The sequence below is a fragment of the Oncorhynchus keta genome, chromosome 26 (assembly GCF_023373465.1).
Source record: "Oncorhynchus keta strain PuntledgeMale-10-30-2019 chromosome 26, Oket_V2, whole genome shotgun sequence".
NCBI classification, from domain to species: domain Eukaryota; kingdom Metazoa; phylum Chordata; class Actinopteri; order Salmoniformes; family Salmonidae; genus Oncorhynchus; species Oncorhynchus keta.
Genome location: NC_068446.1, coordinates 27,693,028 through 27,756,142, shown reverse-complemented (window position 1 = coordinate 27,756,142; position 63,115 = coordinate 27,693,028). Strand labels below are relative to the sequence as shown.

Below are 63,115 nucleotides of genomic sequence, written 5' to 3'. Positions count from 1 at the left end.
ATCGGGTTACCGTCCTCTCAGTTCATTGGCCTGGGGTAGGGTAGGATAGGGTTTACCATCCTCTCAGGTCATTGGCCTGGGGTAGGGTAGGATAGGGTTACCGTCCTCTCAGGTCATTGGCCTGGGGTAGGGTAGGATAGGGTTACCATCCTCTCAGGTCATTGGCCTGGGGTAGGGTAGGATAGGGTTACCATCCTCTCAGGTCATTGGCCTGGGGTAGGATAGGATAGGGTTACCATCCTCTCAGGTCATTGGCCTGGGGTAGGATCAGATAGGGTTACCATCCCCTCAGGTCATTGGCCTGGGGTAGGATCAGATAGGGTTACCATCCCCTCAGGTCATTGGCCTGGGGTAGGATCAGATAGGGTTACCATCCCCTCAGGTCATTGGCCTGGGGTAGGATCAGATAGGGTTACCATCCCCTCAGGTCATTGGCCTGGGGTAGGATCAGATAGGGTTACCATCCTCTCAGGTCATTGGCCTGGGGTAGGGTCAGATAGGGTTACCATCCCCTCAGGTCATTGGCCTGGGGTAGGGTCAGATAGGGTTACCATCCTCTCAGGTCATTGGCCTGGGGTAGGGTCAGATAGGGTTACCATCCCCTCAGGTCATTGGCCTGGGGTAGGGTCAGATAGGGTTACCATCCTCTCAGGTCATTGGCCTGGGGTAGGATCAGATAGGGTTACCATCCCCTCAGGTCATTGGCCTGGGGTAGGGTCAGATAGGGTTACCATCCCCTCAGGTCATTGGCCTGGGGTAGGGTCAGATAGGGTTACCATCCCCTCAGGTCATTGGCCTGGGGTAGGATCAGATAGGGTTACCATCCTCTCAGGTCATTGGCCTGGGGTAGGGTAGGATAGGGTTAAAGTAGTGGAAAAAGGTGGTGGGTTTTATTGTTTGCCCTTTTGTCATTTTGTATCAAAAAGTGTAAAAGATTTATCAAATCAAAATCAAATTTTATCTGTTTCATGCGCCAAATACAACAGGTGTAGTAGACCTTACAGTAAGGTGACCAGATTTGTGAAATGAAAACCGGGGACATTTCCAGTTCGGCGGTTAATATATCATTAAAATATCCAATGTTATTATCTATGAAATAAAAAAGGAGGACAATTCCGGTTTCATGTATTTAGTCTAACAGGCACACTGTGATAGACAGAGAAAACAACTATATTACAGAAACACTACAGACAAGACAGAACTGTCCAATCTGAACAGCCATTCAGTGGTCCTGGTAGAATAAGAACAGAAGAGAACATGAGCAAAATTGAAAAAACAGACAATAGTATATGTGAAATACTTAACAACATCATAAAGAAATAAGATGCTGATGAGATTGGTAAATACATAATATACTTATACCAACCTAATCTGTATATTTCTCAGAAGAATGTATTTTCTTCAGGATTGCTCTGTCTTTGGCCAGCTTCTCCATGAACTCCTGGCAGGGGAGGTTAAAGTTTGTCTTGACAATAAGCATGGCCTTGATGGTAGGAACAGTGAACCTATTTCTTGCTGCTGTCCATAGATCATCCATTTGGGAGAACACTCTCTCGACTGGTGCATTACTTCCAGGTAAGCACATGACAACAGACGCTAATCTAGCCAGGTTAGTGTGTGGGATGTCGTTCTCTTTGAAGTGGTTAACCACCGTGCTCCATCTCTGACTAAGCGGTGTCTCAGATATTTTCCATTCTTCAAGCGATCCCCCCCTAGGAACTCTTGCAGGCCAGTAACTTCGTCACACATCCTCATTGATGGTCACATTGGGGCATTTTTCCTGCAGTGTGCCTGACTGCTGCCTTCTGGATCTCTTCACACAGAGGTTGCCTTTTTAAAAGGAGACCATGTAAATCCTTTAGATTATCTGTGTGCTTTCCCCATGCTTGCAAGTAGTTCACAGTCATAATGAAGAATGATTGGGATGTTTTGAGAAAGCTTTCTTTTTGACATGGCTCCATTTTCCTCTGTCTCTCTCAGAAGTCCTCTGACCAAAACTGGAATGAAGTTTTCATCACGTCTTGCAGTCAATTTTGCCTCAATGTTTCTCAGAATTGCAGCGGAGTCCACAGCACAGTGGTCCTGGCCTCCAAGCATCTTGATCGTGTTACTGAATTACAGTCAAGTTTCCATCGACAAAGGCCAGCCAAAGTTCAGTCAGTGGATCTTCGAACATTGTTCACAGGACAACAGGGCATTTGTCTTCAGAAATAAAAAGGATTTCAATGGCACATTTTCAGGACTCTTTCTAGAGCAGGGAGCATGGACATCCAGCGAACATTGCTGTGTCCTAAAATATTATGGTACTCCTGGCCAACAAACTCACAAAAGCCCTTCAATCTTTCTACTTTGATGGTGAAAATATGAACATATTCAAATATCTTTGTGAGCAGATACTCAACATCATATCCAAAGCTGTTCTGGCCGTGTTATGAATGAAAACCTAAGCCAATCACCTCCCACTGCAGAGCATTTTTGGTATTTGTTGTCGGCAGAGAATGTTTTCCAGGTTACATTTTTGGATGACCACCAGGACCTCAGCTGCAATTTCCTCTGCTGTTTCTCCATTCAATTCATCAAAATCAAGCAGTTTTGTTTCCACAGATGTGCTGCCATCATATATCTCATAATATCTGACTACTATTGGCAGCAGCTTTACATGTCCACGATTGGACGCATCAGCTTCCTTGTCAGTTGTGCTGTGCAGTCCAGAGATCTGTAACAATGATTGTGTCGCATAGTGTGGTATGCAAAGACACCCTTCTGCACAGCTAAACCATGTTCTTCTTGGGAAGGCTCTACCTTCTTGAAGAATGTGTTAACAGAGGACATACCAACACGGGCAATCAGAGAGGCTTTATGCTTTTTCGTCTGCTGATGGTCTACCACTGCCGTTCTTCACCGTAATCATATCTTTACCTTTCCTCCTGTCTCCTTCACACTTCTTCCTATCCAGTCTTCCTCCTCTCCACTACTACTGCTATCCATGAACATTTCTAAATATATTTTCACAATACTTATTATAATGCCAAACCATTAAAATTGTAATCTACAAAAATTATCTGAATAAATTGTGCATTAATTTAATATAATCATATTTTCAAAATAGCCCGTCCACTTGCATGTTTACATGTGAAGGTTTTTTAACCTAGCTACCATAACAGTAGCTAGCTAACCAAGCTAGCTAACTTAGTCTACATAGCTAACGTTAGCTAGCATAACCTATTTAAAACCTTATAGAGCAGATCATCTATCTATATTATAAATTGTGACATAACATCACTAGCTAGTATCTCAAACGATTGTAATTTACCTGGCTTGAAAATACGTTTGTGATGATGTTGTGGATTCACTTGACACTTGCTAGCTTCTGGACAAGTTTTCCACAGCAGTGTTCTCTAAAACTATCGCGAGCAAGTAGTTAGTAGAAGAAGAAGAGTGAATGAAACTGCTATAGCGAGCAGCCCCCTCTGTTGGCCTAAAACAAGCACAACGCGATTGATACGTCAACCCGTAGGCTCTGCTGCCCGGTCTTTCTTGCCAAGTAAAATATTTCACTTTGCGGTCTGTTTTTAACGCACAGTTAAAAACGGGGACATTTCCGGGGACAGGCCACCAAAAACGGGGACTGTCCCCGGAAAACGGGGACGTCTTGTAAAGTAAGCATTTCACTGTAAGGTAGGGTACCTTACAGTGAAATGCTTACTTTACAAGCCCTTAATTAACCAACAATGCAGTTTTAAGAAAATACCTTTAAAAAAAGTATGAGATAAGAATAACAAATGCTTAAAGAGTAGCAGTTTCTTTTTTTAACATTTTTATTAACAACAAATCAATACATAAAGCACATGAGGGAACACAAGCATACATAGATTACAAACAATGGACAATCGAGCTAGGGGGTACAATATCACATTACAATTACACAAGGACCTTAAGGGACATGCATATACTTACAATTCTAACAGCTTTTTTGTTAGTAGAGCATTTAACCGTCTTAAAATACAGTTCAATTTCTTTTTGTAGGATACGAAAATGTGGTTTTCTGTTTGTAAATTTACATTTGTGTATATGAAATTTGGCCAAAAGAATAATGAAATTAATTACATAAAAATGATTCCGCTTATTTCTATTGTATGTAAAGAATCCAAACAGTAGATCTCTCCACAATAGTGTAAAATCTTCATAAATGTGTTCAATTATAAACCTACTGATGTCTTGCCACAGTTTTCTTACATGCATACAATGCCAAAAAAAGATGCACAACTGTTTCTGGGTGAGTCACTCGCCAGTCTCCGACACTGACGAACAAGCCTGCCGTCATGGGTTTTCAGTAGAACCCTGTCCACCCATCCAGCAGGTGGCAGTAAAGGGCGAGAGGAAGGTTAGTTCTTGATGTTCTTCTAATCAGATGAGGAAGACAAAAATACTGTACAAGTCGTGTTAGAATACTCATACTAACATACGGTATACTACATACTTAATGAGTATATACTACATACTATTAGTTCATTTTAGTATACTGTAAACGAATGGTATCGTTCATGTGTTGAGGGTACTAGAGTTTCGCCTGTCTATCGGAAGTTGATGCTGTTGCTATGCAACCTCTTGCTAGCTTGTTAGCATGACAAATGACAAGCCAGACATTTTACGATTTTGGGTGTGTTGGTAAATTCAATCTGGAGTGCCAGAGTGCGCTCTGGGCGTTCGTAAATCATTGTCAGATTGTCAATTCATAAATTTAGTGTTTCGCTCTCGGAGCGCACACTGGGAGCTCTGGCCAAGGGGGGTGGATTGAGCGTTCAACGGCAGTCAAGCACCCAAGCGTTTCAAGGATGTGTTCAAACAATGATTTTTCAATGACCAGCTCAATTAATCCTTACCATTGTGACAATGAGTCGTCATAATGCTGCATAAACTGTCCATTAGCCCAGGGGCGTTGGCAGACACAATGTAAGTAACTTGAAGTATGTCCCCCTAATTGCCCTGAATACCTCTGTTGATCGTACAGCTATTGTATGCAGTAATCATGAGCCTATGAACCAGAGTTATACCAAATATGTTCTATGTATGCGGAGGACTCAACACTATACACGTCAGCTACTACAGCAACTGAAATGACTGCAACATTGAACAAAGAGCTGCAGTTAGTTTTGGGAATGGGTAGCAAGGAATAAGTTGGTCCTAAATATTTCAAAAACTGAAAGCATTGTATTTGGGACAAATCATTCACTAAGCCCTAAACCTCAACTGCATCTCGTAATGAATAATGTGAAAATTGAGTAAGTTGAGGTGACTAAACTGCTTGGAGTAACGCTGGATTGTAAACTCATGGTCAAAACAGTAGCTAAAATGGGGAGAAGTATGTCCATAATAAAGCGCTGCTCTGCCTTAACACTATCAACAAGGCAAGTCCTACAGGCCCAAGTTTTGTCGCATCTAGACTAGTATTCAGTAGTGTGGTTAGGTGCCACAAAGTGGGACTTAGGAAAATTGCAGTTGGCTCAGACCAGGGCAGCAAGGTTGGCCCGTAAAATACATGGAGAGCTAACATTAATGACACCCCTTTAAAATATTATCATGATAAAACATTAATGACATGCATGTCAATCTCTCATGGCTCAAAGTGGAAGAGAGATCGACTTCATCACTACTTGTTTTTGTAAGAGGTGTTGACAAACTGAATGTACCGAACTGTCTGTTTGAACTACTGGCACACAGCTCGGACACCCATGCATACCCCACAAGACATGCCACCAGAGGTCTCTTCACAGTCCCCAAGTCCAGAACAGACTATGGGAGGCGCACTGTACTACATAGAGCCATAACTACATGGAACTCTATTCCACATCAGGTAACTGATGCAAGCAGTAGAATCAGATTTTAAAAAACAGGTAAAAATACACCTTATAGAACAGCGGGGAATGTGAAGAGACACACACAAAGGTACAGACACATGCATTGGGATATTGTTGTATAGTGGTATCAAACATGTTGTATTGTATATATGTAGTACTGTAATATTATGATGCACTCTTTTATCTTTATAATTATATGTAATGCAAGTGCTTTAATATGTTTGGACCCCATGAAGAGAGATCGCTAATAAACGTTGGTTAGCTACTTCCAGACACAAATGAGAGAACACTTCACTCTGACCATTTTACTCAGCCTAAGCAGGGCTGGTTCGGCAGTTTTCATGTTATCAAATCAAATCAAATTTATTTATATAGCCCTTCGTACATCAGCTGATATCTCAAAGTGCTGTACAGAAACCCAGCCTAAAACCCCAAACAGCAAACAATGCAGGTGTAAAAGCACGGTGGCTAGGAAAAACTCCCTAGAAAGGCCAAAACCTAGGAAGAAACCTAGGCAACCTAGGTAACCTAGTCATTTTTTGCGTCATCGTTGCATGCGATCATCATTCTCAAAGCCGCTGTTTACTTCTAAGATCACTTTAACACCGCCCTAAAAATGCAATAAAAATTTGGCACAAACCTTCAAATAGATATGTAAATGACACATTATATAAACTCTTTATAGTGTTTTATTTACATTTTAGAGGCGATAAGGTGATAAGTTGGACAGATCGAGTGAAAAAAAAGCAATTTTCCCACACGACATCTCTCCTTCTTACTATCACGCATTAGTTTCACTTCCCACCCGCCATTTTTAAAAAGACCTGACAGGGCACATTGCCTGCTTGAATTATGCAGAAACGGGCAGTGTGTAGGTCATGTAATTGATTCTGTTGGAAAGGGGAGAAATTGTGCTTTACAATGGTATTGACATTACAGTTGATCTGGAAGTATTACGTTTTTGGGGCGCTAAAATAAAGCAATTGTATGGACCAAGGCGATGTACGAGTTTACGTTAGCTAATAATGTGAATAATCACGTCAATAAACGTTGGGTAGTTAGATAGTAGATAGTTAATATACTGCCTGGCAAGTTTGATGTAACATTATTAGTAGCCAACTAGAGTTAGGTAACTAGCTAACATACCGGTACATACTGCGGTAAGGATAGCATTGCTAACAAATTGTCAGCCAACGTAACTTATTTGAAAAATTGCTCAACATTTGTCATAATTAGTTAAAGCAATTCATTTGTATCCGCTCTCGTCAGAGTTTGCCTGCATATTTTCCTCCGTTTTCTTCAAATTTGAAAACGTTGAAGCCACGTCCATTTTCTGAAGACTTGCATTATGGGCCGTAAAAGCACGGAAATGGTGTCCACTGCTTTTTTTTCTTATTAACAACTAATCAATACAGAAAGTACATGAGGGAACAAGTATATATAGATTATATACAATGGACATCGAGCTACGGGGTACAATATCACATTACAATTACACAAGGACCTTAAGGGACATACATACACTGACAATTCTTAAAATAGTTCCATTTCTTTTTGTAGGGTAAGAAAATGTTTTTTTGTTTGTAAATTTACATTTGTGTATATGAAATGTGGCCAAAATAATAATGAAATGAATTACATAAAAATGTTTCAGCTTATTTATATCGCATCTAAAGAATCTAAGCAATGCATCTCTCCACAATAGTGTAAAATCTTCATAAATGTGTTCAATTATAAATCTACTGATGTCTTGACACAGTTTTCTTACATGAATACAATGCCAAAAAATATGCAACACTGTTTCTGGGTGGTCATCACAAAAGGAGCAATTTAAGTTGTTTTCCTTAAACTTCTTCATATAGTGGTTGGCAGGATAATATTTGTGAATAAAAACATTTTTACATTTTGTTAACAAGTAGGTATGTGTGTGGCAACATCCAAACTTTTTCCCAACAGATATTATTAATAAATCCATTCTAATAAGGCATGACATAATAGATACAACATCCTGCTGAAACAAGGATCGTATCGCTCTGTTGTTGAATGGACCAAAAGAGAAACAAATCTTTCCTACTGATGAGTCAACAGGGTTAATGGAAGGTAGGCTCTGAGGGTCAGGTCTGGACACGTTCCTGAATAACAGAGCAACACCTGAGGGAATAGCATCTAAAACAATTGCAAAATCTTTAGGTGTTACAGGGACCTTGTAAAGTGATAAGAATTCCTTATAACTGAGTAAAATACCCTCTGCATTTACCAGTTGGCTCACCAATAGGATATGATTTCAGAACCAATATTCTAAAAACAAATAAGTATGTTTATACAATATATCCCGATTATTCCATAATAATAATAATAATATCTGTGTGGAGAAAAATTGTGTTTATAAATTAAGGACCATGACAAGAAAACCTGCCGATGAAAAGCAGAAAGTTTCACTGGAATTTTGTCAACATTATAATTGCAAAACATGAAGTTAAGGCCACCAAAAGTAGAGAAGACATGATGAGGACATGGTGTCCACTGCTTGTATACTTCGTATTTTGGCGAATTTAGTACACATCCGGGAACTTTTGGCATACTAACTATATCCATATTATGACCAATAAGCATACGATATACTAACATCACAAATAGTACGATTAGTATGAGTATTCGAACACACCTCAGTAAAATTATACGAAATGTTTTTGATTTAGCTAGCTATGTCTTTGCACCTTTAGAATAGTTACCGTAATAACACAGACAACAATTATGGTATTATGGACAATTACGTAGGTATGAAGGGGCAATGGTAGAATACCATTGTTGGTGAGCCAGCCTGGGTCAATGGACGAGAGGACTTGAACTAAGACAGTACAATATGGTTTAGAAACTCTGCTTGAAATGTGTGGCAAACAGACCTCTGAGTTAATTAGCTACTCAGGGCAGCTAACGTTAGATAGCTTGCACTGCAACCCACACTTCAAGAATTACGGCTCAAGTTAAACTTTTGTATAACCTAGCTAGCTTCTTCCGGTGCCACCAGGTAGGTCTGCAATCCTTGCATTATTAAACTGGGTGAGAATGATTAGTCAGTGGCGCTGGTGATGAACGTGAGAAGACGCCTGTACAAACTAGCTAGTCAACTTTATAGGAAGGTGCCACTTGTTTTGACTGTAATTAAACGGAATAAACAAAAGTTGAATTATTAATTTAGTCATTGTTGACTTTCTGTCATTATGCATGTAGCCTGACTTTTGTCTGTAAAATCATTGAAAAGGGGATTCTACAATCATGGGAATGTCCAAACGGACCTTACCACACTACAATTAAAAGTCTGTTTATCTTTGATGAACTAGGAAACTGTCATATATGGTATCTGCTGGTGCCCCTGGTCTTGCGGACAAATAGAGCATTGTGTTGCTGTTTTTGAGCCAGTAGGATGCCAGCATGTTTGTCTGGCCACAGTGTCAATGTAAGCTAATTGTTCTTCACAACCACTGAAGCTTGTCTCCAGTGCCCGACCACAGGAGCAAGAGTTGCAGCCATTTGGCCCATTGGTCCTTCCTTTGAATGTTTCAAGACTGCCCCCTCACCTTGCAGTGCCTAACTATTATCTCCTCTCCCTGCAGGCCAGAGTGACCCTGCTGTCCTCAACATGGTGTCGTCCAGGCTGAAGTACCTGTCTCTGTGGGTGCTGGTGTTCCAGACCACCTTCCTGGTGCTGACCATGCGCTACTCCCGCACACTACGGGGGGATGGCCCCCGCTACCTGGCCTCCTCTGCTGTGGTGGTGGCTGAGCTCATGAAGATCATCACCTGTGTGCTGCTCATATTCAAGGAGCACAGTGAGTGTCCTCAAAGAAAATACAACTGTTTAAAAATATACGTGCAAGTATACATTTACACTCCATTTGTCTCCCTCTCAAGTTTCAAGTTGTATTAGTCATATATGTACATGATACACATGGCATACACTGTCCAATGAAATGCTTTCTTCTCTCACTCTCCTGCCTGGCTGTGTTTCTCAGGCTACAATGTTCGGGCTCTGAACAGTATTCTGAGGCAAGAGATCACTCACAAGCCGAAAGAGACCCTGAAGCTGGCCATTCCTTCTGGGATCTACACCCTACAGAACAACCTGCTCTATGTGGCTCTGTCCAACCTGGACGCTGCCACCTACCAGGTAAGACAACCTGTTATGGTGTGCACAGGAGGTTGGTGGCAACTTTAATTTGGGAGGACAGGCTCATAGTAATGACTTGAGCGGAATGAGTGAAATGGTTTCCATGTGTTTGATGCCATTCCATTTGCTCCGTTCCAGTCATTATTATGAGCCATTCTCCCCTCAGCAGCCTCCACTGAGTGTGTGTGTGTCTGTTTTGTAATTGTGTGGACACACGCATATGTTTCTGTGTGGGATATCTACTTGTGTCTGGGGTAGTGTACTTTTTATGGTCTCTAAATGGTGTCCCCTGCTTTCCCCTTGTCTCTCTCCACCAGGTGACGTACCAGCTGAAGATCCTCACCACAGCCCTGTTCTCAGTGTCCATGCTGGGCCGGAGGCTGGGTGTGTACCAGTGGCTCTCCCTGCTCATCCTCATGGCTGGGGTCGCACTTGTGCAGGTAAACTCTACTCTAACTCCTTTACAATCCACTTTTTTGAAACCTGCATTTACACACTTCAGTGACTAAATTGTTTTAGTGCAAGTGTGTGTGTTTTTGTGTGTCCGATGTCTAGTGGCCCTCTGAATCCCTCGGGGCCCCTGAGAAGGAGCTGTCTGAAGGGTCCCAGTTTGTGGGTGTGGTGGCGGTGCTGGTGGCCTGCTGCTCCAGTGGCTTCGCTGGGGTTTATTTTGAGAAGATCCTCAAAGAGACCAAACAGAGCGTCTGGGTCCGCAACATCCAACTGGGTCAGCATGAAAGGTTTATACTATAGTAGGGTTTTCTTGCTATAAGGGCATTTTTCATCCCAGAATTACCCCATTATTTTTAAAGGTATGTTGTTTATGACAGAGCTCCAGTATCTCTACCGGGTCCTTGAAAGGAGGTTTTACAGTGTTTTTTCCTTTTCACTGCACAGAAACCCTGTTTGTCTCTCAGCTCCTTTTCTGCCAAATGAGTCTTCCTGCTGAGTTTATTTTTACCTCTAAACGTGTGAAGCGTGTGTTAATTCTCCTGTGATTCATTTCCTGGTGTGAACTTGTGCTAGTTTCCTGTATCAAGTGTATGTACAGAGAAGAGACTTGATTCATCCTCATAAGGAATGGATGAGTGTAGTGTTTTTGGCATGAATGTATTCATGTCTATGCATGTAGACATGATTTGTCTTTGATTTCCAGTCAAGCACCACAGGTTATTGTTTTTTTGATTAATGCGGGCAGGGTTATGCTTAATCTGCTTTCCTATCAATCCTACCTACATCAGTTCAAACTGCCATATCATCTGACCTGTGTGTCTGGCTGTAGGAATGTTTGGCCTGGTGTTTGGTCTGATGGGGATGTTTGCATACGATGGGGAGAGAGTCCGAGTATCTGGGATGTTCAAGGGATACAACACAATCACCTGGACAGTGGTGGCTCTGCAGGTACATCTCACTATTGTCTTTTCACTTCACCTATCAGCTTTAGGTCAAATTTAGCCAAATGCAATACTAATTCGCAAGCTACCAATGAGGAGAAATAATGTTCCGTTTTTTACAAGTATATGTTTTCAGAGGCGAGAGTGTTACCCACTGAACCAGACTCCGGTCAAATAGTATTCTGTTTTAAGTGAAAAAGCTTGTTCTGTTAATATTGCAGAATGAATATTGCCATGCCTCTTTACTAAGGGAATATTGCTTGATCTGATTCCAAATTTATAAGCCTAGCAGTATTATAGTGTCCGTTTTGCCCAAACTACCCCACTCTGCTCATCCAGTCCATGTCTGGTGTGTGTTTCTCTAGGCACTAGGAGGGCTGGTTATAGCAGCTGTCATCAAGTATGCAGACAACATCCTGAAGGGCTTTGCCACGTCACTCTCCATCATCCTGTCAACACTCATATCCTACTTCTGGCTTGAGGACTTTGAACCCACAAGGTACACACATTCTAGCCAGGTTATTTCAATTTCCTATTTTAATGTCCCTTGGCTCTGACATGTGTAATGCTGTGTTTTTTATTTATTTGTGTCCTCTCCAGTGTGTTCTTCCTTGGTGCAGTACTGGTCATCGTGGCCACCTTCCTGTATGGCTACGAGGATAAGCCATCCCCCAACCCCAGGGGCTAACCTAGAGGACATCACCGAGGACCGAAGGGGATGTCAGGGAAGAGAAAAGAAAAGGTGAAGAAAACAGTGGAGCAGAAGAGAGAAAAGAGGAGCGAAGGACACTAGCCTAGAGGCATTGTTGACATGGGCCTCAGACACTGTGGCCGTGTTTTCACAGGCAGCCCAATTCTGATATTTTTTCCACTAATTGGTCTTTTGACCAATCACATCAGATCTTTTTCAGAGCTGATTGGTCAAAAGACCAATTTGTGAATTCCCTGAAGGCCATAATGTTCACTCATGACTTGTGACAATAGTCCGGATGTGTTGGACTCCACCGACATACTGATGAACTATGTTACTGTAGACCTCTGTACTTTTCCACGCATTGGCGTAATGTGATGTGTGTGTTATTTGGGGAAGAGGGGAAGGTTGACTTTATTACTGTATTTACCAATCATTAGAAACACAAAGTCCAAAAAGGAAATGTTTCCTACGTCAAAGACGAGTGTATCATTCTATATCACGACTCTGTTGTTGTAACATTGTGCGTCATATAATGCTCCCTTGTAGAAGTTTTACAAGTGCTCTGAGCCATGATATGAACACACAAAGTCAAACGGATGCACTCCCTATTGTTTTTGCCACTAATACATTTTCTGATTGAGTGCATATTGTGCATGAGACACATACACATACACCCATGAACTGTCAATGTGCAACTGAGGGGGGAAATGATTACGTTTGCAGAGGGATTTAAATAGGTTCAATAAAAAAGACACATTTTACTTGAATCATTTTATTGAATTAAAAACACTGCTTGCATGCAAAAGCTCCCACCCATCCATTCTGAAACCCTGTAAAGTACCACCCCGTGTTGTCCCACTACATCCTCCAGTCCGAGTCATTCTGTTCTCAGGCACATCTGTTACTGTGAGTGACTGGCTCTCAATGGACGTTTGTCACCATACAGTGGCCACCATACACGGTATGTGATATGACCTCCAATCTAAACAAATGGTTTGTAATATCCCACTCGTCCCTCTTATGATAATGACTTGGGTGTAGTCACAGAGGGGATGTGTGCATAAGTGTGTGTCTGCATGTGTGTTTAGTCACGGGATGTGTGTGTCAGTGTAAAGGCTAGTATGGTTTGCACCTCAGTAATGAGCAGCATGAGGAGTTCATATTGGTTGCATTCCCCTGTTCAGACGTTGCATGCATCAACCAATGGTTGCGTGCCACGTCATTAACTATGTCATCGACTGACAAGATTGCTATAACATAGGGAGCGTCCCTCTGCCCTGGCGTTGCTGACGCCTGCCAGAACTTACGTTTAGATAGATATTTTACGTATCAGCTAACCATATACTGTATGTTATGGCAATCTGTCAGTCGATGACACAGTTGATGATGTGGCATGCAACCATTGGTTGATGCATGCAACATCTGAACAGGGGAACGCAACCATAATGCTGTGGTTAGCTGAAACTTAAAATATTCACATGTTGTAAGATCTGGCATGCGTCAGCAAAACCTGGGCAGAGGAACACGCCCATTACATTCACAGTCTCCTCTTCATCTACTACCTGGCCTGGCCCACTAAGTCTCCTCTTCATCTACTGCCTGGCCTGGCCCACTAAGTCTCCTCTTCATCTACTGCCTGGCCCACTCAGTCTGCTCTTCATCTACTACCTGGCCTGGCCCACTAAGTCTCCTCTTCATCTACTGCCTGGCCTGGCCCACTAAGTCTCCTCTTCATCTACTGCCTGGCCCACTCAGTCTGCTCTTCATCTACTACCTGGCCTGGCCCACTAAGTCTCCTCTTCATCTACTGCCTGGCCCACTCAGTCTGCTCTTCATCTACTACCTGGCCTGGCCCACTAAGTCTCCTCTTCATCTACTACCTGGCCTGGCCCACTAAGTCTCCTCTTCATCTACTACCTGGCCCACTCAGTCTGCTCTTCATCTACTACCTGGCCTGGCCCACTCAGTCTCCTTTCTGCATCTGAAAAATTGATTTCCAAAACGCTATATCCACCAATTTTTTACATTTGTATTTTTCCACCAGAAATGATTTTTCACCTTCATGTGTGTATAAAATATAACTTTTCTCATATTTTTTATTCATAGATTTTAGATATGTATGAAATGTTTTTTTGGGGGGGAAAACGCTATATATCCATTGTTTAGCTTGAATGGAATGTTTCTATCCTGTTTATTTGACTGTGATATGTGGTTGTCTCATCTAGCTATCTTAAGATGTTAAGATGAATGCACTTACTGTAAGTAGCTCTGGATGAGAGCATCTACTAAATTACTAAAATGTCAAATGTAAATGTTTTACATATAGATCTCATATTACTATGTTGAATTATTTTTGTAAAATAAAATATATAAAGATATCACATGTGTATCATTTGTACATTTCTTTATTAAAAATGTAGCTATTTGTTACAATTCATTCTATAAAACCTAGCATAACTACTTATTTCTCAGAGAGTGAGGTGGATATATAGCATTTTGCACAACAAAAATATAATTTGTCTCTGAAATGAAACCATCAAGTGATCGATTTAAACAAATGCATGTCTGTCATTGAACATGCCATGATTAGATAGTGAAAAAACACATCTCTTTCAATATTTCTCTAAACAATAAAAGCTCATTTTACCAACATTTCTGAAAATGAATATATAGCGTTTGTAATGAAGCTCATCTACTACCTGGCCTGGCCTACACTGCTGTTCTCATTGGGGCTGCTGTAGATTGCTTTAGAGACCCTGTCTTTCCCCTCTCCCAGTAACACATCCATCCCTTTCTGTAACTGTACTGAGCATGAAGGCTGACTTTAAATGTACCACAATCTTTGTTCTTACATATAAAATACATTATACACCTCAATACCACCTGTATTATACCCATAAAGCCACATACATGTACTCTTGTGCCTCTCACACCTTGGGCTAGTCTCACATGGCAACGCATTCTCCACATACTGCATTACCTTTAACCAGAGCCAAAGAGTAATGGGGCTCCATTTGAGATACAGCCCTCTACATCACTGTCATAGACCCAGAGCAATCTGTGATTAAAGATGGCTGCTCTGTCATCTCGGTGAGGCAGTATGGTGTGCGATAGGTTACAGGCTGCTCCCCTGGAGTGTAGCCTACTCTGAAGCCTGCTGGGCCTGGCACACCCACAAGTCGTCCTTACTTCTCCATGCCAAATGACTTTATTAAGGCAGGGGTCTGTCTGTGGGTCTGTCCTGTATTTAAACCCGATCCAGGCAATGGTCTTCTCCCGCTCTACTCAAAGGCAGTGGTGGAGATTTAAGGCAGCTGTCCATATTGATCTCATCATGGCTGGATGTCCGGTCCCATAGTTCCACCTCCCCTCCCTCTCTCCTTCCTTCACTACTTAGGAGGGATGACCACCAGAGGCGGGCCCTTCCTGGGCCTCCACATCAGCACCTGGGCGTCATTGGCGTTGGGCCTCCCCAGGGCGTTGGGGGGGATAGGCTCCATGCGGGTTAGGACGCGGGGCTGGTCCTGGTGCGTCCGGCCCATCAGGGTGGCTCTGGAGCCCAGGGGCATGGAGGGGTCCACCAAGATGTCCACCCTCATCCGCCACTTGACCGTCTGCAGCAGGATCTTCTCCCGCGTGGCCGTGTTGAGGGCCACCAGCCATGTGGTGAAGCTCTGGTCCCTCTTGATGCAGGTGAGCAGGGGAAGGTTGCTGTCGCTGATGGGCACTGCCCAGGTCACACTGGGGTAGAAGTTATCGTTCATGCTGACGGTAAAGCGAGAGGGCTTGGAGGTGGGCCCCGTCAGGGTGACCGTCTCGGTGGTGTTGCCGTACCAGGGGTAGCTCACCCCATCTGAGTCACTGATGGCCCTCACAAGACCCTCACACAACTCTGGTAGCTCCCAGCTAGACCTGCAGGAGGACAAAGGGTCAGATTACAGTTTAACAGATGGTGGGTTGGAGCCTGTTCTTAGTTGGTCCCTGATTGACATTGTGTTGTGGCTTGTAACACTGTAGGGTCACGAGAAGTTTCAAAAGGCTTTAGGTGTCTCACACAAACACATTTGGGAATTAGACATTCTCGAAGAGAACAGAGGAAGACAAACAAATACATACTGTATGTGTGATAAATGGAATCAGCATGTCCATCTCTATTCTACCTCAGGGCTCCATACTGTATGTGTGATAAATGGAATCAGCATGTCCATCTCTATTCTACCTCAGGGCTCCATACTGTATGTGTGATAAATGGAATCAGCATGTCCATCTCTATTCTACCTCAGGGCTCCATACTGTATGTGTGATAAAAATGGAATCTGTATGTGTGATAAATGGCATGTCCATCTCTATTCTACCTCAGGGCTCCATACTGTATGTGTGATAAATGGAATCAGCATGTCCATCTCTATTCTACCTCAGGGCTCCATACTGTATGTGTGATAAATGGAATCAGCATGTCCATCTCTATTCTACCTCAGGGCTCCATACTGTATGTGTGATAAATGGAATCAGCATGTCCATCTCTATTCTACCTCAGGGCTCCATACTGTATGTCTGATAAATGGAATCAGCATGTTCATCTCTATTCTACCTCAGGGCTCCATACTGTATGTGTTCAGTGCGTCAGTAGTAGATTCATATCTCATTTGTTTGTCGGCCAATGAGGGAGTGTCAGCTGGTGTGACCTGATGCCACTGTCTCCCCCTCAGAATAACTCCATCTGTCTGTACGCTGTGTTTTTCTGCACCCCCAGACACCCCACCTCCAGACAGGGTTAAACATCCCCTCACATATGCCTTCTCCAGTGAAAAATAACCCCAGGCAGTGCTGGAGGCGGAGGTATGTGTTGCTCGTCAGTGGGTGTGTGATTGTGTCTCCGGTAGAGGAGGGAGCGTGGGAGTGTCAGTGCATCTATCTCTCCCTCCATTGTTTCGGTGAACACAATGTGTCTAGAAGCAGTTGTTTAGCTCCTCAGTTGTTTCTATTTTGATGCTGAAATCACAGGAACAGAATCAATTGGTGGGCGTTTGAATGAAAGATGGTGACAGCATAGTTACCCTGCTGTGTGCACAAATGCTCTGCAACACATGTACCCACACAGCCATACATCAACTGTTGCATTGCATTCACGTCATTTTTGATGCCTCACAAAACCGATTTAGAGATTTATGGCATTTAAGATGTCTCACACACACACACACACACACACACACACACACACACACACACACACACACACACACACACACACACACACACACACACACACACACACACACACACACACACACACACACACACACACACTGGAGCAATGACTAAGGTCTGTTCCTTTGCTTTGGCACCTGCCGAATGCACCAAAGAGGTGACAGTTTAGGACATATCATCAGGGGGAGGGTGGAGCATCAGTCCCCTGTGACAGAGGACAGTCAGCAGCTAGCCTCCTGATGGGGGAATTCAAAACAGGAGGAGAACTCAACTTACATGCCGATGTCGTTGTAGGTGTTGTAGAATTCCATCTGGGTGCATGCCTGGATCCAACCCACCACCCAAGTCTCATTACGGGGAATAGGGGGCATCACTATCCGTGCAGAGGCCTTGAAATAGGGCGTCTTGTAGCGCAACACTATAGGCGAGTTCTCCTCAATGATTGTTGGGCAGTGGTCGATAGTGGCGGAAACGTCGTAGACCACTATGTTTTCACGTTTGATGCGCGACTTACAGGTGATACTCTGTATGCAGCCCATGATGAGGTTAGGATTCTAGTCAGGGGGACTTGACGGGATGATAACACTGTGGACTTGGGATAAATGTGTCATCAATCTCTGTCACGTCCCATTGAATCCAGACGCTATAGTTAAAATGGCACATTAGTCAATGCATTTTATCCAAAAACGCAATCAGTTCCATCCACATTTACGCACGAAGACAAAACAGATAGGTGGCCTGATCTTGGAATAGGGGAACAGATGAAATAACAGCAGTTGGTGATATGGGATCCTCTCTATGTCTCGTATCGCAGGTGTAGCCTGTCGGTGTCTGTGAGGCACTGCCCTCTCTTGCAGTCCGGGCTTCCGTGGGCTCCAGCCCCTCAAAATGATTGTTACCCGCGGCCTTTGTATTCAAATCCACACGTCCGCTTGCAGGTCTGTGCCGCTTGATCCTCTTCTTTCTTCCCCGGGCTGTCATGTCACAAGCCGGAGGAGAGCGGCGGACTCAGAGGCGTCGTGTCGATGTCCCCGTCGGGTGGTGGTCGTGATGCTTGTTGATACGGCGCTGGCGGCTCACAAGGTGCACTTGATCGGAGCGATGACATTGACAATCTACACCACCCGGCATTCCTCACTATGACAGTAAAACGATGGATAAAAACAAGGCCAAAGCGGAGAATTCCCGCATTTTTCATTGAACGCTTGCTTCCTCGCTGCAGAATTGACTGAACAACAGCTTCTCGCCTCGATAAATCAGCAGGTGAAAAACAATTGTTTAAGAAAAGAGAAATTATATAGCCTACCACAGTTCTATCCAATCAGACAATCAATGTATCGAATTGTCGCCGCATGGCTTGATGAAGTCAGACACATTAAGGATTCATTAGGGATTCTGTCTTGTCTCCTTTTTTCTCCGAAAGCTATGCGTCCTCTGGCGCTGTTCAGCTTCCCTGGTGCTGATGATGATGAGTGAACCAATGAAAAGCAGAGGTATACTGAGCGCGTGGTAGTGCCGGGGTCCATTATTTGGCAGTAACAGTCTGTACATTTCCTCCATAGCTTGAATGGCTATAGCGTATACCTGGCCAATTGATGGTTTCATTTTTTATGAGCGACATACTCCACACCAATTATGCAATGGCAGGCTTTTGTCTACTCTAATAGCCATTATTTGAAGGCAGCGCAATCAATTAGATTAGGCTATAATTGTATGATTATATCATATAATGTTGGCAAATTTAAATTGATTTTTGCAGGAGAGCTTGATATTGTTAAAAAATAAATAGCACTTACTAATCTTTGTTTGACATGATGATGAACCACAGTCGAGTTCTTTACATGAAAAAAGGTAGGCGTGGCATTCTGAGCAGACAAGGATGCCCAATTTCAGTTAACTACGACAAATGGGAGGTTCTACACTTGTAGCGACATTTGACATGGCCTTACAGTTTATGGGATTGGCCCTGCCAGTGAATCTGATGTAGACGGTAATAACAAAGCACCCCCCATTATTGGCACGCTGGGACTTTAATGTCATCCTACAGTGATCCCTTTGCCAACACGCTGACATTGGTTTGGTATTTTCCCTGAAATGCACAAGGTCCTCTACTCCGACAATGAATCCACAGATAAAAGAGTAAACTGCGTTTGTTTCTAGCCATCTCTCCTCCTTCAGGCTTCTTCTTCTTATCTGGACTTTATATGGCGGTTGGCAACCAACTTCAAGGTGCATTACCACCACCAACAGGACTGGAGAGTGGACCTCAGTTCATCTTTCAATCACCCACGTGGGTATATGCTCCTAAAAAATGAGGAAATGAGAGAGGCGGGACTTGCAGCGTGTCAACCATCACAAATAGAACCAAGTTGTATTTTAGCCCCTGGCTACACAGACGCTCGTTGACGTGCACGAGCAGTGTGGGTGCAATGATTGAATAACATGTACATGTACATTTATTTTGCAATGCTTGCGCACGCGACGCAAGCAGTGTGTTCAGTGTAACCAATGTGAAATGGCTGGCTAGTTAGTGGTGGTACGCGCTAATAGCGTTTCAATCGGTGACGTCACTCGCTTTGAGACCTTGAGGTAGTGGTTCCCCTTGCTCTGCAAGGGCCGGCGATTTTGTGGAGCGATGGGTAACGATGCTTCGTGAGTGACTGTGGTTGATGTGTGCAGAGGGTCCCTCGTTCGAGCCCAGGTTGGGACGAGGAGAGGGACGGAAGCTGTACTGTTACATCAGCATAGAGTTGGTAAAAGATGACTCCTGCCTTCAAGTACTTTTATAAAATAATTTGACTGTGATCAGTGGTGGAAAAAGTACCCAATTATCATACTTGAGTAAAAGTATAGTTACCTTAATAAGTTACTCAAGTAAAAGTGAAAATCACCCAGAAAAATACTACTTGAGTAAAAGTAAAAAAGTATTTGGTTCTAAATATACCTATCAAAAGTAAATGTAATTGCTAAAATATGCCTAAATCAACAATGCAGTTTTTAATTATTTACATTTTTATACTCCCTTACAGACTGGTAGACTGGTAGTAGTTACAGTCTTGTCTCATCGCTGCATCTCCCATACAGACTGGTAGTAGTTACAGTCTTGTCTCATCGCTGCATCTCCCGTACAGACTGGTAGTAGTTACAGTCTTGTCTCATCGCTGCATGTCCCGTACAGACTGGTAGTAGTTACAGTCTTGTCTCATCGCTGCATCTCCCGTACAGACTGGTAGTAGTTACAGTCTTGTCTCATCGAAGCATCTCCCGTACAGACTGGTAGTAGTTACAGTCTTGTCTCATCGCTGCATCTCCCGTACAGACTGGTAGTAGTTACAGTCTTGTCTCATCGCTGCATCTCCCGTACAGACTGGTAGTAGTTACAGTCTTGTCTCATCGCTGCATCTCCCGTACGGACTGGTAGTAGTTACAGTCTTGTCTCATCGCTGCATCTCCCGTACGGACTGGTAGTAGTTACAGTCTTGTCTCATCGCTGCATCTCCCGTACGGACTGGTAGTAGTTACAGTCTTGTCTCATCGCTGCATCTCCCGTACAGACTGGTAGTAGTTACAGTCTTGTCTCATCGCTGCATCTCCCTTACGGACTGGTAGTAGTTACAGTCTTGTCTCATCGCTGCATCTCCCGTACGGACTGGTAGTAGTTACAGTCTTGTCTCATCGCTGCATCTCCCGTACGGACTGGTAGTAGTTACAGTCTTGTCTCATCGCTGCATCTCCCGTACGGACTGGTAGTAGTTACAGTCTTGTCTCATCGCTGCATCTCCCGTACGGACTGGTAGTAGTTACAGTTTTGTCTCATCGCTGCATCTCCCGTACAGACTGGTAGTAGTTACAGTCTTGTCTCATCGCTGCATCTCCCGTACAGACTGGTAGTAATTACAGTCTTGTCTCATCGCTGCATCTCCCGTACGGACTGGTAGTAGTTACAGTCTTGTCTCATCGCTGCATCTCCCGTACGGACTGGTAGTAGTTACAGTCTTGTCTCATCGCTGCATCTCCCGTACGGACTGGTAGTAGTTACAGTCTTGTCTCATCGCTGCATCTCCCGTACGGACTGGTAGTAGTTACAGTCTTGTCTCATCGCTGCATCTCCCGTACGGACTGGTAGTAGTTACAGTCTTGTCTCATCGCTGCATCTCCCGTACGGACTGGTAGTAGTTACAGTCTTGTCTCATCGCTGCATCTCCCGTACGGACTGGTAGTAGTTACAGTCTTGTCTCATCGCTGCATCTCCCGTACAGACTGGTAGTAGTTACAGTCTTGTCTCATCGCTGCATCTCCCGTACAGACTGGTAGTAGTTACAGTCTTGTCTCATCGCTGCATCTCCCGTACAGACTGGTAGTAGTTACAGTCTTGTCTCATCGCTGCATCTCCCGTACAGACTGGTAGTAGTTACAGTCTTGTCTCATCGCTGCATCTCCCGTACAGACTGGTAGTAGTTACAGTCTTGTCTCATCGCTGCATCTCCCGTACGGACTGGTAGTAGTTACAGTCTTGTCTCATCGCTGCATCTCCCGTACGGACTGGTAGTAGTTACAGTCTTGTCTCATCGCTGCATCTCCCGTACGGACTGGTAGTAGTTACAGTCTTGTCTCATCGCTGCATCTCCCGTACGGACTGGTAGTAGTTACAGTCTTGTCTCATCGCTGCATCTCCCGTACGGACTGGTAGTAGTTACAGTCTTGTCTCATCGCTGCATCTCCCGTACGGACTGGTAGTAGTTACAGTCTTGTCTCATCGCTGCATCTCCCTTACGGACTGGTAGTAGTTACAGTCTTGTCTCATCGCTGCATCTCCCGTACGGACTGGTAGTAGTTACAGTCTTGTCTCATCGCTGCATCTCCCGTACGGACTGGTAGTAGTTACAGTCTTGTCTCATCGCTGCATCTCCCGTACGGACTGGTAGTAGTTACAGTCTTGTCTCATCGCTGCATCTCCCGTACGGACTGGTAGTAGTTACAGTTTTGTCTCATCGCTGCATCTCCCGTACGGACTGGTAGTAGTTACAGTCTTGTCTCATCGCTGCATCTCCCGTACGGACTGGTAGTAGTTACAGTCTTGTCTCATCGCTGCATCTCCCGTACGGACTGGTAGTAGTTACAGTCTTGTCTCATCGCTGCATCTCCCGTACGGACTGGTAGTAGTTACAGTCTTGTCTCATCGCTGCATCTCCCGTACAGACTGGTAGTAGTTACAGTCTTGTCTCATCGCTGCATCTCCCGTACGGACTGGTAGTAGTTACAGTCTTGTCTCATCGCTGCATCTCCCGTACGGACTGGTAGTAGTTACAGTCTTGTCTCATCGCTGCATCTCCCGTACGGACTGGTAGTAGTTACAGTCTTGTCTCATCGCTGCATCTCCCGTACAGACTGGTAGTAGTTACAGTCTTGTCTCATCGCTGCATCTCCCTTACGGACTGGTAGTAGTTACAGTCTTGTCTCATCGCTGCATCTCCCGTACGGACTGGTAGTAGTTACAGTCTTGTCTCATCGCTGCATCTCCCGTACGGACTGGTAGTAGTTACAGTCTTGTCTCATCGCTGCATCTCCCGTACGGACTGGTAGTAGTTACAGTCTTGTCTCATCGCTGCATCTCCCGTACGGACTGGTAGTAGTTACAGTTTTGTCTCATCGCTGCATCTCCCGTACGGACTGGTAGTAGTTACAGTCTTGTCTCATCGCTGCATCTCCCGTACGGACTGGTAGTAGTTACAGTCTTGTCTCATCGCTGCATCTCCCGTACGGACTGGTAGTAGTTACAGTCTTGTCTCATCGCTGCATCTCCCGTACAGACTCGGGAGAGGCGAAGGTCAAGAGCCATGTGTCCCCCGAAACACAACCCAACCAAGACGCACTGCTTCTTGACACAATGCACATCCAACCCAGAAGCCAGCCGCATCAATGTGTCGGAGGAAACACCGTACACCTGGTGACCTGGTCAGCGTACACTGCACCCGGCACACCACAGGAGTCACTAGTGCACGATTAGACAAGGATATCCCTGCCGGCTAAACCCTCCCTAACCCAGACGACGCTGGGCCAATTGTGCACCGCCCCATGGGCCTCCCGGTCGCGAACCCATAATCTCTGGTGGCACAGCTAGCACTGCGATGCAGTGTCTTAGACCACTGCACCACCCATGAGGCCCTCAACAATACAGTTTTAAGAAAAATAAGTCTTAACTAAAAAATAGAAATAAAAATAACATTTAATTAAAGAGCAGCAGTAAAATAACAGTAGCGAGGCTATATATAGCGGGTACCGGTATAGAGTCAATGTGCAGGGGCACCGGTTAGTCAAGGTAATTGAGGTAATATATACATGTAGGTAGAGTTAAAGTGACTATCCATAGATAATAAACAGAGAGTAGCATCAGGGAAAAAGGTGGGGCAATCAAATAGCCATTTGATTAGATGTTCAGGAGTCTTATGGCTTGGTGGTAGTAGCTGTTAAGAAGCCTTTTGGACCTAGACTTCCTGACAGCCGCCCCCAGGTGGTAAGTGTAGGTAACAACACATCCGCCACGCTGATCCTCAACACAGGGGCCCCTCAGGGGTGTGTGCTCAGCCCCCTCCTTTACTCCCTGTTCACTCATGACTGCATGGCCGGGCACGACTCCAACACCATCATTACATTTGCCGATGACACAACAGTGGTAGGCCTGATCACCGACAACAACGAGACAGCCTATAGGGAGGAGGTCAGAGACCAGGCCATGTGGTTCCAGGACAACAAACTCTCCCTCAATGTGATCAAGACAAAGGAGATGATTGTGGACTACAGGAAAAAGATGGGGCTGTAGTGGAGCAGGTTGAGAGCTTCAAGTTCCTTGGTGTCCACATCACCTACAAACTAACATGGTCCAAGCACACCATGACAGTCGTGAAGCGAGCACGAAAAAATCTATTCCGCCTCAGCAGACTGAAAAGATTTGGCATGGGTCCTCAGATCCTCAAAAGGTTCTACAGCTGCACCATCGAGAGCATCCTGACTTGCTGCGTCACTGCCTGGTATGGCAACTGCTCGGCCTCCGACCACAAGGCACTTACAGAGAGTAGTGCGAACGGCCCAGTACATCACTGTGTCCAAGCTTCCTGCCACCCAGGACCTCTATACCCAGCGGTGTCAGAGGAACACGCTAAAAATTGTCAAAGACTCCAGCCACCCTAGTCATAGACTGTTCTCTCTGCTACCACACGGCAAGTGGTACCGGAGCGCCAAGTCTAGGTCCACAAGGCTTCTAAACAGCTTCCAACCCAAGTCATTAGACTCCTGCACATCTAGTCAAATGGCCACCCATACTATTTGCACCCCCCTCTCCACACCACTGCCACTCTCTGTTGTCATCTATGCATAGTCACTTTAATTAACTCTACCTACATGTACATACTACCTCATCTAACCGGTGCCCCCACACATTGACTCTGTACCGGCACCCCCCCTGTATATATTGTTATTTTTTTACTGCTGCTCTTTAATTATTTGTTACTTTTATCTCTTATTCTTATCCATAATTTTTGAAACTGCACTGTTGGTTAGTGCCTTGCATTTCACTGTATTCTGCGTATGTGACTAATACAATTTGATTTAATTTGATTTACAAACGATGCATTTGTGTTTAGTGAGTCTGCCAAATCAGAGGCAGTAGGGATGCTCACGTGTTATCTTGATAAGTGCATGAATTGGAACATTTTCCTGTCCTGCTAAGCAATATGTAACCAGTACATTTGGGTGTCAGGGAAAATGTATGAACTAAAAAGTACATTATTTTCTTTAGGAATGTAGTGAAGTAAAAGTAAAAGTAGTCAAAAATATAAATAGTAAAGTATAGTACAAATACTAAAAAAAATGACTTAAGAAGTACTTCAAAGTATTTTTACTTATGAAGTTTACACCACTGACTGTGATCATGATGAATCCACAAGTTGTGTCTGTACTTGGAGGACCTGGCGCAGGGAAAGGAACCCATTGTGCCAAAATTTGGAGGCATGTGAACATTTGAAATTTCGGTCAGGATGGAGGTCCATCGTCCTCTTTGAATTTCATTAAACAATTGTAAAACATTTAAAAAGTTATCCTTTTTAGATAAAACTATATTTAATATATTCACTTCCCCAAATCATTGATTAAAACACACTATTTTGCTAAGAAGGTCTACAGTAGCCTCATCAGCACTCTGTAGGATAGCACCATTGTGTAGCTGGAGGACAGCTAGCTTCCGTCCTCCTCTGGGTACATTGACTTCAATACAAAATCTTGGAGGCTCATGGTTCTCAACCCCTTCCATAGACTTACACAGTAATTATGACAACTTCCGGAAGAGATGCCCTCCAATCTATTAGAGCTCTTGCAGCATGAACTGACATGTTGTCCACCCAATCAAAGGATCAGAGAATTCATCTTGTACTGAAAGCATAAGCTACAGCTAGCTAGCACAGCAATCCATAAAATGTGGTGAGCAGTTGACTCAAAGATAGAGAAAGACAATAGTTGATCATTTTGGATAAACAAATTTCTTCCAAAATGAAGGAGATGCAAGAGAGAAATAGCGAGAGAGATTTCGTAATTTTATTTTCACTTTCAGTTTCACTTACTTAGCTAGCAAATGCAGCTTGCTAGTTTAGCCTACTGAAACACCCTTCTCAAACAGAGGGATGCTGCGTTAGCTAGCTGGCTATGACTATCCAACACAACACTAGAACTTTTCCAAGTCAAGGTAATCTTTTGGGTTTACAAATGTATTGCCATCGGGGCCCGCTGTTATAACTGCTTACTGACTGTACACAGTAACGTTACTGCATGATTGCAGCGGGTTTACTAATGCATTAATTCTATTAGCTATGGTGACTATGATGTTACTTTCGCTAACATGGTGACAATGATGTAGGCTGTGTGTAGCGGTTTGGCTTTGAAAGTTTTTTTTTGCTTGGTCACATTCAGCTGATGTGTTGTACTTTGAAGTCCACATGCGAAGGTGAGAGGACGAGAGAGCATAGATGCGAGAAGGAATACAACGTGGCTGCTATGAAAGTGAATTGTGTTTACGCTTGATCAGGGGTGTATTCATCCCTCCGATTCTGTTGAAAAACGTTTCTTAAACAGATGCAAACTGAACAAAACGGGGATAAATATACCTGATTTTGTCCAATAGAAACTCTTGTTTGCAACTGTTGGACTAATAATTACATCCTATATCAGCTAGATGCAGGCAAGAGTGTGCATGACACTGTTGAATATCATTGTATGTCCATGTGTCACTGTCTGTCACCTCAAATTTGTCTCTTGACCTGTGTGCCCCTAAGTTGGTAACTTAGGTTGTAGCAAACTCAGAAGTGTAGGGAAAATGTAGTAGCCTAAACCTATGGCTGTTACATTGAACTGGGTGAATGGAGTATGAATGACAGTCATCCATTATGATATATTAGAAATACACCATAATGTAGTATGTACATGTATGTAGAGTTAAAGTGACTATGCATAGATGACAACAGAGAGTGGCAGTGGTGTGGAGAGGGGAGGGGAGGGGGGGCAATGCAAATAGTCTGGGTAGCCATTTGACTAGATGTTCAGGAGTCTTATGACTTGGGGGTAGAAGTAAATTGAGTAAACCTCACCAATGCTCATGAAAAAATTAATCATCCCTAATCTTAAATGGCACTGACCGCAACTGATTTTAAGTCATAGGTGTCCCCCTGACAGGACTGGAACTCTGTAATACCTACAATTTATAAACGTTTATAACCCTGGGAGCCAATAGGGGTTTCCCGTGGGGTTTAATGTTCTACACTGACCTGGGTTGACCTGGGCTGGAATGTAGACATGTCAACATTGAGGTTCAAAGGGCATAAGCACTCACATAAACACCAGTCATATAGGTCATACACAGTCCCTCCCTTTATTGACACCCAACAGAGGATAACCGAGTCTGAAAAGTCACAGTGCAGGTATTAACTATTCACTGCATTCCAATGCCTTCCTTAATGAAACAATTCATTGCTTTGACTTGTGTACTTTCCTTCTTTTCTTAGGTCTTCCCTTGTTCAAGTATTCCAGGCTTATGGCTGCACTCACCTGTCTGCAGGCAGCCTCTTGCGGGCCGAGAGGGGTCAGGAGGCATTGAATATGGACAGCTGATCGGAAGCTACATCAAGGATGGCAAGATTGTTCCTGTGGAGATCACAATCAACTTACTGAGGAAGGTACCTCATCATCTTGTTTGCAGTTAATTGAGTAAACCCTGCCTTATTGTTTTTTCCTTTTTCAAATGTGCTCCTGGGCCAAGTAGAAAGGCTGGACGAGGCATTATTTTAGAAGGAATTGAGTGACACCTACATACAGTAATCAGATCCAGTTTGTACCCTCCCAACTCCCCTGCCCCCATCCTTCTCCCAGGCGATGGAGGAAACGATGCAGCTGGACCAGTCAAAGTTCCGCTTCCTAATTGATGGCTTTCTGCGTAACCAAGACCACTTCCAGGGCTGGACCTGTGTCATGGAGGGGAAGGCTGATGTCCAATTCGTCCTCTTCTTTGACTACAGCAATCAGGCGGGAGGCAACTAACTACATCTCCAGGAATAGCAGGGAAAGAGCTGTGTGATCTCTGATATGTTTCTTCTAAATGCAGCAGTCCATATGAAGAAATTATCTGACTCAGTCTCTATTGTGTATGTGGTATTGTGAATGGTAAAGTCAGCAGGGTTGCCTGTGTGTGTGTGTGTGTGTGTGTGTGTGTGTGTGTGTGTGTGTGTGTGTGTGTGTGTGTGTGTGTGTGTGTGTGTGTGTGTGTGTGTGTGTGTGTGTGTGTGTGTGTGTGTGTGCAGCTGTGTTTTGACAGGTGTCTGGATTGAGGGAAGAGCAGTGGATGCTAAGACGACAACAGAGGGTGTCTAGAGAAGCAGTAGGGCCTCACCTACAACAAGCCCCCAGGCATTTATTCTTGTGGTACTGAGATGTCTTGTCTTATGGATGTGCCAGGATGTGTGTCTCATGTATGTTCCTGGTCTGCGCTGAAGGGTCCAGACATACAGTCAACACGGCCCGTCATAGAGCTGAATGAACAACAGAGGAAAGTATACACCGTGGATGCCTCTCGCAGTGTGTGGAGGAGGTCAGTAAGGTCATGTACACACACAACACACACAAACACACACACACTATATACTGTATATAGTCTAAATGTAATACTCTATATTACATGCAGAGTAATATGTTCCCAGGCTGTTCACAGTCACACAGACAGTGTCACATATCTGTTGCACTGTCTTCCTATGACCACATGTGGATCACCACTTCACTATGAGCTGCTGGGGCAACTCAGCAGGCCACCCCAGCTGTCCGAACATGTGTGGCTGACAAGTGAAACACTCCTCTCATTCGTTCTATTTACAGTGTTGTGTGATTGTGGTGTTGTTAATTGAAAATAATTATTTTCCTCTAAAAAGCTTAATCAATCGTATCCTGTCTCCTCCAGGTATTTGCTGAAGTCAAGAGAATTTTGCAGCTTCCTGTCTATCCACCGATGCAATTAACCCTGCACTAACAGCAAGTTGGGTCTTTTGAGGTTATCACGTGCTTTGTAAATAACTAACAATGAAATGCTGACTTATGGGCCCTTCCCAACAAGAAAGAAAATTGAGAAATAATAGAAAACTTAAACACTTAATAATAATAATAATAATAGATACACATTGACTAGCGATAACTTGGCTATATACAAGGTGTTACAGTACTGAGTGGATGTACAGGGGTACGAGGTAATAACTTGGCTATATACAAGGGGTTACAGTACTGAGTGTATGTACAGAGGTACGAGGTAATAACTTGGCTATATACAAGGTGTTACAGTACTGAGTGGATGTACAGGGGTACGAGGTAATAACTTGGCTATATACAAGGTGTTACAGTACTGAGTGGATGTACAGGGGTACGAGGTAATAACTTGGCTATATACAAGGTGTTACAGTACTGAGTGGATGTGCAGGGGTACGAGGTAATAACTTGGCTATATGCAAGGTGTTACGGTACTGAGTGGATGTGCAGGGGTACGAGGTAGTTGAGGTAGATATGTTACTAGGAATAATGAGACAGGTAGTAAACAGTAGCAGCAGAATACATAATGTGTCCATAAAAGTCCTTGTAAAAAGGGTCAATGCAGATAGTCCGGGTAGCTATTTGGTTAAGTATTTAACTAACTATTGCCTTGGGGGTAGAAGCTGTTCAGGGTCCTGTTGGTTCCAGATTTGGTGCATCAGTACCTCTTGCCTTGCGATAGCAGAGAGAACAATCTATAACAAGCCAATAATGAGGATTTTGAATGAGTCTGTTATGCAAAGCAGTTTAATTATGAGGATTGTTGTAACGTAGTGGCCATTGGTGTGCAGGGCACTGCAGCCTGTTGTGTCAAGATATAGTTAGTTATTGCACATATTGTTTATCTATATAAAGGTCCATAGCAAATAGCAACCACATGTTTTCATTTTTATTTGACATACTGTACATTACATTACCAAAAGTATGTGAACACCTGCTCGTCGAACATCTTATTCCAAAATCATAGGCATTAATATGTAGTTGGTCCCCCCTTTCCTGCTATTACAGCCTCCACTCTTCTGGGAGGGCTTTCCACTAGATGTTTGAACATTGTTGCAGGGACCTTTGGAATACATTCCAATACATTCCAAAGGTGTTCGATGAGGTTGAGGTCAGGGCTCTGCGCAGGCCAGTCAAGTTCTTCCTCACCGATCTTGACAAACCTTTTCTGGAAGAACCTCGCTTTGTGCATGGGAGCATTGTCATGCTGGAACAGAAAAGGGCCTTCCCCAAACTGTTGTCACAAATTTGGAAGCACAGAATCGTCTAGAATATAATTGTATGTTGTAGCGTTAAGATTTCCATTCACTGGAACTGAGGGGCCAAGCTCGAACCATGTAAAACAGCCCACAGACCATTATTCCTCCTCCACCAAAGTTTACAGTTGGCACTATGCAGGTAGCATTCTGCTGGCATCCAGCAAAACCCAGATTTGTCCGTCAGATTGCCAGATGGTGAAGCTTGATTCATCACTCCATAGAATGCGTTTCCACTGCTCCAGAGTCCAATGGTGGTGAGCTTTACACCACTCCAGTCGACGCTTGGCATTGTGCATGGTGATCTTAGACTTTTGTGTGGCTGCTCGGCCATGGAAACCCATTTCATGAAGCTCCCAACAAAAGTTATTGTGCTGACTGATGTTGCTTCTAGAGGCAGTTTGGAACTCGGTAGTGAGTGTTGCAACCGAGGACAGATTAATATTTTTTCTACCCACTTCAGCCCTCGCCGTCACGGTCTGTGGGCTTGTGTGGCCTACCACTTGGCTGAGCCGTTGTTGCTCCTAGACGTTTCTACTTTACAATAGCAGCACTCACAGTTGACCGGAACAGCTCTAGCAGGGCAGACATTTGATGAACTGACTTGTTTAAAAGGTGTCATCCTATGACGGTGCCATGTTGAAAGTCCCTGAGCTCTTCAATAAGGCCATTCTACTGCCAATGTTTGTCTATGGAGATTGTGTGCTCGATTTTATACATCTGTCAGCAACGGGTGTGGCTGAAATTTGAAGGGGTGTCTACATACTTATGTATATATAGTGAGTCTTACTGTGCACTGTTAACTCTATTACTACAGAATCTCTGTTATAGTTGCAACTCTGTAATCTAAGCAGCGAAGAATTACTTCATACAATAAACCACCTTGGATCAAAGTAAACGTGTTTAATTGACATGGCAGTGAAGTGCTCCTCTGCACTGCCTACAACAATCCAATAGAGGGTAGTATGGGTGTCTTTTACTGTCCATTGTCTCCATGTACAGCCTGTCTGCTGACATCTTTCTCATGAGTCCTAGTTTTGACCTCCTGACCTGACGTCTGTCATATAATGCTTACCTTTTGTTTATTCTCAATCTCATTGTTTGATGGTCCCCCTGACCAAAAATGTATTGACATTAAAATTAACCCTAGAACTCATTCATCTATTTTGTAATCCACATTTCTGTTTGAATAAAGTGATAGTAAGGAAGTGAGCTATATGAGTGCAGTCTACAATCCCATAATTCCTGGGGTTTCTCAGAGTTTTAGGATTGAATGCTTCGCTACTTTGGAACCTTGCACCTCAGGAAGTGAAGTCTCCCCATTCCAGATATGACCGAATGGCTGTCTCAGACTGGGATGACATGCACCAGCGAAACAGAACTTCTGACACTGCACTAATGAGGGGTGTGTGCTGGTGGCTAGCTAGGTGTCTACCAGGTGAATGGCCATTTGTGTGCCTAAAGTCTTGTGGAACATAATGGGTGCTGATCCCAGCTCTTTGAGCTGGGCTTGGGCTCTTAAAGGACAATGGAATGACAGGGCGAGGGGTGTGGGGGAGGGAGATCTTTCCTGGCTGTTAAGGAGATGTTAAAATGACCATAATCCTGTGCAAGGGACAAATTTAATTTATACCAACATTTTAAATATTTAACATAAAATTGTTTGAAATCTAATTTTAATATATATTTTTTTGTATCATCAATAAGGCTGTTTTTTCAAAACTTTAAATACATTTTCAATTGACAAAGTACAACACACAAAGTCCCACAGTAACTATTTCACCAATCAGTGTTTCATCTAGAAATATCTTTCATATAACATTATTGCCTTTCACAATGCAATGCTCACAATACTTTTCATATGATTCTCTTCTCATCTGTTTAAATACATTTGACCATCACTTAATCCAACTGTGCTTTAATGGTTAATCACTTAACCGCTTGGTAAACCTATAGATTTTAAACAGGTTGTCTACTATGTATGGATTTTGAGAACTACAGAAATAAAATGTGTGTTTGTAAAGTATAAACATCTAATGACATGTATGATACATGATAACCATACATAATGACTACTGGTTATTGCTAAATGATTTCACATAGTGGTAAGCACAGTTGGTCTCCATATGAAAGGGGATGTATGAACACTTGCAATTTCTTTCAACATGGAGCAGATAGACAGCAAGGGAGAGGTAGAAATTAAAGAGCCAGTGGACAAGGGACTCGTCAAAGAGGTCAAAGAGGTGGGCATGTTCCCCGTCAAAGAGGTCAAAGAGGTGGGCATGTTCCCCGTCAAAGAGGTCAAAGAGGTGGGCATGTTCCCCGTCAAAGAGGTCAAAGAGGTGGGCATGTTCCCCGTCAAAGAGGTCAAAGAGGTGGGCATGGGCCCTGTCAAAGAGGTCAAAGAGGTGGGCATGGGCCCTGTCAAAGAGGTCAAAGAGGTGGGCATGGGCCCCGTCAAAGAGGTCAAAGAGGTGGGCATGTTCCCCGTCAAAGAGGTCAAAGAGGTGGGCATGGGCCCGTCAAAGAGGTCAAAGAGGTGGGAATGTTCAAAGAGGTTAAAGAGGTGGGCATGTTCCCCCGGAGGTCAAAGAGGTGGGCATGTTCCCCACAAAGAGGTCAAAGAGGTGGGCATGGCAAAGAGATTAAAGAGGTGGGCCCCGTCAAAGAGGTCAAAGAGGTGGGCATGGTCAAAAGTCAAAGAGGTGGGCATGGGCCCTGTCAAAGAGGTCAAAGAGGTGGGCATGGGCCCTGTCAAAGAGGTCAAAGAGGTGGGCATGGGCCCTGTCAAAGAGGTCAAAGAGGTGGGCATGGGCCCTGTCAAAGAGGTCAAAAGAATGGGCCCTGTCAAAGAGGTGGGCATGGGCCCTGTCAAAGAGGTCAAAGAGGGGGAATGGGCCCTGTCAAAGAGGTCAAAGAGGAGGGCATGGGCCCTGTCAAAGAGGTGGGCATTAAAGAGGTGGGCATGGGCCCTGTCAAAGAGGTCAAAGAGGTGGGCATGGGCCCCGTCAAAGAGGTCAAAGAGGTGGGCATGGGCCCTGTCAAAGAGGTCAAAGAGGGGGGAATGGGCCCTGTCAAAGAGGTCAAAGAGGGGGGCATGGGCCCTGTTAAAGAGGTGGGCATGGGCCCCGTCAAAGAAGTGGACATCAGAGAGAGGGAGGCAGATGGCAGGGAACTGTGGTGTCTAATGAAGTCCGGGCCATTGTCGTTGACCATGTGGTAAACAGAGGCTGCCAGATTAGTTCACCTCAATCTGAAAAGATCAACTGTCAATTCGATCATGAGAACATTTCGCCAAGAAAACCAGTAAGTCTGCATGATATGCACTTTCCTTTACCATTACGCTTCCAGTAAATTACATATTGTAATACATGTAAATTCACAAATCATGTTACAGTATTCTTACAGTATGAACTATTGACAGTATATTCTGTTCTACCCTACCATGCAGAGGTGGTTCAGGCATGGTTTGGTGCCCATCCCGATTAATGAACCTATACCTGCCCCCATGCCCCATTCCTCAACCCTATTTGTTTTTCAGCATGGAGGTGGAAGGTTTAGATCGCCATCCCCATAAGCGTGCCACCCTCCTGACCATGGATGAGGCATGGACGACATCAATGTAGACCCATGTCAAGTTTGGATTCGCCATGCCAAAAGGTTTTTCCTGCGGTGCATGAACAATGAGGACATTCACCGTGATGTGGATGAGAATGTATGGCCAGATGCTCAAGACATGCTTGATGCAAATGCACGCCAGACGTTATGTTTTATTTTCATTCATTTAAATTGTTTTATTTAATTGTTTACATTTCATTACAGAAAGTACACGTAGGTTGCAATTATATCTGAAAAATACAATGTTTTTTTTTGCATGAATGGTTATAAAGGATGATCACACTTTTGATTACACATTGGATAGATAGATTTTATAGATAGATTTTCGGTAAATTTAGTTGGGTAATGTAAGTGTACTGCATAGTGTGAAAACTGTGTAATCTACTTTCAGCACTTCATATTACTTTCAGCACTTCTAAGGGTGATTTGAAACACATATTTTGCATGGTCTGCTATTCGATTAACTGGTAGTTAGAACAACTGAATTGAAAAGACACCATTATGTTGTGGGGATTAAACCAATGTTCTCATTACATTTCACAACAAACTTAGATTTTGAATCAATGGTTGTGTGGTGAGCGATGTTAACCACTAGGTTATCTGCCGCCCCTAACCACTAGATTATCTGCCGCCCCTAACCACTAGGTTATCTGCCGCCCCTAACCACTAGATTATCTGCCGCCCCTAACCACTAGATTATCTGCCGCCCCTAACCACTAGGTTATCTGCCACCCCTAACCACTAGGGTATCTGCCACCCCTAACCAAATCAAAATCAAATCTAGTACATCAGCTGATATCAAAGTGCTGTACAGAAACCCAGCCTAAAACCCCAAACAGCAAACAATGCAGGTGTAAACCACTAGGTTATCTGCCGCCCCTAACCACTAGGGGCCGCCCCTAACCACTAGGGTACCTGCCGCCCCTAACCACTAGGGTACCTGCCGCCCCTAAACCACTAACCACCAGGTTATCTGCCGCCCCTAACCACAGGTTATCTGGCCCCTAACCACCAGGTTATCTGCCGCCCCTAACCACTAGGGTATCTGCCGCCCCCTAACCACTAGGGTATCTGCCGCCCCTAACCACTAGGGTATCTGCCGCCCCTAACCACTAGGTTATCTTATCTAGGTTATCTGCCGCCCCTAACCACTAGGTTATCTGCCGCCCCTAACCACTAGGTTATCTGCCGCCCCTAACCACTAGGTTATCTGCCGCCCCCTAACCACTAGATTATCTGCCGCCCTAACCACTAGGGTAGGTTATCTGCCGCCCCTAACCACTAGGTTATCTGCCGCCCTAACCACTAGGTTATCTGCCGCCCCTAACCACTAGGTTATCTGCCGCCCCTAACCACTAGGGTATCTGCCGCCCCTAACCACTAGGGTACCTAACCACTAGGGTATCTGCCCCTAACCACTAGGGTATCTGCCGCCCCTAACCACTAGGTTATCTGCCTCCCCTAACCACTAGATTATCTGCCGCCCCTAACCACTAGGTTATCTGCCGCCCCTAACCACTAGATTATCTGCCGCCCCTAACCACTAGGTTATCTGCCACCCCTAACCACTAGGTTATCTGCCGCCCCTAACCACTAGGGTATCTGCCGCCCCTAACCACTAGGTTATCTGCCGCCCCTAACCACTAGGTTATCTGCCGCCCCTAACCACTAGGGTATCTGCCGCCCCTAACCACTAGGGTATCTGCCGCCCCTAACCACTAGGTATCTGCCGCCCCTAACCACTAGGGTATCTGCCGCCCCTAACCACTAGGGTATCTGCCGCCCCTAACCACTAGGCTACCTGCCGCCCCTAACCACTAGGCTATCTGCCGCCCCTAACCACTAGGGTATCTGCCGCCCCTAACCACTAGGGTATCTGCCGCCCCTAACCACTAGGGTATCTGCCGCCCCTAACCACTAGGGTATCTGCCGCCCCTAACCACTAGGGTATCTGCCACCCCTAACCACTAGGGTATCTGCCGCCCCTAACCACTAGGGTATCTGCCGCCCCTAACCACTAGGGTATCTGCCGCCCCTAACCACTAGGGTATCTGCTGCCCCTAACCACTAGGGTATCTGCCGCCCCTAACCACTAGGGTATCTGCCGCCCCTAACCACTAGGGTATTTGTCGCCCCAAATGCACAATGACAGGTTATAAATGAAAGACTGGCCGCATTACAAGTGTGACAAGTTTGGAGTTTTGTACTAAGATTTGTGAAAATAGTATCAAAGCAACAAAAAAAACTGTAATAGGTCTGTAGATTGTACACCCCACCTCCCTAGTACACAGACAGGCTAGGTGATTACACTCTGTACACCCCACCTCCCTAGTACACAGACAGGCTAGGTGATTACACTCTGTGCACCCCACCTCCCTAGTACACAGACAGGCTAGGTGATTACACTCTGTGACCCCACCTCCCTAGTACACAGACAGGCAAGGTGATTACACTCTGTGCACCCCACCTCCCTAGTACACAGACAGGCAAGGTGATTACACTCTGTACACCCCACCTCCCTAGTACACAGACAGGCAAGGTGATTACACTCTGTGCACCCCACCTCCCTAGTACACAGACAGGCTAGGTGATTACACTCTGTACACCCCACCTCACTAGTACACAGGTACTGAGTGTAATCACCTAGCCTGCCTGTGTACTAGGGAGGTGGGGTGTACAGAGTGTAATCACCTTGCCTGTCTGTGTACTAGGAGGTGGGGTGTACAATCTACAGACCTATTACAGTTTTTTTTTGTTGCTTTGATACTATTTTCAGGGAGGTGCCTAGTACACAGACAGGCTAGGTGATTACACTCTGTACACCCCACCTCACTAGTACACAGGTACTGAGTGTAATCACCTAGCCTGCCTGTGTACTAGGGAGGTGGGGTGTACAGAGTGTAATCACCTAGCCTGCCTGTGTACTAGGGAGGTGGGGTGTACAGAGTGTAATCACCTAGCCTGTCTGTGTACTAGGGAGGTGGGGTGTACAGAGTGTAATCACCTAGCCTGTCTGTGTCTAGGGAGGTGGGATGTGTAATCACCTAGCCTGTGTGTACTAGGGAGGTGGGGTGTACAGAGTGTAATCACCTAGCCTGTCTGTGTACTAGGGAGGTGGGGTGCACAGAGTGTAATCACCTAGCCTGTCTGTGTACTAGGGAGGTGGGGTGTACAGAGTGTAATCACCTAGCCTGTCTGTGTACTAGGGAGGTGGGGTGTACAGAGTGTAATCACCTAGCCTGTCTGTGTACTAGGGAGGTGGGGTGCACAGAGTGTAATCACCTTGCCTGTCTGTGTACTAGGGAGGTGGGGTGTACAGAGTGTAATCACCTAGCCTGTCTGTGTACTAGGGAGGTGGGGTGCACAGAGTGTAATCACCTTGCCTGTCTGTGTACTACAGAGTGTAATCACCTAGCCTGTCTGTGTACTAGGGAGGTGGGGTGTACAGAGTGTAATCACCTAGCCTGTCTGTGTACTAGGGAGGTGGGGTGTACAGAGTGTAATCACCTAGCCTGTCTGTGTACTAGGGAGGTGGGGTGCACAGAGTGTAATCACCTTGCCTGTCTGTGTACTAGGGAGGTGGGGTGTACAGAGTGTAATCACCTAGCCTGTCTGTACTGTGGGGTGCACAGAGTGTAATCACCTTGCCTGTCTGTGTACTAGGGAGGTGGGGTGCACAGAGTGTAATCACCTAGCCTGTCTGTGTACTAGGGAGGTGGGGTGTACAGAGTGTAATCACCTAGCCTGTCTGTGTACTAGGGAGGTGGGGTGTACAGAGTGTAATCACCTTGCCTGTCTGTGTACTAGGGAGGTGGGGTGCACAGAGTGTAATCACCTTGCCTGTCTGTGTACTAGGGAGGTGGGGTGTACAGAGTGTAATCACCTTGCCTGTCTGTGTACTAGGGAGGTGGGGTGTACAATCTACAGACTTATTACTGTTTTTTTTCTTTGCTTTGATACTATTTTCAGGGAGGTGCCTAGTACACAGACAGGCTAGGTGATTACACTCTGTACACCCCACCTCACTAGTACACAGGTACTGAGTGTAATCACCTAGCCTGCCTGTGTACTAGGGAGGTGGGGTGTACAGAGTGTAATCACCTAGCCTGCCTGTGTACTAGGGAGGTGGGGTGTACAGAGTGTAATCACCTAGCCTGTCTGTGTACTAGGGAGGTGGGGTGTACAGAGTGTAATCACCTAGCCTGTCTGTGTACTAGGGAGGTGGGGTGCACAGAGTGTAATCACCTAGCCTGTCTGTGTACTAGGGAGGTGGGGTGTACAGAGTGTAATCACCTAGCCTGTCTGTGTACTAGGGAGGTGGGGTGCACAGAGTGTAATCACCTAGCCTGTCTGTGTACTAGGGAGGTGGGGTGTACAGAGTGTAATCACCTAGCCTGTCTGTGTACTAGGGAGGTGGGGTGTACAGAGTGTAATCACCTAGCCTGTCTGTGTACTAGGGAGGTGGGGTTTACAGAGTGTAATCACCTAGCCTGCCTGTGTACTAGGGAGGTGGGGTGTACAGAGTGTAATCACCTAGCCTGCCTGTGTACTAGGGAGGTGGGGTGTACAGAGTGTAATCACCTAGCCTGTCTGTGTACTAGGGAGGTGGGGTGTGCAGAGTGTAATCACCTAGCCTGCCTGTGTACTAGGGAGGTGGGGTGTACAGAGTGTAATCACCTAGCCTGCCTGTGTACTAGGGAGGTGGGGTGTACAGAGTGTAATCACCTAGCCTGTCTGTGTACTAGGGAGGTGGGGTGTACAGAGTGTAATCACCTAGCCTGCCTGTGTACTAGGGAGGTGGGGTGTACAGAGTGTAATCACCTAGCCTGTCTGTGTACTAGGGAGGTGGGGTGCACAGAGTGTAATCACCTAGCCTGTCTGTGTACTAGGGAGGTGGGGTGTACAGAGTGTAATCACCTAGCCTGTCTGTGTACTAGGGAGGTGGGGTGTACAGAGTGTAATCACCTAGCCTGTCTGTGTACTAGGGAGGTGGGGTGTACAGAGTGTAATCACCTAGCCTGTCTGTGTACTAGGGAGGTGGGGTGTACAGAGTGTAATCACCTAGCCTGTCTGTGTACTAGGGAGGTGGGGTGTACAGAGTGTAATCACCTAGCCTGTCTGTGTACTAGGGAGGTGGGGTGTACAGAGTGTAATCACCTAGCCTGTCTGTGTACTAGGGAGGTGGGGTGTACAGAGTGTAATCACCTAGCCTGTCTGTGTACTAGGGAGGTGGGGTGTACAGAGTGTAATCACCTAGCCTGTCTGTGTACTAGGGAGGTGGGGTGTACAGAGTGTAATCACCTAGCCTGTCTGTGTACTAGGGAGGTGGGGTGTACAGAGTGTAATCACCTAGCCTGTCTGTGTACTAGGGAGGTGGGGTGCACAGAGTGTAATCACCTAGCCTGTCTGTGTACTAGGGAGGTGGGGTGTACAGAGTGTAATCACCTAGCCTACCTACCTGTGAAACTTGTTTGCTACTGACCTTTCTGCTTTAATGAAGTTTCATGGAGATAAAGGTTGAACTCTGGGACTGGAGCCCTCAGTGTGTGTCTGTCTGTGTGTTTGCGAGCACACACGTGCTTGTGCACTCCTCTCCTTGCTCATGTGGGGTGACCCTGTGTGCGTTTGCACAAGCATAAATATGTAGGCTGGGATTGTACATTGTGATTTCTTATGTACGTGTGTGTAGCTCTCCCTATCTTGTCTGTCTGAGTCTGTGTGTGTAGCTCTCCCTATCTTGTCTGTCTGAGTCTGTGTGTGTAGCTCTCCCTATCTTGTCTGTCTGAGTCTGTGTGTGTAGCTCTCCCTATCTTGTCTGTCTGAGTCTGTGTGTGTAGCTCTCCCTATCTTGTCTGTCTGAGTCTGTGTGTGTAGCTCTCCCTATCTTGTCTGTCTGAGTCTGTGTGTGTAGCTCTCCCTATCTTTTCTGTCTGAGTCTGTGTGTGTAGCTCTCCTATCTTGTCTGTCTGAGTCTGTGTGTGTAGCTCTCCCTATCTTGTCTGTCTGAGTCTGTGTGTGTAGCTCTCCTATCTTGTCTGACTGAGTCTGTGTGTGTAGCTCTCCCTATCTTGTCTGTCTGAGTCTGTGTGTGTAGCTCTCCCTATCTTGTCTGTCTGAGTCTGTGTGTGTAGCTCTCCCTATCTTGTCTGTCTGAGTCTGTGTGTGTAGCTCTCCCTATCTTGTCTGTCTGAGTCTGTGTGTGTAAAGGCCGTGTTTTATCACTGCTCTTCGCTCTCTCTGGGGAATAAAGGATCAGGGCTGCTGGGTGTCTGCCGGGGGACTGTCTGTCTGTCCGTCTGTTTGTCATCACCAGGTAATGCCAGGGCCAAAAGGTGCTTTGAGGTGAACAGCTAGTGCTGCTGCTGATGTCTAGGGTGATAACAGTAGGCTAGATTAGCACTCATTCAATCAATTAGGCCTTGGATTTAATACATATATTTTCATGCGGAATATACTGTAGCAATGACAGGAGACAACTTTGTGTATACTTTTTGTATGATGCACTGCCATATACAGATATAGGGTCTTAATTTGATCACCCTGTTGCAGGACAACTTTCCTGCAATGCTGGAAAGATAAAATGTGTATATTGTTTGAGGTTTAAAAAAGTTTGTAATTTCCACTTTGGCATTTCAGACTTGATTTTCCTTTACGAAAAACCTGTCAACTGCTACAAAAATGTCCATTAGTTATAATCCACATAATAATTCATATTTCCTGTTGCTGGAGGATTATTTTCCTGTGATAGTAAACGGGCTCAAATTAAGCTCCTACATCTGTACTGTAGTGTTAACCATGCAATGTAATGATTTCATTTGTGTTGAGATGCTTTGGATATTCAGTAAAAACAAATAAAGTCATAAATTGTATGCATGAAATATTGTATGTTATGATAGAGCAACTCTTAGTTGTTACCCCCTTTTCAGTGGAGAACAGAGTGGATTTCAGTCTAGTGCGTTGAAGAGAGAGGGAGTGAATGAGAAGCACCTGTTGACAGCTAGCACTATGAAAAGAGATGGTGAGGAGACTTTGAAAGGAGCTCCTTGTCCCCTCTCACAGAGCGTGATTCTCTCTCACCCCTCTGTCCTCTGAAACTCTGACGTCTAACGTCGTGTCTGCCTGCGTCACCTCACTGATACCTCATTTAGTTCCGCAGAACAATATTTCTTGATAAAATGGGGGGGGGAATAACTCCCATCTTCAGAACCTTGTGTTCTGACATTTGAAAGGTAGATTAGGCTACTTTCATAGATCTTCAGTCGACAACCCCTCCCCATCTCTACACATGCACACGCACACACCCACAAAGACTACCCAGCCACCCGATCCAAACCTCATCCCCTCCACTCCTGCCAAAAGCCGCTACTCACCCTCCTCCAGTCTGGGCCACATAGCCCCCCAGGAATGCTCCACACAGACTTATTTAGCTCCATCACAGCTTGTAGAAACATTCGGGGAGTTTTCATCTCACAGAAAAGGAGAAAATCTTATTTTAAGATCTAAACGACCTGTTCTTCTTCTTCCCCCAGAAACTCTCTGATGCAGTATGATCCTCTTGTTTGTCTTTCTCCTTGGTGGCCCTATGAATAGTAGGTAGGCCTACGAGACCCACCCTGTCAGACAGGAGCTCAGAGCATTAAGTTATTAGGCCTTCTTTGCTGGTGTGTGCCAAGTTAAAGCTAGTGTCCTTATTGTAAAAATAACAAAGCAATTACCCCACCTCTGTTTGGGTAAAAAGCTGGGGGATGGGAGAAGTGTAACCACTCTCAAATTCATATACAGAGCTATGGATGCAAGGACTGACCATCCATTAAATCAAAAGTATAGTTTTAACCATGTTTTGAGGCTCTACATTTACATTGTTCACTAACACTGGCGCAAAACACGCTTAGAATTTGGGGTTATGATGGGTTACGACAGTTGAACTAAGCTCATGAGGCATTTAGAAGTTATATTCTTCAAGAATCAATGGGTATATATAATTAATTTATAAGTCCAACAATGGAAGTATCAACTTTAAACAGTGAGTATTCAGGGAATGTCTACAACATCATTCTCTGAGCTCTGCAGGACATTCAGTCTCCCAAAAACTCTCAATCTAGATCAGATGACTATTTTTTGGCTATTCCATGACCTTCACATGAAAGGCTGTTGAAATGCATGGGAGGCTTTCTATTTAAAAACTTTTACAAACGTTATTTCGCACATGCATTATTCACATGGATAATAACTTTGGGTGATAACATAAGCTAGGCCTACATTAGGCCTATAGCTAGCAGTTAGAGCGTTGGGACCATAGTTTGAATCCCTGAGCCAACAAGGTGACATATTCGATTTGTCGATGTGCCCTTGAGCCTAATTGTTCCAGGGTCACCGTTGATAATGGCAGACCCTGGCCATGACCCCACTCTCCGAGGCTGTCATAGGAAGAGTTGGGATATACAAAAAACACATTTCCAATTCACACATTTGTATTAATACACACTTGTACAAATGTGAAATAGGACAAATATAAGCACCCATCAAATTATTATTATTATTAGTTATTGGGTAGACTACATTAGGAAAAACCTAATATGTTGACAAAATCAGTCTATTTTCATACAGACCTAAGTAAATGCACTTCTTGATTACATTGATGATCTTCATGACTGAACGTTAGAGTTCATCCTGTCACAGATAAAAGGAATCATAAGAATAACAATGTCACATGACCAATTTTCCAAACGCTTACTGGGTGTGCAATAACTAAGCGGCGCGTGTCACAGGTGCAAAATACCGGAAGTATTGTGGCGCCAGATGATCAGCTAAACATTTTGTCCATGCAGGGGGGGGGGGTCAGTTGGGCTCACTTAGGGTGACAATGTTTCATCATGGTTTTCTTCAAGGTCTATGACCCTAGAGTTGGAAATGTGTGATAACAGTGCAGCAATGACAGCTTTCTCTGTGTTATCACTCTTTCTTTCATCCCTCACATTCATTTTACCCCATGACAATGCTCATGTTATCAAACGAATAACTAGCCTACTGATTTTGTTGCACTCGCTAAGTCTCGGGGTCTTAGGCCTAGTTAACCTGATTTAACATATGAATCTGTACTCAAGAGACAGCAAACATTCCGAGTTCTGGGTCAGCTCCGTCTTGACCTCTTGGTTTGCCAGTCCAAGCAGATTATTTTTATATTAATGGTGACAAAATAAATACATGCAAAAAACGAAACTAAGGCATGACCAACTAAAGAGGCTTAACTAACACAAGGAAACAAGCAAAGGCTGGCTGAGAAGCTTCTGGCCTCCTATCTCTCCCGGACTGATAATCATCCTGATTGCCCACACCTGAGTAATTATCAAGGCTTCCTGGCAGAGCACATCATCCTAACCGGTTGCTGCTGCCCCCAGGGGATGGAGTATAGAAGTGGTAGTGGTAGTGTCTAATCATTCTCCTAACATCTGACCCACCTAACCTATTCCATAACACTCACATATACCCTTTAATCATATATCATTTTTGGAATGCTCAGGTCAACAGAACTTTGACATTTGACCTCTAGAGTACATATCAAAATTATCTCCAATTAATGATCATAACATATTCAAAAATCATTGATTCAGACAGTTTTTTTGTGGCACATTCTTAACACAATTCTGTGAATAATTTAACATATTTATATACTCGGCACACCTGTCTTGTTTGGTTGTGTATTCTACATCACTATGAACATGTTAAGATATTATTGGGCACACTACAATTATATTTCATACAGGTATGGTCATGTGGATTTGGTCCATTAAGTTGGTTGGTGGTTGTGGGGTTAATGCTTGGATCTTGTGATGCTCCTCTATCTACAAATCTTTTTTTAAACCCTGTTCTAGCTGTGTGTGTCTGTAATGTGCTGCCGGTATCAGCAACGTTCCGTTTCCAAAACAAAGCTGCACCACTAGATGGAATTCTATGGCTAAGCTTCCAGCATTATAATGTCAATGGCACAAATAGTTACAAATGAATCAGGGTTTACTTTTTCAAAGCAATTTATACAGGTCATTTTGATATGTAACCTAGAGGTCAACGTTCAAACTTCTGTTGACCTGAACATTCCGAAAAGGTGCCTGATGGATAGTTGTGAATCTAAGCTTTCCAATGATATATGATTAAAGGGTATATGTGAGCAATGACTTGTTGAATACTGACATTGTCATGGGGTAAAATCCCTATGGGAAAATAAATGTGATGGAGGGATGAAAGAATTGAGTGATAACACAGAGAAAGCTGTCATTGCTGCACTGTTATCACACATTTCCAACTCTAGGGTCATAGACCTTGAAGAAAGTCATTATGAGACATTGGTGAGCCCGACAGCCCAAATGTGGGGGTCTGGCTCATGGCCTAATGTAAACAGCACACAATTTTGCGGTAGAGGTTTGTGACATGTAACAAAAAAATGTGCAAACAAATGTATGCCTTAAGTACTTAATTGCAAAGTAGGCCAAGTAGGGAGGTAGCAATGGCCTACTTTGCAAACATGCACTTCGGCTATTGCCACCTGCTTATTTCAAAGATGGTATGTGGGAGCATGTTGCCTGTTATGGTGGGAGCATGTTGCCTGTGATGGTGGGAGCATGTTGCCTGTTATGGATGGAGCATGTTGCCTGTCATGGTGGGAGCATGTTGCCTGTGATGGTGGGAGCATGTTGCCTGTCATGGTGGGAGCATGTTGCCTGTGATGGTGGGAGCATGTTGCCTGTGAGTGGTGGGAGCATGTTGCCTGTTATGGATGGAGCATGTTGCCTGTCATGGTGGGAGCATGTTGCCTGTTATGGATGGAGCATGTTGCCTGTGAGTGGTGGGAGCATGTTGCCTGTGATGGTGGGAGCATGTTGCCTGTGAGTGGTGGGAGCATGTTGCCTGTGATGGTGGGAGCATGTTGCCTGTTATGGTGGGAGCATGTTGCCTGTGATGGTGGGAGCATGTTGCCTGTGATGGTGGGAGCATGTTGCCTGTGATGGTGGGAGCATGTTGCCTGTGAGTGGTGGGAGCATGTTGCCTGTGATGGTGGGAGCATGTTGCCTGTGATGGTGGGAGCATGTTGCCTGTGATGGTGGGAGCATGTTGCCTGTGAGTGGTGGGAGCATGTTGCCTGTTATGGTGGGAGCATGTTGCCTGTTATGGTGGGAGCATGTTGCCTGTGATGGTGGGAGCATGTTGCCTGTGATGGTGGGAGCATGTTGCCTGTGATGGTGGGAGCATGTTGCCTGTGATGGTGGGAGCATGTTGCCTGTGATGGTGGGAGCATGTTGCCTGTGATGGTGGGAGCATGTTGCCTGTGATGGTGGGAGCATGTTGCCTGTGATGGTGGGAGCATGTTGCCTGTGATGGTGGGAGCATGTTGCCTGTGATGGTGGGAGCATGTTGCCTGTGATGGTGGGAGCATGTTGCCTGTTATGGTGGGAGAATGTTGCCTGTGATGGTGGGAGCATGTTGCCTGTGATGGTGGGAGCATGTTGCCTGTGATGGTGGGAGAATGTTGCCTGTGAGTGGTGGGAGTATGTTGCCTGTGAGTGGTGGGAGTATGTTGCCTGTGATGGTGGGGGCATGTTGCCTGTGAGTGGTGGGAGCATGTTGCCTGTGAGTGGTGGGAGTATGTTGCCTGTGAGTGGTGGGAGCATGTTGCCTGTGAGTGGTGGGAGCATGTTGCCTGTTATGGTGGGAGCATGTTGCCTGTGATGGTGGGAGCATGTTGCCTGTGATGGTGGGAGCATGTTGCCTGTGATGGTGGGAGCATGTTGCCTGTGATGGTGGGAGCATGTTGCCTGTGATGGTGGGAGCATGTTGCCTGTGATGGTGGGAGCATGTTGCCTGTGATGGTGGGAGCATGTTGCCTGTGATGGTGGGAGCATGTTGCCTGTGATGGTGGGAGCATGTTGCCTGTGAGTGGTGGGAGCATGTTGCCTGTTATGGTGGGAGAATGTTGCCTGTGATGGTGGGAGCATGTTGCCTGTGAGTGGTGGGAGCATGTTGCCTGTGAGTGGTGGGAGCATGTTGCCTGTTATGGATGGAGCATGTTGCCTGTGAGTGGTGGGAGTATGTTACCTGTGAGTGGTGGGGGCATGTTGCCTGTGAGTGGTAGGAACATGTTGCCTGTGAGTGGTGGGAGCATGTTGCCTGTGAGTGGTGGGAGTATGTTACCTGTGAGTGGTGGGGGCATGTTGCCTGTGAGTGGTGGGAGTATGTTACCTGTGAGTGGTGGGAGTATGTTGCCTGTGAGTGGTAGGAGCATGTTGCCTGTGAGTGGTGGGGGTATGTTGCCTGTGAGTGGTGGGAGTATGTTGCCTGTGAGTGGTGGGAGTATGTTGCCTGTGAGTGGTGGGAGTATGTTGCCTGTGAGTGGTGGGAGTATGTTGCCTGTGAGTGGTGGGAGCATGTTGCCTGTGAGTGGTGGGAGCATGTTGCCTGTGAGTGGTGGGAGTATGTTGCCTGTGAGTGGTGGGGGCATGTTGCCTGTGAGTGGTGGGAGCATGTTGCCTGTGAGTGGTAGGAACATGTTGCCTGTGAGTGGTGGGGGCATGTTGCCTGTGAGTGGTGGGAGCATGTTGCCTGTGAGTGGTAGGAACATGTTGCCTGTGAGTGGTAGGAACATGTTGCCTGTGAGTGGTGGGGGCATGTTGCCTGTGAGTGGTAGGAGCATGTTGCCTGTGAGTGGTAGGAACATGTTGCCTGTGAGTGGTAGGAACATGTTGCCTGTGAGTGGTGGGAGCATGTTGCCTGTGAGTGGTGGGAGAATGTTGCCTGTGATGGTGGGAGCATGTTGCCTGTGATGGTGGGAGCATGTTGCCTGTGATGGTGGGAGAATGTTGCCTGTGATGGTGGGAGCATGTTGCCTGTGAGTGGTGGGAGCATGTTGCCTGTTATGGTGGGAGCATGTTGACTGTGATGGTGGGAGAATGTTGCCTGTGATGGTGGGAGCATGTTGCCTGTGATGGTGGGAGCATGTTGCCTGTGATGGTGGGAGCATGTTGCCTGTGATGGTGGGAGCATGTTGCCTGTGATGGTGGGAGCATGTTGCCTGTGATGGTGGGAGCATGTTGCCTGTGATGGTGGGAGCATGTTGCCTGTGATGGTGGGTGCATGTTGCCTGTGAGTGGTGGGAGCATGTTGCCTGTTATGGTGGGAGAATGTTGCCTGTGATGGTGGGAGCATGTTGCCTGTGAGTGGTGGGAGCATGTTGCCTGTGAGTGGTGGGAGCATGTTGCCTGTTATGGATGGAGCATGTTGCCTGTGAGTGGTGGGAGTATGTTACCTGTGAGTGGTGGGGGCATGTTGCCTGTGAGTGGTAGGAACATGTTGCCTGTGAGTGGTGGGAGCATGTTGCCTGTGAGTGGTGGGAGTATGTTACCTGTGAGTGGTGGGGGCATGTTGCCTGTGAGTGGTGGGAGTATGTTACCTGTGAGTGGTGGGAGTATGTTGCCTGTGAGTGGTAGGAGCATGTTGCCTGTGAGTGGTGGGAGTATGTTGCCTGTGAGTGGTGGGAGTATGTTGCCTGTGATGGTGGGAGCATGTTGCCTGTGATGGTGGGAGCATGTTGCCTGTGAGTGGTGGGAGCATGTTGCCTGTGATGGTGGGAGCATGTTGCCTGTGAGTGGTGGGAGCATGTTGCCTGTGATGGTGGGAGCATGTTGCCTGTTATGGTGGGAGCATGTTGCCTGTGATGGTGGGAGCATGTTGCCTGTGATGGTGGGAGCATGTTGCCTGTGATGGTGGGAGCATGTTGCCTGTGAGTGGTGGGAGCATGTTGCCTGTGATGGTGGGAGCATGTTGCCTGTGATGGTGGGAGCATGTTGCCTGTGATGGTGGGAGCATGTTGCCTGTGAGTGGTGGGAGCATGTTGCCTGTTATGGTGGGAGCATGTTGCCTGTTATGGTGGGAGCATGTTGCCTGTGATGGTGGGAGCATGTTGCCTGTGATGGTGGGAGCATGTTGCCTGTGATGGTGGGAGCATGTTGCCTGTTATGGTGGGAGCATGTTGCCTGTTATGGTGGGAGCATGTTGCCTGTGATGGTGGGAGCATGTTGCCTGTGATGGTGGGAGCATGTTGCCTGTGATGGTGGGAGCATGTTGCCTGTGAGTGGTGGGAGCATGTTGCCTGTGATGGTGGGAGCATGTTGCCTGTGATGGTGGGAGCATGTTGCCTGTGATGGTGGGAGCATGTTGCCTGTTATGGTGGGAGCATGTTGCCTGTGATGGTGGGAGCATGTTGCCTGTGATGGTGGGAGCATGTTGCCTGTGATGGTGGGAGCATGTTGCCTGTGAGTGGTGGAGCATGTTGCCTGTGATGGTGGGAGCATGTTGCCTGTGATGGTGGGAGCATGTTGCCTGTGATGGTGGGAGCATGTTGCCTGTGAGTGGTGGGAGCATGTTGCCTGTGATGGTGGGAGAATGTTGCCTGTGAAGGGTGGGAGCATGTTGCCTGTGATGGTGGGAGCATGTTGCCTGTGATGGTGGGAGCATGTTGCCTGTGATGGTGGGAGAATGTTGCCTGTGATGGTGGGAGAATGTTGCCTGTGATGGTGGGAGCATGTTGCCTGTGATGGTGGGAGCATGTTGCCTGTGATGGTGGGAGAATGTTGCCTGTGATGGTGGGAGCATGTTGCCTGTGATGGTGGGAGCATGTTGCCTGTGATGGTGGGAGAATGTTGCCTGTGATGGTGGGAGCATGTTGCCTGTTATGGTGGGAGAATGTTGCCTGTGATGGTGGGAGCATGTTGCCTGTGATGGTGGGAGCATGTTGCCTGTGAGTGGTGGGAGCATGTTGCCTGTTATGGATGGAGCATGTTGCCTGTGAGTGGTGGGAGTATGTTACCTGTGAGTGGTGGGGGCATGTTGCCTGTGAGTGGTAGGAACATGTTGCCTGTGAGTGGTGGGAGCATGTTGCCTGTGAGTGGTGGGAGTATGTTGCCTGTGAGTGGTGGGGGCATGTTGCCTGTGAGTGGTGGGAGTATGTTGCCTGTGAGTGGTGGGAGTATGTTGCCTGTGAGTGGTGGGAGCATGTTGCCTGTGAGTGGTGGGAGTATGTTGCCTGTGAGTGGTGGGAGTATGTTGCCTGTGAGTGGTGGGAGTATGTTGCCTGTGAGTGGTGGGAGTATGTTGCCTGTGAGTGGTGGGAGTATGTTGCCTGTGAGTGGTGGGAGTATGTTGCCTGTGAGTGGTGGGAGTATGTTGCCTGTGAGTGGTGGGAGTATGTTACCTGTGAGTGGTGGGGGCATGTTGCCTGTGAGTGGTGGGAGCATGTTGCCTGTGAGTGGTAGGAACATGTTGCCTGTGAGTGGTGGGGGCATGTTGCCTGTGAGTGGTGGGAGCATGTTGCCTGTGAGTGGTAGGAACATGTTGCCTGTGAGTGGTAGGAACATGTTGCCTGTGAGTGGTGGGGGCATGTTGCCTGTGAGTGGTAGGAACATGTTGCCTGTGAGTGGTAGGAACATGTTGCCTGTGAGAGTGGTAGGAACATGTTGCCTGTGAGTGGTGGGAGCATGTTGCCTGTGATGGTGGGAGCATGTTGCCTGTGATGGTGGGAGCATGTTGCCTGTGATGGTGGGAGCATGTTGCCTGTGAGTGGTGGGAGCATGTTGCCTGTGATGGTGGGAGCATGTAGCCTGTGAGTGGTGGGAGCATGTTGCCTGTTATGGTGGGAGCATGTTGACTGTGATGGTGGGAGCATGTTGCCTGTCATGGTGGGAGCATGTTGCCTGTGATGGTGGGAGCATGTTGCCTGTGATGGTGGGAGCATGTTGCCTGTGATGGTGGGAGCATGTTGCCTGTGATGGTGGGAGCATGTTGCCTGTGATGGTGGGAGCATGTTGCCTGTGATGGTGGGAGCATGTTGCCTGTGATGGTGGGAGCATGTTGCCTGTGATGGTGGGAGCATGTTGCCTGTTATGGTGGGAGAATGTTGCCTGTGATGGTGGGAGCATGTTGCCTGTGATGGTGGGAGCATGTTGCCTGTGAGTGGTGGGAGCATGTTGCCTGTTATGGATGGAGCATGTTGCCTGTGAGTGGTGGGAGTATGTTACCTGTGAGTGGTGGGGGCATGTTGCCTGTGAGTGGTAGGAACATGTTGCCTGTGAGTGGTGGGAGCATGTTGCCTGTGAGTGGTGGGAGTATGTTGCCTGTGAGTGGTGGGGGCATGTTGCCTGTGAGTGGTGGGAGTATGTTACCTGTGAGTGGTGGGAGTATGTTGCCTGTGAGTGGTAGGAGCATGTTGCCTGTGAGTGGTGGGAGTATGTTGCCTGTGAGTGGTGGGAGTATGTTGCCTGTGAGTGGTGGGAGTATGTTGCCTGTGAGTGGTGGGAGTATGTTGCCTGTGAGTGGTGGGAGTATGTTGCCTGTGGGAGCAGTGGTGAGTGGGAGCATGTTGCCTGTGAGTGGTGGGAGCATGTTGCCTGTGAGTGGTGGGAGCATGTTGCCTGTGAGTGGTGGGATGTTGCCTGTGAGTGGTTGCATGTGAGTGGTGGGAGTATGTTGCCTGTGAGTGGTGGGAGCATGTTGCCTGTGAGTGGTGGGGGCATGTTGCCTGTGAGTGGTGGGAGCATGTTGCCTGTGAGTGGTGGGAGCATGTTGCCTGTGAGTGGTGGGAGTATGTTGCCTGTGAGTGGTGGGAACATGTTGCCTGTGAGTGGTAGGAACATGTTGCCTGTGAGTGGTGGGGGCATGTTGCCTGTGAGTGGTGGGAGTGGTGGGGGCATGTTGCCTGTGAGTGTGAGTGGTAGGAGTATGTTGCCTGTGAGTGGTAGGAGTATGTTGCCTGTGAGTGGTGGGGGCATGTTGCCTGTGAGTGGTGGGGGTATGTTGCCTGTGAGTGTTGTGGTAGGGTATGTTGCCTGTGAGTGGTGGGTATGTTATGTTGCCTGTGAGTGGTGGGGGCCTGTGAGTGGTGGGGGCATGTTGCCTGTGAGTGGTGGGGCATGTTGCCTGTGAGTGGTGGGGGCATGTTGCCTGTGAGTGGTGGGAGTATGTTGCCTGTGAGTGGTGGGGTATGTTGCCTGTGAGTGGTAGGAGTATGTTGCCTGTGAGTGGTGGGGGCATGTTGCCTGTGAGTGGTAGGAGTATGTTGCCTGTGAGTGGTAGGAGTATGTTGCCTGTGAGTGGTGGGAGAACATGTTGCCTGTGGTGTTGCCTGGAGTGGTATGTTGCCTGTGAGTGGGGGGCATGTTGCCTGTGAGTGGTGGGGGCATGTTGCCTGTGAGTGGTGGGAGCATGTTGCCTGTGAGTGGTAGGAGCATGTTGCCTGTGAGTGGTGGGAGCATGTTGCCTGTGAGTGGTGGGAGCATGTTGCCTGTGAGTGGTGGGAGCATGTTGCCTGTGAGTGGTAGGAGTATGTTGCCTGTGAGTGGTGGGAGCATGTTGCCTGTGAGTGGTAGGAGTATGTTGCCTGTGAGTGGTGGGGGCATGTTGCCTGTGAGTGGTAGGGGCATGTTGCCTGTGAGTGGTAGGAGTATGTTGCCTGTGAGTGGTAGGAGTATGTTGCCTGTGAGTGGTAGGAGTATGTTGCCTGTGAGTGGTGGGGGCATGTTGCCTGTGAGTGGTGGGGGCATGTTGCCTGTGAGTGGTAGGAGCATGTTGCCTGTGAGTGGTGGGGGCATGTTGCCTGTGAGTGGTGGGAGTATGTTGCCTGTGAGTGGTGGGAGTATGTTGCCTGTGAGTGGTGGGGGCATGTTGCCTGTGAGTGGTAGGAGTATGTTGCCTGTGAGTGGTGGGAGTATGTTGCCTGTGAGTGGTGGGAGTATGTTGCCTGTGAGTGGTGGGAGTATGTTGCCTGTGAGTGGTGGGGGCATGTTGCCTGTGAGTGGTGGGGGCATGTTGCCTGTGAGTGGTGGGAGCATGTTGCCTGTGAGTGGTGGGAGCATGTTGCCTGTGAGTGGTAGGAGCATGTTGCCTGTGAGTGGTGGGAGCATGTTGCCTGTGAGTGGTGGGGGCATGTTGCCTGTGAGTGGTGGGAGTATGTTGCCTGTGAGTGGTGGGAGCATGTTGCCTGTGAGTGGTGGGAGCATGTTGCCTGTGAGTGGTGGGGGCATGTTGCCTGTGAGTGGTGGGGGCATGTTGCCTGTGAGTGGTGGGAGTATGTTGCCTGTGAGTGGTGGGAGTATGTTGCCTGTGAGTGGTGGGGGGCATGTTGCCTGTGAGTGGTGGGGGCATGTTGCCTGGAGTGGTGGGGGCATGTTGCCTGTGAGTGGTAGGGGCATGTTGCCTGTGAGTGGTGGGGGCATGTTGCCTGTGAGTGGTAGGTAGTATGTTGCCTGTGAGTGGTGGGAGTATGTTGCCTGTGAGTGGTGGGGGCATGTTGCCTGGTGAGTGGTGGGGGCATGTTGCCTGTGAGTGGTAGGAGTATGTTGCCTGTGAGTGGTGGGAGCATGTTGCCTGTGAGTGGTGGGAGCATGTTGCCTGTGAGTGGTAGGGGCATGTTGCCTGTGAGTGGTGGGGGCATGTTGCCTGTGAGTGGTGGGGGCATGTTGCCTGTGAGTGGTGGGGGCATGTTGCCTGTGAGTGGTGGGGGCATGTTGCCTGTGAGTGGTGGGGGCATGTTGCCTGTGAGTGGTGGGGGCATGTTGCCTGTGAGTGGTAGGAGCATGTTGCCTGTGAGTGGTGGGGGCATGTTGCCTGTGAGTGGTGGGAGTATGTTGCCTGTGAGTGGTGGGGGCATGTTGCCTGTGAGTGGTGGGCCTATCACTTGCGCTCCAATCCTGCCAGGAGATTGATTTGACTGGGAAAGAACTGTTCACTCGACAAGGTGTGTATTTAGCTTTGATATAGTCCACAAAAACACAGTCATTATTTTATGTTATGCCAATTGAAACCGTATTTCCTTTCAGACCAAATGAAAGGAGAGGATGAAGGGTTATAAGGTAAATGGATAAGTAATGAAGAGCTGGGGCCACGGTTGGTAAGTCAAATTAGGCCTACATATGCTCCACTCAGAATTGGAAACAATGACAACACTAAAACACATCATCTGTTATTGCTTGTATTGCTTGCTAACTAGCTAGGCTTTATAGGTAGGAAAGGGAGAGTGAGAATGACCCAAAAGCATTATAAAGTAAAACATGGCCAACAGGGCTTGGCCAGTTCTTCAGTAATCCTGGCGTCTCAACATCTTCCACCTCGTCACCTGATTGTTGAACTGCTCTGCGTATCTGAAAACAGAACGTCACCTCCTTTTTGGTGTCAGTAGTTCATTCCAGAGGCATGAGCGCAGCGCTGCAGGGTGTGTTGCTCATACCTGTTACAGAGGGTTTCCTGACCTGACAGAGACCTAGGGGACAAAGTCTGAATAAACCAGTGAGAGCTGCTGTGGCCATTATAAAAATAGTTAACAGTGGAATTACATTTCAGTACATCATAGGTTTCATAGAGGTTTCATAATCTTTGTTAGCATTTGTTTGATTTCTATATTACCTATGACCCCAAATAACCCAGTTCTTTAGCCGTTGGACTTGGCGCTGAGGCAGTAACAGTGAAGTTGAGTAACAGAACAAGTCCTCTGTCTCACTTTCTGACTCTGTGTGCACTCTGTATATTCAGTTATTTTGGTGTCTGATCTCCACAATGTATGTGTGTTAAAGTGAGAGGTTGTGTGTGTGTGTGTGTGTGTGTGTGTGTGTGTGTGTGTGTGTGTGTGTGTGTGTGTGTGTGTGTGTGTGTGTGTGTGTGTGTGTGTGTGTGTGTGTGTGTGTGTGTGTGTGTGTGTGTGTGTGTGTGTGTGTGTGTGTGTGTGTGTGTGAGAACCATATGCGGTGCTATAGCAGGGCAGTGAGGCGTGCAGTGCAGGAGCGAGCAGGGCCTAGCCGGCCCAATAGAGCCCCAGTACTCTGATAATCCCTGTGTTTTCAGGAGCCCTGGCCCGTACTTGATTAGCTTGGGCAAGAAAAGGGTAGAGTTCTCTCTAGCGCGTTTCTCTCTCTTTCTCTCTGTCCCACTTTCATTCCCCCTATTTTTCTCATGCTTACCCCCCCTCCACCCCTGGAGCCACTTTGCGAATGAATGGGTTCTAAGTGTTTACTCAGCAACTCTCTCTTTCCCTTTTTCTCTCTTTCCCTCTTTCCCTTTTTCTCTCTTTCCCTCTTTCCCTTTTTCTCTCTTTCCCTCTTTCCCTTTTTCTCTCTTTCCCTCTTTACCTTTTTCTCTCTTTCCTTCTTTCCCTTTTTCTCCCTCTCCCTTTTTCTCTCTTTCTCTCTTTCCCTCTCCCCTTTTCTCTCTTTCTATCTTTCCCTCTCCCTTTTTCTCTCTTTCTATCTTTCCCTCTCCCATTTTCTCTCTTTCTCTCTTTCCCTCTCCCTTTTCTCTCTTTCCCTCTTTCTCTCTTTCTATCTTTCCCTTTTTCTCTCTTTCCCTTTTCTCCCTTTCCCTTTTTCTCTCTTTCCCTCTTTCCCCTTTTCTCTCTTTCTCTCTTTCCCTCTCCCTTTTTCTCTCTTTCTCTATTTCCTTCTTTCCCCTTTTCTCTCTTTCCCTTTTTCTCTCTTTCCCTCTTTCCCCTTTTCTCTCTTTCTCTCTTTCACTCCTTCCCTCATGACCTCCTGACCTCTTTCTCGCTTTCCCTCTTTCCCCTTTTCTCTCTTTCACTCCTCCCCTCCTGACCTCTTTCTCTCTTTCCCTTTCTTCTTTTTCTATTTTTCTCCCAAAGAGAGGAAGAGAGACAGATGTGGTGATGCTAAACATGTACCCACAGAGAGAGAAACAGAGGAGAGATTATTATTCTCTTTCTAGCTGTGAAAATTCTAAATGTCTCTGTGGAGTCTGTGAGTTGATGTAGTAAGAACTTCAAAGTGGTATTCAGACATGCTTGGAGATATCTGACACCTTGAATTATTCTTAGCTGTACATGAATTATAAACAGCATCTCAAAGGTTTCTTAACAGAACTACCAATATTCATGTTAATGTGTCATATTGTAAATTAGTGACCAATTGAATCATTAAATTTAGATAAACACTTGCATGTTGCATATACCATACATGTGTTGCTCCCTCACAGTGCCTGGAGTGCACTGGTGCAATGTGTTGGTGAAGGGGCAGACTGTGTGTGTGGTCTTGGCTTGTTCTTCTATCCTCGTAGGGACCAGAAATCCCAAAATGTCCCCACAAGGATATTAAAACAATGACATGTATCCCTTGTGGGAAAATTTCTCACATCCCCATGAGGACAAGGGCTATTTTAAGCTTGTATTTATTTATTTTACCATTACTTTACCAGGTATGTTGACTAAGAACACATTCTCATTTACAGCAATGACCTGGAGAATAGTTCCAGGGGAGAGGAGGGGAGATGAATGAGCCACTTGGATGCTGGGGATTATTAGGTGGCTATGATGGTATGTGGGCCAGATTGGGAATTTAGCCAGGCCACCATGGTTAACACCCCTACTCTTATGATAAGTGCCATGGGATCTCTAGTGATCACAGAGAATCAGGACACTCATTTAATGTCCCATCCGAAAGATGGCATCTTACACAGTTTAGGGGTTAGGTTTAGGATTATGGTTAGGGGTTAGGTTTAGGGTTAGGTTTAGGATTATGGTTAGGGGTTAGGTTTAGGGTTAGGTTTAGGATTATGGTTAGGGGTTAGGTTTAGGGTTAGGTTTAGGATTACTGTTAGGGGTTAAGGTAGGTTAGGGTTAAGGAAAATAAGATTGTGTGTGTGTGTGTGTGTGTGTGTGTGTGTGTGTGTGTGTGTGTGTGTGTGTGTGTGTGTGTGTGTGTGTGTGTGTGTGTGTGTGTGTGTGTGTGTGTGTGTGTGTGTGTGTGTGTGTGTGTGTGTGTGTGTGTGTGCGTGCATATTTGTGTGTGCGTGTCTGTGTGTCCGTGTGTCCGTGTGTGTGTGTGTGTGTGTGTGTGTGAGCACTGGGAGATGGGAGGGTACAGGGATTACAGTGAGGCCGTAGGCCCCAGGGCAGAGGGGCTGTTTCCTGGCCATAGCCTCTGTTTGTCCTGCCTGACCTGGCAGCTCTGGGGGCAGATCCTGCTTGGATTCACCCCTGCTCCCACGCCTGTCTGAAGCTGTTAGCCACTGGCTGAGAGTGGCTAGCTGGGCTTAGTGAGTCTGAGCTGTGGGAGGGGTGGGTGCTGGGGGGGGGACTTTGTGTTGGGAATGCTTAGTGGGGAGTGGAGAAGTGGAGAAGGGAGGGCGTTTATGGTTTATGACTTTGGTTTGATTCATTACACCATTTCTTTCATATCAGCCTGTGAGAGAGCCCTGTTGATTTAACCTTTGCTTTGAACACAGTGTCTCGCTGCCCCTCGTTCACACACACACTGACTGTCCCCCTCTCTCTTAGCCTCTCTCTCTCTCACACACACACGCATGCACACACCTACTAACACTGTCACACTCAGATTAACAAACCTTTAGAATATTATTTTCACTGGCAAAATGTATGTCCTCCATTTGATGCAATTCAAATAGTTTTTTAAATAAAGCCATTGAAGCTATTTAAGATTATTTTTATGTTGAAAACGTATATCAAAAATATTTGTCTTGGTACATTATCTTCTGTGTCTTTTATTGGGTTATTAATGTAACACCCCCAATTTGACAAAAGAATCCATTAGGAGTGCTATCATGTGATAGTGTTTTAATAGCTTGTCTGTATGGTGACTTTGTGCAATATGCTGTTCCTTATTACAATGTCCCAAAACATTACCCTCTGCTTTGAGTAAAGTTTCATTATCAATTTCCAAACATCCTAATGAAATAGAGGGATATTTTTATTTTCTTCCCCAAAAGCTTTCACAGCTCAATTGCTTGTTTTTAATGGATTGTTATTATTTTTCAATTGGTGGATTGAGCGTTGGGTTTGGAATCCCATAGAGCAGCTCTGTCCATGTTGTTTCTGGCCTAGATATACACTGCAGTCCAGAGCAAACCCACAGCGACTCAGACACACGGAGAGAACAGAGAGGGAGGGAGAGCTCCCTGGTCCTTCACTTATCACTCACATAATAACTTGTGATTGGAGCACTTAAACGGACTGTGCGTGCTTATGTCAATTTAACACAATCACAACGTTTTACAGTCACCCGGTATTTAAATATTTTAGTAGAGTCTAACATGTTTGATCGGTTATTTGAATGTAATGTTGCCTATATGCGTTCCAACTTCAGAATATGTCATAAAAAAATGTGTTTTAGCTGTTTTAATGTAACTGACAAAAAACGAGGATGTGGGCATATCTATAAAAAAAAATAGGCAAACTTCATCCTACTCTGGGAATTAAATGGTCAAGTATCATTACGTTATTTATCCTAGAGTTACAGCGCAACATCCTTACATATAATTTAGAAAAGTAGATATACTGGTATGTGAAAATCATGTTCTGTCAGGGGGCAGTACCCCCCCCCCCCCTTTTTTCTATCGTCAGTGTCGTCACTCGACCCCTGGTTTATAAAACTGTCCACGCCACTCACCTGGCAAGAGAGAATGCTCACTGGCGGCGAGGTGGACAGGGTTCAAATTAACATAGGGAGGGACCCAAAACGCACGCACCGTCTCTGTGCAAAACAATAGCAGATATCCCTCTCACTTTATGGTGCCTGCATTTTTTTCAGGGGCAATTTGAATACTACTTTTTTTATATTTCAAGCATACATTAAACATAATTTTTTATGAATCTTGCAAATTTCTCTTACTTTTCTGGCATGTGTAACATGACTGCTGAGTCCCAGCAGTCGCCAGCCGATGCGGCCAGCCCGCTGGTCATGTTGCCTAACGTGAGTCTGGACTCCCCGATACCGCCACCACCACTGAAGCTGCCGGCCCGGACGAAGGACGGGGTTCTGATCAAGTCTGAGCCCCGGGGACCTAGTCCGAACACGGACCGAGAGGAGGGAGCTGCTCTGGGTCAAACCGAGGAGCTCATGCCCACGGGGAGTCGACGGAGGAAGAGGCCCGTTCAGAGAGGGAAACCACCCTACAGTTACATCGCTCTCATAGCCATGGCCATCGCCAACTCCCCCGAGAGAAAACTCACACTTGGTGGTATTTATAAATTCATCATGGAACGTTTTCCCTTTTATCGAGAGAACTCAAAGAAGTGGCAAAACTCCATCCGCCACAACCTCACCCTCAACGACTGCTTTGTCAAGATTCCCCGGGAACCTGGAAGGCCTGGTAAGGGAAACTATTGGACTTTGGACCCCGCCGCTGAAGACATGTTCGACAACGGGAGTTTTCTGCGAAGGAGGAAAAGATTCAAGCGCACTGACGTAAGCACGTATCCTGGTTATTTGCAGAGCTCTAGCGCGTTCACCTCGACCTCCATGGGCAGACCGGCATACCCCAACACCCTGTACCCAGGAATAGGATCGGGTTACGGATCACAGCTGGCAGCTTCCCCCCACCCGGGGATGCTGCATCATTATCAGACCTCTGCCGGGGTCAGTCAAGGGCAGCCAAGAATGTTCAGCATCGACAACATCATCAGCCAGGAGTCGGTGATGCAGGGAGGAGAGCTCAACCCCCTGGGGTTAGGCGGTGGTGACCTGGGCACCATATCAGCTAGCTGCTCCCTCACTGGCACTGACCCCTCCAATTGCTTCCAGATGCAGACTGTCAATCCCTCAGGGAATTCACTGGGCAGAGGCGGTGGAGGACTGTCATCAAACCTGGCACCCGGTTATCCATACTCTTCCTCAGCATCTCCTCCCCACCTGCCTTCCATGACGCAATCCAGTTTCTCTCCAGGTACTTCTCAGGTGTACTGCACCGGGAACCGAATGTCTCTACCAACCGTGCGCTCCGGGTCTTGCGCCGAACACACTGAGCAACTATTGGGTCTCTCCAGCCCAATGAACTCTTACAACAACTCTTACATGAGGCAAGCCAACTTTGCGTCAGGACTAGATCGGTATATGTGAGAAACTGATTTTTATAGAGACAAACAACAAGAGCCTCAAAATACATTCCATTTGAAATAGGTGTGACACCTCTTCTTTGTTTGAAATGCCAAAATACATTCCATTATAGTTGTGTTCATTTCTCAGTGCTTTTGGTTCGTTTGCCTTACGTGTCTTATTAAATTAATATGAATGTGTTCTTACGATGTTTTGTAGCCTATCTGCGTGTACTTTTTTGTCCGATAACAATTCCAGTCATTGTCACCTGTCAGAAAGTAGACTTCTTAAACAATATCATTAGCCACATATACTGTTCTATTTTGTGAAAAGTAAATAGTTTATTTGTTTGCGAATTATGTTGAATAGGCCTACATTGCTATTTACACTGTTTGGTTCGTGTAATAAATACATTTTTTGATAAGCATGGTCTTGTTCCTTGTATCTGTTGAACTGAATATGCCTATGATCTGCACGTACTCCTCTGGTTTAAATTAGGCCTACTTTAAATGAATATTTGATTGCACATCATAATACTTTAAGTCCAATTCCCATAAACCATATTGGTTTTTCCTGTGTACCCAATAGCCTAGACAATTAAATGACCCAAACAAAATATTTTCTATTAATATTTCAGATATAGGCCTGCAAGGGAATTTACACATTCATTCTGAAATATAGGCTACATACTTACTTTATAACTTCGTTAATGGTGTTGATATAATTCGTTTCCTGCGTGTAAATAAAAATGACCAAATCAGGAATCGTGGGCCAAATGTATCGTGTTGAATTAGGCCTACCGAACTGTCTCATAATTTAACCTTTTGTTTTATTACAAACTTCTAGGGAAGTAGGCAGTATTGTATTTGCATGACTTGTAAGATCATTTGTATGGGTTGTTATAGTAGGACAGAAACGTCATGCTTTACAGCTATTTGAAGTAATGTCACGGCATCATTTTGTAGTTCTATCATCATGTATCCATGTTTACGCACACGTTTCAGACACGTTTCAGACTTGACCAAGAAGATCGTAGGCCAATAATATAGTGTTGCTGTTATTGTCAGTTTATGTAGATTTTTGTTGTATAATGTAGCCAAATCTATCGACCACATATAGCCTGCAATCCAACTGGATTGTTGAGGGAGCTGGCACACAAAGCATTTCGCTGCACCTTTACCTGCTGTAAACTGTGTACATGACGAATACAATTGGATTTAATTCGATTTTGTACAATATGATGTATTTTACATGACCACGAGATATATTGGCTCACCTGTAGGCCAATGGTAGATAGCCTAGCTAATAGGCATATTTGAGTTATAGGGCCTATCTGTCAGAAAGTAGACTTCTTAAACAATGTTTTATTTATTTTATTTTATTTAACCAGGCAAGTCAGTTAAGAACAAATTATTATTTTCAATGACGGCCTAGGAACAGTGGGTTAACTGCCTGTTCAGGGGCAGAACGACAGATGTGTACCTTGTCAGCTCAGGGGTTTGAACTCGCAACCTTCCGGTTACTAGTTCAACGCTCTAACCACTAGGATACCCTGCCGCTCCAACATGTATAAATGTATTTGTAATTGAATCCATGCACCTTTGCTATTCCAGCTGTCGAACGGTACCTCTGGCGAGTCTGTACATCATTGGTCTGCAGCCTAATATATTATAATTTACCCGTAGTTGGAGCGACACCTGGCGGTCTCTATCAAAAGTTTGTCTGGAGTGATTTTGGGATTGGAATTGGTGCCGGATTCTACAGTTTGTCCACTAGGTGTCATGCAATACAAATAAGTCACAAACTGAAAAACAGAGTAGCCTAAAAAGGAAAAATAACGTATGGTAATGTAATGGTAATGTTGTTGAGCTTGACATGTTTCCGGTCCAAAGTCCAATATGGATGGAAGTAAAATATGTTCTCATCCCTTGAGGAAAATTTAATATTTTGAGGCAATAACAAAAAACATTTAGGCTACCAATTCCACCACTATAAAGGCTGCACAAACCACTATTTTGAAGTTGGCAGTCCAAATGCTACAGGACATTACAGACTAGTTTGTTTCTTCGTGTGATTTTAAAATAGCCCTAGGCTTATTAAATGCCTCCTAAGTCATTCGTTCTTGTCAGTGTTTTTGTTTTTGGGTCTGGTGGAAATGCAGACCCGTGAGATTGCCAAATCTAAGTCTTGGTTTGGAAGATGATCGATTGTAATTGTGTATCTATAATCAATGGCAGGGTTAGGTAGGTTACTTTCTAAATGTAAGCCTTAGTTACTAGTTACCTGTCCAAAATTGTAATCAGTAATGTAATTTTGGATGACCAAAAGTCATTAATGTAATCTGATTACTTTTAGAAGTAGTAGTCTCTGACTTGTGGTCAGACTTGCTCAGCTGGAACAAACTTAAACTTGCGCCTTTTTTCAATGCTGAATTGAATGTCATTGAGAAAACAGAAAGGTGACATTATGTATTTTTTTTCCTCAAACATCCTTTCAATTTTTTTAAGTAATCCAAGAGGTAATCATCTAGTTTTTTAAAAGTAGGTTATCTGTTATCTGATTACAATATTTTTGCTGTTAACGTTGCTGATTACAGTTACAGTTTTTTGTAACCAGATTACATGTAATCAGTTACTCCCAAACCCTGAATAATAGGCAAAGGCTACATAATGTTATTTCTCGCCAAATCAACTCAAGTCTAAGATGGCGAGATAGCGTCTAGCTTCTTGAGAGAACAATTATGAATTGAGATTTGGCCTTTCTCCCATGCAGCTGTCTGGTTCCTCAACTCAGCGATGTGAGCAATGCAACCTCTACCAGTTGACGGGCCGGCTCGACCTGCCCTGCCCTGGGCTGGGAAGGATTGGGATTGGTGTCTGTGACGGACTTGCTGACTGAGTTTAGATAAATTACAATTGAGAGGACCTCATGGTCGACTCCAGACACTTTCACTTCCGCACGGTTAGGCTAGGCTACACCTTCAACCGCTCTCCACCTCCTTAACAACTGAACTTGAGAGTCATGCATCAGATGTAAAATGAATTCAATTGAGTTGGCATGAATTGACGATATTTTTTATTCGAATTCAGGTAAATGAAATGTAGTTTATCATTGCTGTGCGATAACTTGCTTTTGCAGGTGCGGATCGCCTAAAATCTATTTCCCCTTTTTTTCATGATATTTGGGCCTGTATAGGGAAAATCCTGAAAGGTTCGTTGAAATATTTGAATTTGAATTGAATATTATATATTTTTTAAAGAAAGCCATGTTAACCCACACAAACGTTGCCAATGAAGTTGCTGTGGTGTTTTGGGCAGGAGAAGCCTGTGTTAACATGAAGGGTCCTGTTAGCTGATGGTCCTGTACAGAGACGGATGAGGTGCTGATGTGTATTACAATAACGCCATGTTTCTGCAACATAATGAATTGTAATGCGAGCGCTGCTCCCCTGCTGTCATGAAACACACAGACCCATCATCTGTTCTGTCCATAGCATACATAGCGTACTCTGACGAAGACGAATTAGAGCAGGTTGCAGGCGCATATGTGTTTGTCTATATGTGAATGATGTAGAAAATGTAGATGGATAATGTAATGACTTTTGACAAGTTAAACATAAAACCCGTGAGAAGTGATCGGAGAATTAATGGAGGACATGCTCATGGAATTCCTTAGCTAGTGTTGCCTTTCTCCTCTGAAAATAAATCATGACAGGGCATATTATTATTGAACCTTGTTATTGTTTTTGTCGTATAATTAGGCCTATCATTATTATTACACAGTAGTAGGCTAATTATCTTATTTTATCATTCACGAAGGATCCTTTCCATGGAAAAATGACCCCGTAGTCTCAATTCTGAAAAACATTGCTTTCAATTGTTAAACTTGCACTGTGGAGTTATATATTATTTACCTGTCAGTTTCGGATGTGAATTACTATATCAGCTCCATGTTTCAAATGAATAATCAGAATATATATCTGTATTCTATATATATATATCTCCCTTTCGATAACAGTTTCATGTTGTCTTCTATTCTCCTTAACTCTGAGAGGACAGAAGTTTGTTTAAACCCAATGGACTCAATAATAATAGTAATAATAATATGATTAATAATAATAGGCTAATACAAAATAATACATTCTAATAATAACACATTTGTGCAGTTTAATAACACAATTATACTGTTTATAACATATGTCGTGATTTGGCTGAATTAGGGTTTCAATATTGTAAAATGTACAGTTAATAATACCGTTTTTCAATTGTATTAAAATGACTGTGTATTATCAATGACTGTGTATTATCAATGACTGTGTATTATCAATGGTTAATAACATATCTGGTAATCAAAGTCAAAATGGTAGGCCAATAATATGGTATAATATTAGACCCAAACGCATAACGTCATAGAAAACAAAATAACCACTTATTTAATTAACCG

The 63,115-nt window shown here is 45.5% G+C and overlaps 3 protein-coding genes and 1 pseudogene across 17 annotated transcripts; 3 read left to right on the top strand and 1 right to left on the bottom strand.

The window, feature by feature from the left end:
- Positions 1 to 4,447: 4,447 nt before the first annotated feature.
- Positions 4,448 to 12,875, top strand: LOC118359192 (UDP-N-acetylglucosamine transporter-like). Of its 9 annotated transcripts, none has more exons than XM_035737543.2 (8): positions 4,448 to 4,953; positions 9,478 to 9,688; positions 9,872 to 10,026; positions 10,344 to 10,466; positions 10,582 to 10,753; positions 11,309 to 11,427; positions 11,786 to 11,919; positions 12,021 to 12,875. In XM_035737543.2, exons 2-8 carry the CDS (start codon positions 9,499 to 9,501, stop codon positions 12,106 to 12,108), a joined length of 981 nt encoding a protein of 326 aa, XP_035593436.1. In that variant the 5' UTR covers positions 4,448 to 4,953; positions 9,478 to 9,498; the 3' UTR covers positions 12,109 to 12,875. The 9 variants fall into 9 exon arrangements, with proteins under 9 accessions (XP_035593436.1, XP_035593437.1, XP_035593435.1 ...); XM_035737544.2 differs by having other exon boundaries at positions 9,473 to 9,688; XM_035737542.2 differs by lacking the exon at positions 4,448 to 4,953 and adding an exon at positions 8,477 to 8,886.
- A 122-nt stretch (positions 12,876 to 12,997) lies between these two features.
- LOC118359193 (protein FAM78B) lies at positions 12,998 to 18,745 on the bottom strand. Of its 7 annotated transcripts, none has more exons than XR_008080175.1 (3): positions 17,599 to 18,745; positions 13,889 to 16,026; positions 12,998 to 13,856 (listed from the first exon to the last, which is right to left on the bottom strand). XR_008080175.1 is itself a non-coding variant. In XM_035737547.2 (2 exons), the coding sequence occupies exons 1-2, from the start codon at positions 17,859 to 17,861 to the stop codon at positions 15,504 to 15,506; spliced, it is 786 nt and encodes a 261-aa protein (XP_035593440.1). In that variant the 5' UTR covers positions 17,862 to 18,745; the 3' UTR covers positions 12,998 to 15,503. The 7 variants fall into 7 exon arrangements, 1 of the variants encoding a protein (XP_035593440.1); XR_008080178.1 differs by having other exon boundaries at positions 12,998 to 13,782; XR_008080177.1 differs by having other exon boundaries at positions 12,998 to 13,750.
- Positions 18,746 to 25,249: 6,504 nt separating this feature from the next.
- LOC118358731 (UMP-CMP kinase-like) lies at positions 25,250 to 28,030 on the top strand (annotated as a pseudogene).
- Positions 28,031 to 57,445: 29,415 nt separating this feature from the next.
- On the top strand, positions 57,446 to 58,842 carry LOC118358730 (forkhead box protein E4-like). The gene has a single exon (XM_035736663.2). It carries the CDS (start codon positions 57,446 to 57,448, stop codon positions 58,694 to 58,696), a length of 1,251 nt encoding a protein of 416 aa, XP_035592556.1. The 3' UTR covers positions 58,697 to 58,842.
- The last annotated feature ends 4,273 nt before the right edge of the window (positions 58,843 to 63,115 follow it).

Excerpts from the sequence above, each read along its gene's own strand:
- LOC118358730 (XM_035736663.2), top strand. The coding sequence starts at position 57,446 with ATGAATCTTGCAAATTTCTCTTACTTTTCTGGCATGTGTAACATGACT.
- LOC118359192 (XM_035737537.2), top strand. The coding sequence starts at position 8,948 with ATGAACGTGAGAAGACGCCTGTACAAACTAGCTAGTCAACTTTATAGG. Across the intron at positions 10,754-11,308 it reads GGTCCGCAACATCCAACTGG|GAATGTTTGGCCTGGTGTTT; the intron begins GTCAGCATGAAA and ends GTCTGGCTGTAG. Across the intron at positions 11,920-12,020 it reads GAGGACTTTGAACCCACAAG|TGTGTTCTTCCTTGGTGCAG; the intron begins GTACACACATTC and ends TGTCCTCTCCAG.
- LOC118359193 (XM_035737547.2), bottom strand. The coding sequence starts at position 17,861 with ATGGGCTGCATACAGAGTATCACCTGTAAGTCGCGCATCAAACGTGAA. Across the intron at positions 16,027-17,598 it reads ACCTACAACGACATCGGCAT|GTCTAGCTGGGAGCTACCAG; the intron begins GTAAGTTGAGTT and ends GTCCTCCTGCAG.